Raw genomic sequence first — 72089 nt, 5'->3', positions numbered from 1 at the left:
GTGCCTTAATTATACTTTGTAATTTTACATACCTCGTCCGTTAAAGAATTCAAAAGACGTACATTTGTTCTGCGACGCATGTATGGCAGACTTAGTTATTTCAACAACTGGCTGCAAGTTGTTAATTATTAAACATCATTTACAGAGTGTGCCAGCTGAGAGGATTTAACACCTCTATTGATAAATGTTCATAAACGCTGTAGTCGAGGACCCTCCATGATCTTTATTGAATAAATATTACGGTCTGTGGATTAGTTTATTCATAAATTCAAGGGTCACACGTTATACTACCTGCTTTGCTTTGCAATGGATTGAAAATCTTTTATACTTAACTTTATTAGCCAGACCCAACCTGTACACTCACGTGATGTACCACAGCAAGACACGTGATCACGTAGGGACTAGTATATCAATTTTACCCTTTATTGCGTACTGTAAACAGATCAACTCAGTCAACCCGAAATACTGACCGGCGCAGCAACAAAGATATTTATTGTGGTGAATTCAACACATACCCTACCTTAAGTAGGCAACACCCCCCTACTGTGTTGTAGATAAAAATGGGCAGCAAGGACATGTCATATTTAGGTACATATGCGAAATAATCAACCCTTCTCACTCGCTTCATAAGAAAACCTACGAAATGGGAAAGTCTTACTAAAGAAATGTTGTAGCTAATAACATAAAATAAATAACGAAAGCTATTTCGTAGAATACCATTTTACATTCAACAGAATGTACATGAAAGTAAATCACGAATAAACACAGAACCATAAACCGACTAAGTACGGCTAAGCACTAAAGATAGTTTCCAAAACAACACAAAACAGACATGCATTGAGACACGGGGCATGGGCAGTTCAAGCGTACGGCTGAAAGCTTTATTCAGTTACCTACTTATGTATCAAGAAGCTTAAATAGCTTATGATCTGGCACAATACTGTCTCTGTTAGAATGTCGAGTCCTTTTGTCCAATTGGTGTCGCCGTTACACCTGAAGTAATTATCAGCGCATAAACCTGTCATAAAAATTCTACACGGAGATTGTCAATTACCATGCACTAGTTAAGATGTATGCTACACATATGATCTGGATGCTATCATCGAATAGGGATTTCTTCAATAGAAAAGTTGTAAAATTGTCTCTTGTCATTATCCGCTGCTATCCTCAAGCATAGTGACACACTAGATTGACTTTTCCCAACAAGACCTTCTACTCGACCACATATTAACTGAAAATGCTCACATGTTTCAATATATTTTGCAGTTATGTGTAAATGTGAACCTTTGCCACATGTTTGCAACTTCATTGAAAGTATTATGATCAACATAATGAACAATATTTTCCACAGATTATGTCTAAAAGGTATGTGGTATGCAAATATGTAATTAGCTGAAGTAAAAATATGAAATTTATTTGACTGCTGTCATTGTATCACCACTTTATACAGCAAGTGCGATTACCTTTGGCCAAATCCTTCAAGCCATGATATATGCCAAACTTTGAAAGCTCATTAGATATGCAAATTATAAATAAGCTGACAGGAAAATGTGAAATGACTTTCAATATTGTTTTAACCTGGTATATTAATCATAGCATGTTTTGCCAACTTTGATCAAGTAAATCCCAGCATATATCCCTAATTAGAAATTAAAGATAATTGAAAATGCTTAATGACTTTCAATAAGTTGTATCATAGTATCTTTAATGTATATAGCATGTTGCGTCAACTCAGATATATATCCCTGATTAGCAAAGTTAATTAGATATGCAGATTAGGAATTGGCTGAAGCTAAAATGCTTAATGACTTTCAATAATGTTGTATCATAGTATCTTCAATGTACATAGCATGTTTCATCAACTTTGGTCAAGTTATGTCAGGTATATATCATTAATTAGCAAAGTTCATTAGATATGCAAATTAGGGATTGGCTGAGTAAAAATGCTTAATGACTTTCAAGAATGTTGTATCATAGTAGCTTTAATATATGTAGCAAGTTTCATCAACTTTGGTCCAGTCCATACAGACATATATCCCTAATTAGCAAATTTCATTAAATTTGCAAATTAGGAATTGACTGAAGTTAAAATGCTTATTGACTTTTAATGATGCTTAATCATAGTATCTTCAATATACATACCAAGTTTTGCCAAGTCAGATATATATCTCTAATTAGGAAAGTTCATTAAATATGCAAAATCAGCAATTATCGTTCATGTCACCCCTTAATGCTTACCACTGCTGATATATCCTGGTATGGTCAACATTTGTAGCAAATCTCATCAAATTGTGTGCAGCCGTTCTCAATGTATAGCCGTTTTTTCCTAAAATGATTAATTATGCAAATGAGCAAAAACTAAGCAAGCCACACCCACCAAAACTAATTAGTTCTTGCCGTTTGCAAACTGAATCTATGTACCAGATTTGATTCTGATCTGATGAGCTGTTTTTGAGATATCGGACGCACAGACAGACGGACAGAGAGAGAGACAGACATCGCTGCGACATTAGCCCACGTGTGTGAACAAGTGAGCAAACAACTAATGCAGAGAAATCATTTCACAAAAAACTTTCAAGAAATTATACTATACCCCGACTTATATAACCTCCGGTATCAATCTGTCATTGATAGCGAATGCAATGAATTTGCCGAATTATTTGCATGACAAATTCTTCTGACGTGTCACAGGAGATAAGGATTGTGGTAGTAACACTCCCCTCTAAAAATGCCCTTGCACGGAGTTCCGTACTCCGATACTTTTACCCCTTCGGAGAGCCAAAGTTAAAATGGGATTACCTGGCAGATTTTCAGTCAACAAATGCTAAGCTGCAAATGATTATGTACTTCTCCTGCAATGAACACATTTAGGTTTCCGAAGGCCAAGTCGTCAGGGGAGACTTATTCCTTCCTGCCAAAAACTGCTTCTATGAAGGAACACGCGTGTCAGATCCATGTCTAGGGGCGCCCTCTAGCTTACCCAGGTAAAGGTTATCCGACGCTGAACACTGATCAACTGTATAATACATCTTCCAGTTTGGAATGCCAAACTGGGCAAAGAGCCCTTGTAAAATCTACTGAGGGCACCCCAGACAGGATCCTGCAACTGGCAGGCAGCCGTAAGGCCAGGGCTTTTGGTATTCGCCCCCCTGTCTAAGGGAACCACTACTGAGAAACGACAACCTATTTTGCATTTACACTTTAATGATCTTCTGCAAACTTAAACCACAACACAATTCCCTCAGGAATTGACACAACAGATAAAGCACTTCAACTCTGTCGCTGAGATGTACTAGCAGACTTCTCCAACTCGTCAAACTTTTTTTCTGTAACTCCGACAGTTGCAGCCGCATCTATAAGCACATACACAGAAAGGCAGTCTCAAAATAGCACACCTCAAATGTCTACAAGTTTCCTCTCCGAAAACTGCAACGGTGGGCATCACATGCATCACCTTACTACACATTCAATCCCTCGCAGGGAGAAATTCGTCCCCATTTAGCCGTGGCCGTGACCACAGTCACTACATCTTCCATTCTCTCGCAGGGAAGACAGGGTGGGCATCGCATGCAGCCACCTTACTATACATTCCGTCCCTCACAGGGACTACATCATTCCCTCGCAGGGAAGACGGGGTGGGCATCGCATGCAGCCACCTTACTATACATTCCGTCCCTCACAGGAACTACATCATTCCCTCGCAGGGAAGACAGGGTGGGCATCGCATGCATCCACCTTAATATACATTCCATCCCTCACGAGGAAAAAATTGTGGACGGTGTAAGAAACGGTGTAAGAAACTCTTAGACTGCATTTATTAACTCGTAATTATATGCATTTTCAATTCTCTCACAGGAAAATAATGGGACAACTGTGCCCTTCATGGGCTAAACTTGTAATAGTATAGTTTGCTGTACAGCTAAAATAAGTAGCCCACTGCCACACACAAATTGTAATGATGAAGAGCTATGTCACTGTCATCATGGATGTACATCCATGCTGTCATGGTCTCTGTAATATCTGACACAAAATCCATCCACAATACGCGGCTCAGTCTAAAAATACACGTACCTGAACGCTTTCTTTACCCGGGGGTTGGACATCCCCACTAATGTTGGTGGACGCCATACCGGCAAACGCACGTGGCATAGTAAGGGGAGGGCCCGGTATGTGCGGCCATGAACGTAGCGACTGCTGGAGCTGGTTTTGGAGTCTGGATTTCTCAATGTGCTGAAATGCCTGAGCAGTCGCCGAGGTTGCACTGCTGGTATGAAGGGAAGAAGATGAAACCATCCTGAGCTCATTGTCGTCGGCGCCCTGGCTGTGTGAGGAATGACACCTTGTGTTCCCTTGGGACTACTTTATACTTTGTTGTATTCATGAATATTTATGAGTTCACACCTGATGGAATATTTTCGCTATTTAAGCTTTGAATAATGTTACGTGCAGAGAAAACGAACAAAAGGGTGAACTCAGCAGTTTCCGTTTAAACAAGATTTATTACGAAAATAAAACTAATTGCTAAGTCAGGGATAGAATTCAAGCTTTAAAAGTGTTCAGATTACTTATCTCAGCTGGAACGGCAAAGCTCCAGTCTCAGAGTTGTAACAGTCAGTCAGATGAATGAACAGTCCTTTGGCTTGCAGGCTAGAAGTTGCACAATGCAGGAATTGGCTGTAAAGGGGCCTTTGGAATGGTCTGATTCGGCTTTCCTACCATTTGACATGTATGACAAGTTTTACAGAAATGTGCTACATCCTGCCTGAGATTAGGCCAATAAAAGTGACTGAGAATTTTATGATAAGTTTTCCTGACACCTAAATGACCAGCCCAGGGGGTTTCATGGGCCAGGCGCAATATTTCAGCATGATAGGGCTTTGGAACCACAATTTGATGTTTTATAGCCCAATCGTCATCAACCAAGACATCTGGAGGTCTCCATTTACGCATGAGAATACCAGATTTTGTATAATAGGAAACAGAGCTATCTGAAGTTTTACCTTCATCATCTACCCTGTCAAACAAACACAAAATATCTGGGTCTTTGTGTTGTTTTGCAATGAGATTTGATCTAGAAAATGTCTGACATTGGTCAGCAGAAGTTTTACTGGAAGTTTCAAATCCACGAGGGATAACGGAATGACCGTGTCAAACACCTGACTGAGAAAGGTGTCATGTAAGTCAACATCTGTGACATCATTTTGAGAATATTTTGATTCTCAGAAGTTTTCTTTGACATGGCTCGAGTAATAGCACACGAAGGAAATAAGTCTGGGATCTCTTGTTCAATTGGCTCTGGATCCTGATCTAAACTAGGATTATCAATCACAAGTGGATTAGTAATGACCTTGTCCCCAGCAAGGTCGTTTCCAAGGAGAAGGTGGATCCCTTCAAAAGGCAAAAAAGGCCTAATACCTAAAGTCACAGGTCCAGAAACAAAGTCCGAAGACAAATAGACATTATGGAGAGGAACAGGAATGTAGTCATTACAATCTACCCCTTAATAAGAACTTTTGAACCTGAAAATGACTTTTCAGAAAACGGCAGGGTATCTGCCAACAAAAGAGACTGGGACGCCCCGGTATCTCTTAAAATTTTGACAGGGGTAGCGGAAGAAAAATCACTAGAAAGTGATATAAAACCATCATGAATAAATGGTTCGAAAATACCCATAATGCTATCTTGAGAAGAATTGACCTTGACCTCATTAATTGGGGATAAGAGAGGGTTGCACACATTATTAGACTCTAATTGAGTTGATGAAGAAACAAAGCCGGTATAGTCTGGTGCCGAAACCCTGATTTTCGATCGAACCCAAAAATTTGGCCCCACAATGGTTCTCGGTGGTTTCTGTATCTTCAAAGCCTACTGAATCAGGATCTGCATGATGCCACCCTGGCACCCTTGGGCATTTTAATATATTCAAGATGGCCGCCAAGATGGCCGCCAAATATGTAAATGGTGATATCTCAGCTCTGTGAAATGTTATCAAAATGATTTTAGTGTCGTATGCCAGGTAAACAGGGCCAAGGAATTCATTTCTTTCATTGCCGAACATGTGCAACCCTTAATTTGCATAAAAATCCAAGATGGCTGCCAAAATGACCTCAAAAACAGGTAAAATACCATATCTCAGCTCCATGAGAAGCTGTTGGAGTCATTGTGGTCTCCTTTGCCAGGCAAATGGGGCTAAGGAACTCATATCTTTCATTGCCTGATATGTACAACCCTTAATTTGCATAAAAATAATCCAAGATGGCTGCCAAGACGACCTCAAAAACAGTTAAAATGTCATATCTGAGCTCAATGACTAGCTGTTGAAGTCATTTTGCTCTCCTTTGCAAGGTATATTGGGTCAAGCAATTCATATCGTTCATTAGCTGACATGTGCAACCTTAATTTGCATAAAAATCCAAGATGTCAGTATGTAACAAGTCATATCTCAATACACTATGCCACTGATTTTGGTGTCTTTCGGCATGTTTAACGGGTCAAAGAATTGGTATCTTTTGTTATATTTGCTGTAAAATCAAACATGAAAATCTGAAATTGATACGGCTGCAAAGCTGGTTTCCACAACAAATATCAAGGTATATCTTAGCTGAAATTGCATCCTAGAGACTAATACATTAAGGGTTCAAGGCAGAAGAATAAGTTTCTTTCGTTATATAAAATGTAAAATATTTCATTGAAAGCCAAAATGACCACCCAATATCAACTATGGCCACAAAAATGGATGCCACAAAAACATTGAGTCGCATCTTAACCAACCAAGCATTCTTGAGACCTATTTTGTTTTGTTCCACAACAAATATCAAGGTATATCTAAGTTGAAACTGCATCCTAGAGACTAATACATTTCAATATTGGTCGCAGAGTTTTCATTTCTTGTTTTCTTGTTTTCATGTTATCCCTCTAAAGTTGTACCCTTAGCTTTGCAATCATCATGCTGCAAACAATTTTTTAGTTTCTGCCTTGGGGGCATCAAGAATATGAATGTTTTGCGCTTGACACCCATCCAAAGCACTTTTAACAGTTTAATTGCAGTCCAATTGTTGTTGTTTTTATAATTAAACATATAGACACCTTGCTCCTCCGAAAGCAATCTTCATCACTAGTTCAAATCCACTACCTGACATAAAAAGGTCTATACTGATAAGCATGTGCAATTTTCCTTGTGTCTCGGAATGAAAGTGAAAGTACATAAAAGTGCTGACGTGTTTCTTACCACATCACTTCTCCAATAGATGGATTGCAGACTAACCTGTACTGTTTTGATGGCTTGTGCCAGCTTTATTGGACTATGATAAGAAACATACCAACAACCAAAATGTATGCATACAAAGAGCCACAACTGCTAGGTGCCCATGCTGTGTCTTGTTATGGTGCAGTGGCCTACTTGTTAGCCATGGGAGCCGCAACATAATAAAACTGCAAAAATAACGGGCATAACAACTGGCACACACATACATATAAACGTAGACAAGAAAAAATGAAAAAAGTAAAATATTGATGAACATGTAATATCCGCATATATAGATATTCATATTTATCTCTGATCTAATACTCTTTTGTTGTTGATTTTGCAAAATCTTTATTCTACTTTATGATCAAGATCCAAATTGGTATACGACTTCAATAAAGGCTTATTTTACTTCACTGAACTTTATATATATATATATATATATATATATATATATATATATATATATATATATTATATATATATATATATATATATATATATATATATATATATATATATATATATAATATTTATATATAATGTATATATAATATATATATATATATATATATATATATATATATATATATATATATATATATATATATATATATATATATATATATATAAGGAACGGTATTGTGAACAAAGATGGAAGGTCTCAAACGGATTTCTGTGAGTTCGGTTGGCTGAAAGATGAATCAGTCAAATCACTTTGTATTTAACTTTTAGTCAAGGCTAACCAGCTCCCTAGAAGTGCATACATTCATTGCTAATGGATATGCAGGTGACCCTTCATATTCCACAGGAAGTTACATATGCTCTTTAACTCAACTGGCTGTGAAATCTGTATTTTCTGCGAGTATAGTATACAAGCAACTGTCAATATTAATGGCCCTGCTAATAACAAAAGCGATGAAGGATGATTTTGTGCAAGAATCTTACCGAATTTTACAGTTCTGGTCGAAAAATTGTAAATTAGTATTTTGGTAAATTGTTACAGATAAGTATTATAAACGTGCCACCAAATGCCACCAAAATCAATTTCATTAAATACTCAGTAAGCGGAAGTATTATATATTATATGATATGGCAGCTATTCCGGAGATCATATTTTCATTTAATTGATAAATGGTAGGTAAACAGTTCATGTAATGGGAAAAGTGAGTTCCTCGATACCTAGAATGCCACCAAATATTAAGAATCAATCTCAAAGATGAGCAATGATAATATAAGTTAAGGCTACATGCCTGTTTTGCAACTCTTTTTAGGGCATCGATGATGTTTTGACTTCACTTTTGATATATAAGTTGCATTGAACAGTATTGTATACAATTGACCCTTAAAATGTATCCAAAGACGCAAAACTTGGTCTCGCAAGCTACTTAGTAAATAGAGACATGATGTAATATTTTTGACACCATTATAAGCATTAAAAGATAAACTCCCTGTTTGCAATGTTCTTGAAAGTTTTTTTCAGGTCAGATAACAAGAGATTCAAATTCTGCGACTAATAAAACATGACCATACTCATCAAAATAGGTCTTAAAGAATGCTTGATTGACAAAGATGAAACTCACACCTCATTAAATCTAACATTGGTGTTTGTAATGCAATTAAACCGCTCAAAGTGCTCTGAATTGGTGCCAAATGCAAGAGGTTGGTATTCCTGCTGCCTATGAATGACACTTTAGCAGAAACTAGACACTTGTTTGCAGCATGACGGTTGCAAAGCTTAGGGTACAACGTCTGACGGATGACATGAAACCTGGTCATCATTGTCAAATCAGAAAACCATACCCGCAATGATAAAGGTATTCATAGAATGACTCTGCCACACCCTCTTGCGGTCATATATTTAAAGGGCAGCAATATTAAAGATCCTGCTGAAATTGACCTGAGTGACTAAATTGGTGCAAAGATAAACAAGACAGATGACTCAGGATGGCTCAAAGATGACTAAACAAGTCACTTTTCTGCAAGTGCAAATGCATGCTCAGCAAATTGCCTCGAATAACTGAAGCTCATTTATTGTGGTTGATTGACAAATGATAAAATGACCCTTCACGTTGTATTGAAAGGTACAGTTCATTATAATTTAATTTAAATGGATGGTTTGACAATTTATATGAATGACAATGTGAATTCAATGACCTCTCAAACGGATCCAAACACATACAACCTTGTGTCGAAGATGCTAGATAAATCTTGTTGTAAGTTTTATGAAACCATTATAGCGGCAATGTGAGATAAAATCCTTCCATTAGAAGTAAGATTTTTCCAGCTCAGAAAACAAGTAATGGAAAACCTGCGACCAATAAAACCCGACCAAACACAACAAAATAGGTCTCAAGATTGCTTGGTTGGTTAAAATACGACTCACTGTTTTTGTGGCATCCATTTGTGTGGCCATGATTGATACTGGATGGTCATTTTTGCTTTTCATTTTTGCGTTTTGCTGAAATATTTTACATTTTATATAACGAAAGGAACATCCTTCTGCCTTAAACCCTAATGTATTAGTCTGTAAGATGCAATTTCAGCTCAGATATAAATTGATATTTGTTGTGGAAACCAGCTTAGCAGCCATCTTGGATTGTAAATATCAATTTTAGATTATCATGGTTGATTTTACAGCAAATATAACAAAATATACCAATTCTTTGTCCCCTGAGGCCGTAAAACATGCCGAAAGACACCAAAATCAATGGCATAGTGTATTGAGATATGACTTGTTACACACTTACACAGATATTTGGATTTTTATGCAAATTTATGGAAATTAAGTGTTGCACATGTCAGCTAATGAAAGATATGAATTGCTTGACCCAATATACCTTGCAAAGGAGAGCAAATGACTTCAACAGCTAATCATTGAGCTCAGATATGACATTTTAACTGTTTTTGAGGTCGTCTTGGCAGCCATCTTGGATTATTTTTATGCAAATTAAGGGTTGTACATATCAGGCAATGAAAGATATGAGTTCCTTAGCCCCATTTGCCTGGCAAAGGAGACCACAATGACTCCAACAGCTTCTAATGGAGCTGAGATATGGCATTTTACCTGTTTTTGAGGTCATTTTGGCAGCCATCTTGGATTTTTATGCAAATTAAGGGTTGCACATGTTCGGCAATGTAAGAAATGAATTCCTTGGCCCTGTTTACCTGGCATACGACACTAAAATCATTTTGATAACATTTCACAGAGCTGAGATATCACCATTTACATATTTGGCGGCCATCTTGGCGGCCATCTTGAATATATTAAAATGCCCAAGGGTGCCAGGGTGGCATCATGCAGATCCTGATTCAGTAGGCTTTGAAGATACAGAAACCACCGAGAACCATTGTGGGGCCAAAATTTTTGGGTTTTGTGCTTCGGCACCAGACTATTAGGCTTAGATCCACTTTGACCACTTTGACCTTCACGTTTTCTTTTCAATTTGAAACAATCTGACACTAAATGGCCATCTTTCTTACAATAATTACAAGAAAGTGTACCGAACTGTTTGTCAGAAGAAGATTGAGACTTGGGATCTGATGATGTGGGAGTGTTACTTGAATTTTGTGAACTGTTGTCATTTGATTTTCTACTCTCCTTTGAAAAATTCCTGGATGAAAAGGAGGAGTTAAATTTCCCTGCATTGTTTCTGTATGAAAAGGACTGGGATGGTTTGCTGAGAAAGGAAGATTTGTGGGTCAATGAATAATCATCGGCCAAACGTGCAGCAACCTCCAATGTATCTGCCTTTTGTTCATTGATAAATGTCTTGATGTCACTCCGAATGCACCTTTTAAATTCCTCAATCAAAACAAGTTGTCGTAATTTTTCAAAATTCTGACTGACCTTTTCCGAAGAACACCAACGATCAAACAGTTGTTCCTTTGTTCGAGCAAATTCAACATAAGTTTGATCCTTCGCCTTCTCACAATCCCTAAATTTCTGACGGTAAGCTTCAGGCACCAACTCATAGCCCTTGAGAATTAATTCCTTCACAGAATCATAATTTGAAGCCTGCTCTACTGACAACTGAATTGAATTTATCTGGCTTTACCCATCGAAGCACTCTGCAAAGCATAGACCAGGACTCCTTAGGCCAATTCAGACTCTGAGCAATAAAAAATGAAGGAAGTATTTATCAACATCCTTTTCTTGGAAAGGGGAACTAGCCTGAAATGCTTAGTGATGTCAAATTGTCTGAAGGGAAAAATTTTTCCTGACTGTCCAGCTCTAAACCTTTCATTTCTAATCTTTCTTTCATTTGTAATTCTCTCTCTCTCTCTCTGTCTTTCTTCCATTTGTAATTCTAGTTTCTAATCTCCAAATTTGCCTGCATTTTAATTCTAATTTTCTGAGTTCAGAGGTAGACTCGGGCTCATAATCTTTCAGTGTGGATTCCTCAAATTGGCCTAAATCAACTAGATGTTTGGCAATATGTTACTGTAGTCCCCTCTTGCGCATAGATCGTTTGACTTCTACTTTAAGGAAATTGCCCAGTGTTATGAGGTGTCTTTTCTGAGGGAATCAAATGTGTCCTGATCAAGGTCATTCCATTTCTTCTGGTTTAAATTCCGCCATGATTAAATTTCGCTGAGTTCACAGTATACAGTAGTTTTGAAAAGGCTGGCAAAATGTTGTCAAACGGCTCAAAATGTTCGTATCCCGGACGAGCCCCCAATTTTGTTACATGCAGAGAAAACGAACAAAAGGGTGAACTCAGCAGTTTCCGTATAAAACAAAATTTATTACGAAAATAAAAGTAATTGCTAAGTCAGGGATAGAATACAAACTTTAAAAGTGTACAGACTACTTATCTCAGCTGGGACGGCAAAGCTCCAGTCTCAGAGTTGTAACAGTCAGTCGGATGAATGAACAGTCCTTTGGCTTGCAGGCTTGAAGTTGCACAAAGTCCACAGTATAAATCCAGCGTTGGCAGTGAAGGTCTTGAAAAGTCTTGAAAATTACTACTGCTGGAGTTTCCAAAGACTTGAAGTAACACACAAGAGACACAATCCCAAATGTCTGACTGCAAGCCTGCTGTCCCAGTATTTATACTCATGTGCTTACATAAGCATATAAGAACAATCTAGAACTTTTATTGACATGCTAATTACTGTTCTAAAATTATCTCTCTTGCACAACTAACTAAATTTCCAGAACATTCCAAACATGACTAATTGAATTCAAGGTTGTGAGGTCATTAAGGGCAGTGACCTTGAGAATGTTCTAGACTAATTGAACTCAGGTCATGATGAGTGTTGGGGAAAATGACCTACATAACAATAAGCTTATAATTTTGTGTGTCTCTTTGTCTTTATTTATGCGGGTTTTTTGTATCATCCTCCCTTACGATGATCTCTTGTGAAATATATTTTTCGGCACTTGTTCTTTTGTGTGTTCATTTCGTCTGTTATTGATTTTCAAATCCCAGTCTACAAAAAAGTCTACATAAATCATGTAAGCAATAACCCCGCCGCAGGAGGGTATACACGAGATTTTGGTACAATGCGCGACATATAGCACGAGCCGATAGGCGAGTGCTATATGGAGCGAATTGTACCAAAATCGAGTGTATACCCGACTGCAAAGGGGGTTATTGCTATTATATTATATCAACTTGCGTGTCTTTGTTGTCTTACTTGGGTATTTTCATCACTCTAAGCCCAAAATGCAGAAAACGGACGTCTGAGAGATCGAACGTCGGAAATTCTGCGCCCGAGCATTTTTTAAGTTGGGATTACGTACAGGCACACAGTATCCTACGAAAAATACGCATTACGTTCTTATCTACATTCATTATTCGCATGCAACACGAACAATATGCTTGTCAAAAAATACCTGCTGCAGTCACACAGAAAATGGGTCAAGAGTTCAAATCAAAAGAAAAAAGTAACAATTTTTTCGTAAATTTACATAAGAACAATAGTCCTGGCTTTTTTGGCATACTAAAAATAGATTTGTCTCATTCTGTACCGCATACGCGTATATATACGGTATACGTCGACCGTCGCGACATTCAGAGGTGGCACAGTGAAGTTACAGGATCTATTTTTGATGGATAATTTGGACGTTAATTGTACCAGAAAACAAGCAGTTTTGAAATAATCCAGACTTGCGATGACTGCAACTGTGATGAACAGTTGTGCAGAGTGTGTTGCCCGATGCAGGGAGAGCTGGACGCTGACACTGCTCGTTGCATTTGATGTCGCAGTCGCCAGGAGTCATCCCATTGTTATTTTGAACTTCTTGGTCTACATCGATAGGACACCCCGGTCTGTTACAGCCAAAACTTTGGTAAAGAATATCTGACATACCGTTACTGTGAGGAAGTGTCAATTTATTTGTGTATGAACGAATACTATCTTCATTTTAAAGAGCGGTAGGATATATCGCGTCTCGACTCCCACAATATCAAGCAAAGTTCACGGTGGGCTATGTCGCCCTAATATTTGTGTGCAACACACCCCGAATGGACTGCTTCAGAGATGTCTTTCATCATGTATCCCAACTTATTTACACCAAGAGGTGAGTTACAGACCCACACATTATCTGTGTATCAAAATTCGGTCTTCGGTCTTTGAAACAAAGTGGACTGTTTCGGTTTTTCTCGAGGGTCTATGGTTTAGATAGGTACGTTCAAATGCACCGACCGGGCAATTTTCAAAAATGCTGGTTTAGGGGCCCGTTTTACCACCGCTATCAGTGCTAAAACAGTATTTTGGCATCGGTGGAATGAGCTCTCGTCCAATCAGAATGGCGCATGGTAGCATGATATAATATAATGAGATATTTTAACTTTGCAGCAATGCTCGGAACTTTGATACGTCAGTCTCGTATCCGTGTCACGGTTGAATATAATGTGCAGCCCTGAGTTGAAGACCAGATTCGCTATGGCTATAGAGAGACGGCTCAGCCTGGCAAAGTGTTCCGGTCTGCATAGGCCCCACGATCTATGGCGTAATATAGTAAAGCGTAAAATAGTAAAGCCTCAAATTTAAGGTTTTTTATACTATTAGTAAAATTCTGGGCACTGTTCCTTACATCGCATCGTATCAGCATGTGTCATTTCTGCTGAGTCAGACACTCGACTTTGTCTAGCGTCTGACGCAGCACAAATGACACTCATGCTGATACGACACAGAAACAAGTGGTATTGCACGTTAGTTGAGAGCTCCTTTTCATTGTTTATCTTCATTGGAGTGTTGTACCGGGCAATAACCTCTACAAACAGGTCGCATTTTATGACAGGGTGATCAAACTGTGGATCTATAGGTTAAGCAAAGATTTATCGCGGCAGCCTGTCAATAACAGGATGGTTGCTGTCAGTCAATTTTATAATTTAGTATGTTTACTCCTTTAACACAATACTAATAAGTAATCTATCAATAGACTCTGTCGTTGAAGTTATTTGTATATCATTTCATTTTGATGACGTTGATTTTGTTCTTTATAGGCAGACACACGTGATCCTTGAACTTAATTCGGCATAATCTTCTGGCAGAGTCAGACAATCTCGTTTTCACCTTCTTTTTTCTTTTGTTTGTCAGGAAGGTCTCATATTATTATTCGGGGTATTTTCTTGTAGCAGATACGTCATTATCAGTTCATTCATGCTATACTGACAATTGCCCATTGTGCAAAAGTTGTCGTCTGCACGCAAGTGAGGGCGATTTCAGTGGAGTAGAATCAAATATTTAGCATTTGGGCAAGGTTTGCGACATTGTTTGGCAATGGAAATTATTTGACATTCACAACAAACAAAAAAATTTATAAAATTCATAATTTTGCCACGTCCAAGTTCACTTTTGATTCTTCTCAAAGTTTCCGGTCAAGAATATATATGTACATGAACTTTCGTTCTCTGAATGTTAAACTTAAGTTCATTTTTTATTTTCTTTTTCCCTTATTTTGTGAGATGAAAAAGTTTTCGAGTAATCTTGAGCAAATAAAGGTGCACAAAGACTGGGACCTAAGCACCAGCACCGCCTTCTTGGCGCTAGTGTCACCTTTTATCTTTGCCAACTAAGTGACCCCTACACAACACTGGCCAACATAACAAATAGCGGGTTTCATGGAGATAGTGAGGGGATACATTAGTAAACATCGCGATAAGAAAACCTTTTGGTCATATCTCGCTCAGTTTTTTGGTGTGTGAGTTGAGTTTGGCAGCTGGTCAAATCAGTCGGCGCCAATGAATTGAAGCAAGATTGTCTTTAATTCACACACTCATCAAAGCACGAGACATGCAAGCCTACCTTGCTGATGAAAAGTAGGTCGGTTGACCTCATAAGGGGGCCATGTCTTCAAACGTGCCGAGGCCTCTGGCCTTCACTCATTATCGTTGAACAGTTGTAAATACTTGCATTGCAAACCGATTAGGAAGACGTTATCCGTCTCTACATCATTTCACATTCACAGAAAACAAAATCGACATTTAATAGTCAAAATGTTAACATAGTGACGGTAGTCAAACACGTTTTTGGAAAAACTGGATGGTGTATTAGTGTTGGTTTAGTCAGCAAATTTAAGCCTATCCACTTTCTTTTTGTAATGCACTTGTTTTCATGAGTAAATAATTTATAAAGTTGCAACTTTCAGCTACATTGCACCTAACACTTTTGATAAATTTGATCAATTGAACGATCCAATTGTCCAAAACGATTTCCAGTTGTGTTCCTGAGAAGTGAAGAAAAATATAAACTCCCCCATAAGTCGGGGGTCAACATAGAATTTCGTCAAAAATGCAATACTCAAAATTTCTCTCTAGTTAATCGCCTTGTCCTTCGATGGTTAATCATATTGCTTCTTTCATTATTCTCAATAAAGTAGCTACTGATTTAGAAAACCTCGGATGTTGGAGAGACACCGCAAATAGAGCAATATCGTCATTGGAGGGACATGATTATAGACTTGATGGGTTCTACAAATCAAGAAACGATGCCATCAGGAAGTGCAAAGAAGCTGCACTGTCACGTGGATTCTCCATATTTGCGGTGCAGGACGGCGGATGGTGTGCATCCAGTGTTATTGCTGAAGACACCTATAAGAAATACGGACAAGCTGACAACTGCGCAGGAGATGGCAAAGGCGGCCCATGGGCAAATCAAGTTTATAGAATAAAAGATGCCCCTCGTGAGTATTGTGGATTTTACCCATACTATGTGATTGTGAAAATGTTATAAAACCTGCATTTTAACCGGCTGCTTTTACCTGCCTTTTCATAATTTTACATTCTCTGAAAACAAAGTTTCCTGACGTTTCATAATGTAACCAAAAATGTTATACTATTACCGGTTATCAAACACATTTAACGTGAAAAATACTACAAGAGGAAACCTCTCTCTACGGTCAACGAAGAGTTCCACTAACAAATACACTCTCACATTTAATACATCTCTTGTTGTTAAGCTTGTCCTTCGATGGTTAAAGACTCGATAGCTGCAAATTTTATGCATTATTATCATGGTTTTATTTTTAAACCAAAGTTGGTTCGTGCAAATATGTACAATGAATGACGTGTATAGATTTATCACTGCTCGCTGATTTGGACAATGCCTACGCGTTTTAAAAGGTTAAATAATAAGCAGGGTGCCGCATTCGTAAAATGGAGCCCCACGGAGACGTACACAACAGTATTCCTGCACATACACATCGTGATCATATCAGAACAAGCATGATGAAATTTACTTGAATGCACAACTCATGGTGGCCAACATTTTAGAGGTTTGCTCTTTATTTTGTCTGTCACATGATTAGTTTTGAAAATGGTGGGAAATCTGAAATAATGTTAAAATGTTTGAATTTACTGGCCACTTTCAACATACACTTTTTCAGTCTTTATGGGTTTTATTCAAAGAAAAGTCTTGATAAACTGAGGATATATTTAGATTGGTTTATTTCATATTCGCAGCTATTGGGGCTTTAATAATATTGCTTCTTTCATTATTCTCATTAAATTAGCTTCGGATTTACAAAATCTCGGATGTTGGAGAGACACCGCAAATAGAGCAATATCGTCATTGGAGGGACATGATTATAGACTAGATGGGTTATACAAATCACGAAACAATGCCATCATGAAATGCAAACGAGCTGCACTGACACGTGGCTTCAGCACATTTGCGGTGCAGGATGGTGGGTGGTGTGCATCCAGTGTTATTGCTCAAGACACCTACAAGAAATACGGACAAGCTGACAACTGCGCAGGAGATGGCAAAGGCGGCCCATGGGCAAATCAAGTTTATAGAATAAAAAATGCCCCTCGTGAGTATTGTGGCCTTTACCCATTATTGTTAAAAGGTTGAAAAACCTGCATTTATCCGACTTGGCTGCTACTTTCCGTCTTTTCATCGATGAACATTCTCAGAAAACAAAACTGCCCGACGTTTAATAACATAGCCAAAATTGTTAACACAGCACTGGATTGTCAAACACATTTAACGTGAGAAATGCTACAAGAAGTAACCTCCATCAAGGTTTTACGACGAGTTTCCCCAACAATCACACTCTCACATTTAATGTATCTCTTGTCGATCGGCTTGTCATTCGATGGTTAACAGTATTCTTTCGTTCATTATTCTCTATAAATTAGCATCAGGCTTAGAAAATCTCGGATGTTGGAGAGATACCGTAAATAGAGCAATATCGTCATTGGAGGGACGGGATTACAGACTTGATGGGTTCTACCAATCAAGAAGCGACGCCATCAGAAAGTGCAAAGAAGCTGCACTGTCACGTGGGTTCAAAACATTAGCAATGCAGGACGGCGGGTGGTGTGCATCCAGTGTTATTGCGCAAGACACCTACAAGAAATACGGACCAACTGACAACTGCGCAGTAGATGGCGAAGGTGGCGCATGGGCAAATCAAGTTTATGAATAATAAATGCCCCTCGTGAGTATTGTGGCTTTCTACTTATTGCTAAAAGGTTGTAAAACGTGCATTTGAACCGACTGGGGTGCTTTTATTCGTCTTTCCATCAATTAACATTCTCAGAAAACAAAGTTGCTAGACGTTTAATAATATTACCAAAAATGTTATCACATTACTGGTTATCAAACACATTTAACGTGAAAAATACTACATAAGGTAACCATCCTCTGGGTTAAACGAAGGGTTTCACTAACAAATACACTCTCGATGGTTAATAATATTGCTTCTTTCATTATTCTCATTAAATTAGCTTCGGACTTGTTCAATCTCGGATGTTGGAGAGACACCGCAAATAGAGCAATATCGTCATTGGAGGGACGGGATTACAGACTAGATGGGTTCTACAAATCAAGAAACGATGCCATCAGGAAATGCAAAGAAGCTGCACTGTCACGTGGATTCACCACATTTGCGGTGCAGGACGGCGGGTGGTGCGCATCTAGTGCGGATGCTGAGAGCACCAGTCATAAGTATGGACGGTCTACTAACTGTGCAGGTGATGGTAAAGGTGGAGTATGGGCCAATCAGGTTTACAGAATCAGACCTACCCTTGGTGAGTTTTTCACGTATTTGTATTGCCATATTTTATGTTCAGTTTTTTCTGTCTTGTTGTTAATAATACTGCATTAATTATTCTCGTCAAATTAGCTTTGGACTTAGAAAATTTTTTTTGTTGAATAGACACTATGAATAGAGGGATACCTTCATGTGCTTTCTATGAAATATATATATATATATATATATATATATATATTATATATATATATATATATTATATATACACAAAATGTATACAATGTGCCCTCCCGGTTATCACCATAATGGCTTTATGGCAACCTCTGAACTTGGGCACAGAGAGTACGGTTACACATTGTTGTTGAGGATTGAAAATATGGACTCACCAGAGTTCTCTAACAGCAATACATACCATGAGCGAAGCACAGTGCCAACAGTGAACGCCCCTTATATTACGCAAGAGGCTGCCCAACAATCTCAGAGTGCTTTAACTGCTATTAAAGCAGTGAGCGAAATACACAAAATGTATACAATGTGCCCTCCCGGTTATCACCAGAATGGCTTTATGGCAACCTCTGAACTTGGGCACAGAGAGTACAGTTCATGGTTCATATATATATATATTATATATATATATATATATATATATATATATATGTCACGATCTTAAGTTTGGAAAAGGTTTATACCGAATCCTACACTTTACTCTTATACAATTTACGTTCTGCTGGTGGACAGATTGTCCCCGAAACTACTCGTTCGTCCAGTTATAGCGTTGTATTCATTGCTTCGCTTCCAAACTTTATCTGTGCCCAAGTTCAGAGATTGCCATAAAGCCATTATGGTGATAACCGGGAGGGCAGATAGTATACGTTTTGTGTATTTCGCTCACTGCTTTAATAGTAGTTAGAGCACTCTGAGATTGTTTGGCAGCCTCTTGCGTAATATAAGGGGCGTTCACTGTTGGCACTATGCTTCGCTCATGGTACGTGTTGCCCTTAGAGCACTCTGGTGAGTCCATATTTCAATCCTCAACAATGTGTAACCTACTCTCTGTGCCCAAGTTCAGAGGTTGCCATAAAGCCATTATGGTGATAACCGGGAGGGCACATTGTATAGTGAGTGTACGTGTGTGAGTGCTTCACGAACTCTACAGCGTGTGGAGCGGTCGCAGTCAGAAAATGTAACAACTTAGCCGGCTATTGAACCACTCTTTTTTGGGAGTGGAGATTTAGCCGAGCGGTTCTGTCTGCTGCCTTTCCGCTAGGCGACTGATACCGTACGTGGTGGGTTCGAACCCTATTGAAAACTAGTCGTATTTAACGTATCTTCGTTCTTGAATATAAAGGTGTGATCCTAAGGCAACGTGGATAGTAAGTGTTGACCCCAAGGCACACTGTTTTCATTTCTTGTGATCTTGATATTGCAAATTAGGCGTTAGAAATTCAGAAGATGTGTCCTTCTCCCCTTAATTTTTGACGTAAGTGTGTCAGTATGATTAACCTTGAAGAAAATCTGATGCTTGGTCAATATTTACTTAACATGTTTTGTAATGAACATTATGTTTCAGGTATATGGCAAAGGATAAGTGACAATTTTTACCCATGTCGTTCATTTCGTAGTATTTATTGCGGCATGTCTGTGATATTACAGCAAAGCTTGTACTTATGCATTCATTCTTCAACGGCATTTCGGGTAGTGGTTGTGGAAAAGGTGGTGAAACAATTTATTGCAAATATTTGAAGCAGTCATCTACGTGTTGATCATTCCGCCTTCCGAAATTTATCTTTATAGTCCGTGGGCTAGAGGGGGTCTACGTGCACCCCCCCCCCCCCACAGGATAACAAACCTGTATTTTTCAGAACCCTTGGATCCCTAGAATACGAAATGGAATTTTAACAGAAAAAATATAGGGACGCAATAGCTGTTATGGTCATGTTTTGAAGGGTACCGCAAAATCACGATTTTCCAAGCCAAATGCATTTTCGTCAAATCTGTCTTATTGTAAGTCATGTTCAGAGCTCATTTTTTAACATAACCTCACTTGTTTGGTATCATTAGAAAGGGAATTTATTCGTCTTTAAGATGACATATTGCATTATGCAATATCTTCTACAGTTTTTGTCAAATATAACCAAAACTTACCCTTACCCCAAAATTTAACATTGCAAATTACAGTAAAACTCAAATTCTACCAATTTTTTAGCTAGGCATAATAAAAAATGCAATGCTTTGTCTGAAATCTGTTTTATTTGATACAGGGACATGTCAGAAATATCAAATAGACTTTTAACAGAAAAAATATTGGGAATCTACAGCTGTAACAGTCATATTTTGAAGGGTACCGCAAAATAACAGTGTTGCAGATTTGCATGCATTTTTGTTAAAACTATCTTCCTATAAGTTATCTGCTGAGCTTGTTTTTGAATATAACCTGGCTTGTTAGGTATCATTAGAAAGATAATTTACTAATCTTTAGATGACATATTGTAACATGCAATATCTTGTGTAGTTTTCATGATATATAACCAAAACTTACCCCATACCCTAAAGTTTACATTGAAAATTTCAGTCAAAGCTAAAACCAAATTCTACAATTTTTTTAGCTTGACACAAAAAATCTGGCCGTTTTTGCTATTAAATCTATTTTATTTGGTACAGGGACATGTCAGAAATATTAAATAGACCTTTAACAGAAAAAATATTGGGAATCTACAGCTGTAACAGTCATATTTTGAAGGGTACCGCAAAATCACAGTGTAGCAGATTTGCATGCATTTTTGTTAAAACTGTCTTCCTATAAGTTATCTGCTGAGCTTGTTTTTGAATATAACCTGGCTTGTTAGGTATCATTAGAAAGATAATTCACTAATCTTTAGGATGACATATTGTAACATGCAATATCTTGTGTAGTTTTTATGATATATAACCAAAACTTACCCCATACCCCAAAGTTTACATTGAAAATTTCAGTCATAGCTAAAACCAAATTCTACCATTTTTTTAGCTTGACACAAAAAATCTGGCCGTTTTTGCTATTAAATCTATTTTATTTGGTACAGGGACATGTCAGAAATATGAAATAGACTTTTAACAGAAAAAATATTGGGAATCTACAGCTGTAACAGTCATATTTTGAAGGGTACCGCAAAATCACAGTGTAGCAGATTTGCATGCATTTTTGTTAAATTTGTCTTCTTATAAGTTATCTGCTGAGCTTGTTTTTGAATATAACCTGGCTTGTTAGGTATCATTAGAAAGATAATTTACTAATCTTTAGAATGACATATTGTAACATGCAATATCTTGTATAGTTTTCATGAAATATGACCAAAACTTACCCCATACCCCAAAATTTACATTGAAAATTTCAGTCATAGCTGAAATCAAATTCTACCATTTTCTTTACCTAGACATATAAATTCCGGCATTTATTTGTATGAAATCTATTTCATTCGGTAATGGGTCATGTCAAAAATATAAAATAGACTTTTAACAGAAAAAAGATTGGAATTATGTAGTTGTAACAGTCAGATTTTGAAGGGTACAGCAAAATCTCAGTATTCCTGACTTGCGTGCATTTTTGTTGAATCTATCGTCTTTTAAGTCATCTGCTGAGCTTCTTATGGAATATAATGTAAGTTGTTAGGTATCATTAGTAAGATCATTTACTAGTCTGAGCTTGTTATTGATTATAACCGGGTTTGTTTAGTATCATTGAAAAGGTAATTAAATAGTCTTTACAATGACATATTGTAACAGGCAATATCTTGTATAGTTTTCATGGAATATGACCAAAACGTACCCCATACCCCAAGGTTTATATTGAAAGTACTGTCATAGATAACGTGATCAAATTCCGTAAATTTTTAGCTAGACATGATAAAAATAGCTCTGTTTCGGTATTAAATCTGTTGTATATGGTACTGGGTCATGTCAGAAATGTGAAATAGACTTTTAACAGAAAAAATATTTGGACTGTATAGTTGTAACAGCCATATTTTGAAGGGAAATGCAAAATCGCAGTACCGCAAACTGGCACCTTTTTTGTTAAATTCTTCTTCTTATAAGTCATCTGCTGAACTTATTTTGTGACAAAACCGGGCTTGTGAGGTATCATTAGTAGGGCAATTTATTCTTCTTTAAGATGACATATTGTAATATACAATGTCATTCATAGTTTTCCTGGAATATGGTCAAACTTTACCCCATACCCAATAATACTAAAGGCAATTCTTGTTTAAAATCTGATTTATTTGTTGCAAAAGTATGTCACAAGTATAAAATTAACTTTTAACGGGAAGTTGATACAATTTAGTAGCCATTTGGATCATTTTTGGAGGGGGAACCCATATATTGCAAATGTATGTGTTTCGGCAAATTTGCCCTGATACCTGGGTACCCTTCCAAATATGATCCAAAAGGCTACAAAATCATATTATGTTCCTGTTAAAAGTTAATTTCATATTTGTAACATACTTTTTTAACAAAAACACAGATTTCATAGATTGCATACAAGCATTGCCTTTGGTATATGAAGTTAATAAATTGTAAAAAATGGTAGAGTTTCAGATTTGCAGTAATTTGCTGTGTAAACCTTGGGGTATGGGGTAAGCTTTGGTCCTATTTCATGAAACCTAAACAAGACATTGCATGTTACAATATGTCATGTTAAAAACTAGTAAATTATCTTTCTATTGATACCTAACAAGCCAGGTTATATCAAAAATCAAGCTCAGCAGATGACTTATAAGAAGACAGATTTAACAAAAAAGCAAGCGAGTTGGCAATACTGTGATTTTGCGAGACCCTTCAAAATATGACTGTTACAGCTGTAGAGTCCCAATATATTTTCTGTTAAAAGTCTATTTCTTATTTCTGACATTCCCCAGTACCAAATAAAAAGATTTCATATAAAGCATTGCCTTATTTGTAATGTCTAGCTAGAAAATTGGTAGAATTTGACAATAGTTACGAAAGTAATTTTCGATATAAACTTTGTGGTATGGGGTAAGTTTTCGTCATATTCCATGAAAACTATATAAGATATGGCATATAACAATATGTCATTTTAAATAGTAGTAAATTAGCTTTTCAATGGTACCAAATAAACATGGTTATGTAATAAAATAAGCGCAGCAGATGACCTACAATGGGACAAAGTTAACAAAAACACATATGAGTCTGCACTGCTGTGATTTTGCAGTACTCCACAGAATATGCCTGTTACAGCCATATAATCCCAATATTCTTTCTGTTAAAAGTCTATTTCATATTTCTGACATGTTCCTGTACCAAATAAAATAGATTTAATAGCAAAAACGGCCAGACTTTTTGTGTCAAGCTAAAAAAAATGTAGAATTTGGTTTTAGCTATGACTGAAATTTTCAATGTAAACTTTGGGGTATGGGGTAAGTTTTGGTTATATATCATGAAAACTATAGAAGATATTGCATGTAACAATATGTCATTCTAAAGATTAGTAAATTATCTTTCTAATGATACCTAACAAGCCAGGTTATATTCAAAAACAAGCTCAGCAGATAACTTATAAGAAGACAAATTTAACAAAAATGCATGCAAATCTGACACACTATGATTTGCTGTACCCTTCAAAATATGACTGTTACAGCTGTAGATTCCTAATATTTTTTCTGTTAAAAGTCTATTTCATATTTCTGACATGTCTCTGTACCAAATAAAATAGATTTAATAGCAAAACGGCCAGATTTTTTGTGTCAAGCTAAACATAATTGCAGAATTTGTTTTAGCTATGACTGAAATTTCAATGTAAACTTTGGGGTATGGGGTAAGTTTTGGTTATATATCATGAAAACTACACAAGATATTGCATGTTACAATATGTCATCCTGAAGATTAGTGAATTATCTTTCTAATGATACCTAACAAGCCAGGTTATATTCAAAAACAAGCTCAGCAGATAACTTATAGGAAGATAGTTTTAACAAAAATGCATGCAAATCTGCTACACTGTGATTTTGCGGTACCCTTCAAAATATGACTGTTACAGCTGTAGATTCCCAATATTTTTTCTGTTAAAGGTCTATTTAATATTTCTGACATGTCTCTGTACCAAATAAAATAGATTTAATAGCAAAAACGGCCAGATTTTTTGTGTCAAGCTAAAAAATTATAGAATTTGGTTTAGCTTTGACTGAAATTTTCAATGTAAACTTTGGGGTATGGGTAGTTAGTTTTGGTTATATATCATGAAAACTACACAAGATATTGCATGTTACAATATGTCATCCTGAAGATTAGTAAATTATCTTTCTAATGATACCTAACAAGCCAGGTTATATTCAAAAACAAGCTCAGCAGATAACTTATAGGAAGATAGTTTTAACAAAAATGCATGCAAATCTGCTACACTGTGATTTTGCGGTACCCTTCAAAATATGACTGTTACAGCTGTAGATTCCCAATATTTTTTCTGTTAAAAGTCTATTTTATATTCTGACATGTCCCTGTATCAAATAAAACAGATTTCAGACAAAGCATTGCATTTTTTATTATGCCTAGCTAAAGAATTGGTAGAATTTGAGTTTACTGTAATTTGCAATGTTAAATTTGGGGTAAGGGGTAAGTTTTGGTTATATTTGACAAAAACTGTAGAAGATATTGCATAATGCAATATGTCATCTTAAAGACGAATAAATTCCCTTTCTAATGATACCAAACAAGTGAGGTTATGTTAAAAATGAGCTCTGAACATGACTTACAATAAGACAGATTTGACGAAAATGCATTTGGCTTGGAAAATCGCGATTTTGCGGTACCCTTCAAACATGACCATAACAGCTATTGCGTCCCTATATTTTTCTGTTAAAATTCCATTTCGTATTCTAGGGATCCCAAGGGTTCTGAAAAATACAGGTTTGTCATCCTGTGGGGGGGGGCACGTAGACCCCTCTAGCCCACGGACTATTACAAACTGTGTGACATAGTGCGATGTCATTTATTCACGATCTGTCATTACTATTCATGAGGCCACGTATATACTCGTCAATCTCCAACTCAGCCCAGTTAGTCATTAGCCTATATATGTTCTGTAGCATAGTGTATAATGGAATAAAATAGCATTTTAGATTTATATTACTCGCTGCCTCCAGTCTACCTTGCACGTATTCAACATCAAAATACCAGCATTGCTGGCCCTAACACGCCACCCAGTGATCGGCAATACCATTGTAACTCCGGACATATCACAAACCTTTGTACTATAATAGACAACACCAACTGAAACAGTTTTCAAACAAGATAGCACTTCGTTAAAGCAAAAACTGAGAGATGTCGATGATTAACGATGAAACGTTGTACATATGCCATAGTATATATCTTTATTTTAACATAAAAGGTGAAAATACAAAAAATAGATCGCGGTGCTGTCCATAACAATTATACCTCTAGATATTTGCACTACCTGTTTTTGGCTAGTCTTTGCTGGTTACTGATATTGCTGTTTACATTCTCTTCATTCTATTAGTTTCCAAGTAAAAGAATATCGGAGATACCAGCAACTGAGCGACACCATATCCTGCAAGGGAAATACATTTTGCTGATATGCATCGATGAAAGAGGGCACTCACAAAACCTGTTGTCGAATTTTATATTACTTCCTTGTAGCAAAATACTATAATTGTCGATGATAAACGATTACTTATTAGGTAACTATTCTTTCTTTGGTCACTTTCCTTGCATCGAGAGGCTGTGTAGGTTCTGGGTTGCCCACTGCCAGGGTGATGGTAAAGGTGGCGCATTGGCCAATCAGCGCCACAGAAATCTACATGTATCGTAAAGTCTTTGCCAATTTAACGCGATGAATGCTCCAATGTCGTATTTAGTTATAATGTGTCAATTTTCAAGTAAGTTTTCCCGAGAATGTAAAATCGTATGTAACTATGTTTTGTTGCAACAGTAACAAAAATCATGTGATTGGGAGCAGAGAGTTCAGAGACAAAAGCAAGATTCGGAAAGATCTTTAAAATCCAATTACTAGTAGCTTTAGTTCACTTATCTGTTGTTGTGGGTACTATTTGACAAATTTTCATCAGTAACGTTGGTTTTGCAACCATTGACATATACCCCTGTTTTCAAATCTCCTGAAATGCAAATTAGCAATTGCCTGACATTTAAACAGCTGTCTGTAACCACTGTCCAATATCTTAGTTTAGGATTTCTCGATATGTATATCTAACTAAACAAAATGTGATATAAAATAAACAACATCAATGAAATAAAACTGCCAAGTTTGTTGCTATGATCTCTGTTGAAATAACCATTGATCAGACCTTACACAGTCAGTTTGTTTATACCTCACATCTAGTCAATGTAATTAATCATGCATATAAACATTGATTTAACTAAACATATACAAAAATGGCCTTCTTATTGTTGCTACACAAAATTCACGTGCAGAATTTTATTCAGATCCTATGAGCTGTAAATAAGACATTGCACCAACAGACAGACAGACAGACAGACAGACAGACAGACAGACAGACAGACAGACAGACAGCCTTTTCAGAGCACATGTAAACAGGTAGGCTACAATAGTTGAATCAATGAAAGATCGTTTTGTCCAATTCGGCTTAATTGTCTTTGAACCAGCAGGTCAGAAACAAAGAAGTTTCGCTTACACATTTCTGTCAACTAATATCTGAGCCCGGTTATCAAATAAACATTTTAAAGTCGCGGAAACGCGCCGAGTAATTTCTGATGCCGACTTATTCAGTAAGTAAGCCTAAGTTATTGGCTATTTGAATGGAAGGGGGAAGGTGTTCATCGAATGACGCAGTCATGGGAACTCCATAGCTTTCTAAACGGTAGTGAGTGCAGTCTATTCTCCTTGACAAATAGACTGAAAGATCCGTCCCTCGAGGGCTCTCTCTGCGCTCCCTCTCTAGGGCTGTTCGATTCCGACCCGAGTAACGACCTGGGTAGCTTATGTTGACGTCATAGGACACTATTTAGCATGCGCAGAACTGTGACCCGGAGATGCGAAACGACCGACATACCCGATCGACCTTTGTAAACAAACATGGCAACAGTATGGAAGACCGGTCACGACATGCGACATGCGAGTTTTTTTTAACTGCGACCTGGGAGTTCTTAAACTGCGACATGCGAGTTCTTAAACTGCGACATGCGAGTTGCAAAACTAATATGGCGTTTGCATACATGTCATTTCGTTCCCCTCCTAACGATGGATTACAGAGGTAGAGACGAGCTTATTTCTGCATACTTCTACAACGAATACACCGTGGGAGAAATAGCGGCCATGTTAGGACTTAGACATGTATGGAAGACCGGTCACGACCTACGACATACGACCTGCGTCCATGTCATCTGCGACCTAACCCTAACCCTAACCCTAACCCCTAACGCTAACTAACCCGTTACAATTTTTCCCTCCCTTGGCCTAACCTCCAGGGTTGAGAGCGAAGTAAGGCGTTTTACCAGAGAAAACCTAACCTCTAACCCTCACCCTAACCCCTACCCTAACCCTAACCCCTAACCCTAACCCTAACCGCAGATCGGAGTTTTAAAAACTTGCATGTCGCATGTCGTGACCGGTCTTCCATACATGGCAACAGAGTTGAAAAAAAAAATTGCCTAATTATTTTGAAGATTTTAACGAAGATTTGGACCCTTGTATATTTTTTGATATGGATAAAAACTGTCATGTTTTAATCGATTATTTTATAGCAAGTCAGGTCTGCATATTATTTTCTATTCATCAGAGCAACATTTTGAAAACTCCGATGTGATGTACATGATGTGAGGACCGTGTTGTACTAACGTTTTGCATATTTCTTATATCGCCAGCTACACACGTAAACGGTGTGCAATTTAAGGGCATAGAAAGGTACCTTTCACTAAAAAATTACGGGAAAATGGCAACCTCTTAATGCAATAACTACCGGTAATAATATTATTACTTTTATTTGCTGAAACTGACGTAAACGCGTAAAATATATTTATTTACTTCATCTGTTTGGCGGCCATTTTGCCGAGTTGCTACTTGCAACTCTACCAACAACCCAGCTTCCGACGAGAGAGAAACCCCGAGTAGGGTTGAAAGGTCAAATGACGTTATTTGCGTCATCAGAGTAGCTACGCTGATTCGTTCGACTGCAACTCGGGTAACTCGGGGCGCTACTCGGGTTGCAATCGAACTCGGGCCCAGGGAGCGCAGAGAGCGCCATCAAGCGACGGATCTTTCAGTCTACTGGCAAACTGTCAAATACGGACGTCGATACAAGAAAAAGCGACGACAATTCCTGGCATGATCAGGAGCAATGAAGTATTTGCACGCAATTCAACAACAGATGTCCCGAGAGACTTTCACCTCGTTATCAAGGAACATTGCAACAGAGCCTCTGGAAAATTGAAGTCAATTTCAATCAATGATTTTTCCAAACTCATATTGACAGCGCAAAGTCCTGGCAGGTTGAGAAATAGAACTGACTCGAAATCTATCTATATAGATCTCTTTTCCTCAATTTAATCAAATACACTTTCTTGTTCTACACTACGTTTAACATCAACAAATGCATTGTATTTACAATATCACAAAATGGTATTAGCTGTATTGTTTACATCTTTTAGTTCATTGCTTTCTAAACATAAAAAATTGGTAATGTAGTCACAAAAGGCTCAGTGAAAATTATAGTATTTATGAACTCATCCCTAAGAATTGAAAAATCTGAAAAGCGACCGAATAATTAAAGCGGGTAATTCTTCCAATATGCATTACGACCATCTGTCAAGCGTACAATCAACGTAAGTGCAATCCACATAAACTTCAGTGCAATCACCATACCATTAGTTTTTAAATATTTGTGTTTGTTGTGATTCGATTGAAATTGATCTAAATAATTCAACAATTTATACGATATTAAAAAAAATATCTGTGAAAAAACGTTATTATTTACCCTAGCAAGAGCACTCGAAATAGCATCTGCGGTTTCCAAATAGGCTAAATATTCTTACTGAAGATGCAATCAAAACGAATAACCCCCTGACCAAAACTTTTCACAAAAGTCGTAACATGTTGCTCCACTATAATTTTTCAATAGAACTTTGCTCTGAAATTCGATGACTCATGAAAAAATATGGTTTGTCATCTATTTTGGTGATTTTTTCAATTTCTTTTCAAAAGATTTGCATACAGGCATGTTTCGATCACAGTATGCAGCAGTATGAACCTGATGCTGACTGCAGTGCCTCGTGGACTTCTTTGGCCGAGGGTCTGGATTTGTAGGAAGCTCTGATCATTGAGTTGATCAGATTCCTACTTTCCTCGGGAATGTTGACCTTCGGATCAAGTGTTCTGGTCGCACCTGGATTAGTGTGAAGGAATATTCCTACAGGTTCTTGACATTGGCCGCTGAAATAGATAACGAGCCGTATACCCATTATTGTGCGCTCCAGTATGGCACAGAACATGATTCCAAGAGAAAAGACATCGGCTTTCTCGGTGTAGTTACCGTTGTACACTTCAGGAGCCAAGTACAAATATGTTCCTGCCTGTGTGTGCATGTAAGATGCCAGAGGCAGCCCACGGCTTGGTAACGAAACGGTGCCGGATAGCTTAATCTTTGCAAGTCCAAAATCAGCAATTTTGGCAATTAACTGACCATTATTCATCGTGATCAAGACATTTTCTGGCTTGAGATCGCGATGAACGATTCTCCTACTGTGAGAATACTGGATAGCGTCCGCCATTTGCTTTATGAAAGAGAGGAGAACTTGATCGGAAAGCTTCGCTTCGATGACGTAATTCTCTAGGTTACCCCTGTTGCAGAACTCCATCACGATACACATGTTTCTCTTTTCCTTAAAATATTCGACATACTGGACAATGTTGGGGTGGTCTTTTAATGCATGCAACGCTGCAAGTTCCTGGATTTGAGACGCATTAGTACTACCTTTGATTTCTTTCATGGCATAAATGGCGCCATCTTTGTGACGGACCTGATAAACAACGCCAAACGCTCCGCGACCAAGCTCTTTTACCCTCTGGTAATCTCCAGCTGGCATTTTGTCTGCGAACGAAAGAAACGAAGTATAGTCAGAGCAGAAAAACCATTTCGTGAACAATATTTTTTCGATGAAATTATCAAATTATATCAAATTTAAGGCCGTTATGATTACGTCCGAGGACTCGCGCTGTGTGATCAATACTTTATACCATTTAACGTAGAGTGCGCCTCGGATTCTCAAACGTTTACAATGCTTTTCTGATCAATCCATTGTTGGGGAGGGAGGTCATTTGAAAGATCTTAGAGTAAGAATAATTTTCATCGTCTTAGTTTTTTCGAAAAATGAAAGTTTCATTTTTCTGTACAGTGTTGACATAGAAATGGTCGCCATTTTGAATTTCAAATACCGGTAAATCTTGGGTAATTAGTTTCTCCAATACTAATATTTTCACGGTGACCCTGATTTTTATAATTTTGAAAAAAAACGGTATGGTTGAAAGATACCTTGAGGAAATTTTTAGTAAATGTTTAAGTGTTTGTCTTTCGAGGCGCATGTTACCTTAATGTGTATTTCCTGTGATAAAAATAGGATACGTATGCAAACATAATACTGCCATAAAATAATCTCATGATAATTATTAAGCTTGGTTCAATAATTAATTAAGTCGACGAGGCTTGCACACATATTTAACCCTTGTTCACAATAATTTTTCAAGGATAAGTCTCTTTCCAGAGTTAAAATGCATGTATGTTTTGAAATTCGGCGGTTGGAATAGAGTCGATGCGTGTTTTCGCTTTTGTTTCAATAGTTTCGGGGAAATGGGTGGGGTGATGGCTAACAATTGTTGCACGTTGAACTGTTGAGTAAATTTCTGCCCTGATAGACAACCAAAGCGGTACGGCTGTTTCATTTCATCCGTAAATGTGCAGGCCTGTACTATTCGATAAAAACAGTGACATGACGTTAGCTAGTACGTGCGACATCTTGTTGGATGATATTTTCGAGACGTCGACAGGATGAATTTTCGGGTCGATATAAGTACTCTCTATGACGGTTACCTACCTGCAGAGTATTTTTCATTTACCGTGTTTTCATGTTGGAGAAAACGGACAAGTTTCTCTTGTGCGTTTCAAATCATGAGGTACTCCTGAAGTTTACTATTTCCGCGTTAGAATAGCTGTATGTTTTGGTTTTTTCCCCAAATATATCTTACTTAGGGACCCTTCTATAGAAGCCTAGAAGGGCATTGTCGTATGACCAACGTCATTTTTTCCTTATCAAAATTATTTTTCGAGTAAAATCAACCATATTTATGTCAAATGAGCGGTGCAACTTTGTAAAATGATAGAAATACATCTTAAGAGGGTTAAATATAATAGTTGGCCAAAATATTTTCAATACATACGCATTCATTTTGCATATGTTGGAATTCAATTCAAAGCGCAGTTGCGCCGCTGACATGGATACACAGCATAGCGTCGGAGAGGTATCATGAGAGAAGACATATAGGTCATATTTCTGTTCCAACGTCAACGTCGGTACGTTCTCCGTTGGGAGATCATTCTTAGCAAAAATACCGCTTTCATAATCCAGAAAGATGACGGCAAATAAAGTTCACATACATGGAGCAACAGCCAGTGTGTTTGGGCAAGGAGCTAAAATGAGACAACACCCATGGTTCGAGCTACCGCGTTCAAAGTCCAGTGTCTGTCTTTCGTTATAGCCCACAGGCAGCCATTGCGTAGACTCGATGATTCGATCGAAACTCGCAAATAAACTAACAACCAATTGTCAACACACAGAAATGCTATACTCACCAATATATATATATATATATATCACACCGGTTTATAGAACGTTTTTTCACTCTGTACTGACTAGTGTAACCTATGTGAGTGTCTGTATAGCTGCTGCTACACCACTCAACAATATGGCGTGTTCCAATAGAGTCCTATGTGTGCAACGTGAACAGGGAATATTGATAAAGAATATTTTCTCTTTCATTGCACATGCGTATTGGCATATAAAAATCAGTGGAGCGAAACGAGTCCGGCTGGAATGTTTCGGCTTTGTTAGATGCATGGTAAAAAAGCAAGCTCAGGTCATAGGTAATAGTAGTAAAAATAAACATGGGAGTAAGCTCCGCCGATCACAAATTATTTACAAAAATAGTTTAGACGACTCCTGGTTGCTAACTGAAGAAGTGAGTGTAATCACTACGATAGTATGTTACAGAACAAATCAGAGAAGTCATATCTCCTTTTTGTTTAGGATTTTTCGATAAAAATAATGATCATGCGCATAAATACAATGGAGGGGGTCACTCATTGATGAAGTGGAGGCTAAGCTAGCATTTCAGTAACGTTCGTGGCATAGCCTACACTCACAGCCCCGCTTTTAAGTGTCCCTCAGCATGTAATGCTCTCTCTGTTTGATATATGTTAAATAAAGTAAAATGGGCCTCGCGGACGGCTATTTGGACACTCAATATTTTCTCATAATTTTCTTGTCTATACAGCTCTTAGAGCGTCTGAGATTTTTCGAAAATCGAAAATTAATGTTTTTCCCATTTGAGTGAACACAAGGATAGCGGCCATTTTGAATTTCAATTGTCGGTAGATATCAGGTAATGTGTTTCTCTAGTACTAAACTTTGCACGGTGACCCCCGGGTTTTTATTCTTGATTTGGGTAAAAGTATGGCTGAAAGTGACATCGAGGATATTTTGAGCAAAATGTTAAGTCTTTCACTTTCGAGGGGCGTACTACCTTAGGATAAATCTTTTCTTAAAAGGACTTACACAATACAAGCATGCACTTAAGGTTTGACCTCAGTGACTAACACAGTAGATGGGGAAGTCCCAAGCTTGCTTGACGACGCTGTATTGAAGTAGCGTCATCGTTTGAGATCGCGCAGTCCTTTTTGATCGGCGTCATAATCTTTGACTATAGACTATTCATTGTAGCGATAAAGCTTTGCGTACGAGTCATCGAGGAAAGCGTCAAGGGGCGCTGGTGCATGATTTTAACGGTCTTTCGAAAATAAAGCTTATTCAAATCAAAAGATTGTGCACAGTAAATTCATAGGAAGCTCAAATTAACAAATATTAAAAATACCCATTCATTCATTTACAAGCCATGTTGCATCAATGTAACATAGTGAATAGGATAGTCGAGGTCAAATTAGGTCAAACAAAACCATTCTGTGTTCATTTACAAGCCCTGTTCCGTCACTTAAAAGTACAGACTATTTATTAAGATAGTTGCATTTGAAACACCATCGATGTGTGTTCCACGTATAATCACACAATATTTGGGTGTCACGGCAGATGTTGTGACCGAGAAAAACGGAAGTGAACACATTCCACAAACATGGGACAACTTTTAGTCTGAGGTGAAGCACTACCTATGTTCATGGTTTAGTCTCTGTATCAAGTTATAGCTCATGAGCTGTGAGTGTGTGTACGTTCGGATTTCGAATGAAAAGCGTAAATCATGTGATAAAAATTTGGTAAGTCAACTCACCGATTTATTTCTGGATGGTTTAAGGTCGACAGTTTTCCTGTACCAACCTATGTAGCACGTATGAATGCTTCAGCTACCTAGTTGAGCATATGACAGCCGAAAGCATGTAGATGACCCGTTTCGCTTTCATTGCGCATGCGTGTTAGCACCTATGATTAAGTCAATGTTCAAGGATTCAAGGATTTTTAATTCCCAATAATGAACAGAACAGAAAAATAGAAAAATTCAGACACATTTAAGGATAAGTAAATTGGGTCGGGACTAGAAAATAGCATAATGCAAATAGAGTCCAGCCCCGTACCATTCACAATCTCTGAATTAATCATTTTACCATAGAGCGCTATGCTGAACATTTAGCCTGGCTATTTGAAATAAATTCTATATCAATGTAAGTACATAAATTATAAAACTTTGTGGCAGAACAAAATATATATGACAGAAAAGAGACACGAGATGACGTTTCAAGCCTTTTTAATGTTTGAATTGGATTTCACAGATCTTATACTTTCTGGGATTTGGTTTCAGAGTAACACAAGACTATTTCATTGAACATTGTCATATACTAGTGGTATGTTTAGGATGAGAAGATTTCCCTTATCTTTTGCCTTATCGCTTATCGGATACGATACAAAAGTTGAATATTTGACAAGTTACCAGGAATTTCTGGAGGAAAATTTCCACGTAAGTCATCATAAACAAAAAGTACAGTTTGATAAGTACAATGATTACTTAAAAACATCAAGAATTGCCAACTCATGAAACAATGGTGGTGTGTGCTCGAATCTGTTGGAGTTTTTAAGAGTACGTACTATTCGTTTTTGGGGTGCATAACTTTAATCTTTAATACAATCAGTTCTCTGATAGTATAAGTCAAAGGTTGTCTTGCACTTAACCAGCACTTTTTCAAAGCAATATTTCTGATATGTCTTGTCAAAGATGACATGAAATCTCCTCATACTTAATATATTCATATTGATGAGAATCTAAAGTTCAGTATGGTAGCAACAGTTTACTCGAAGAATGAAGGGATACATATTTAGAATAAAAAACCTAAAATTACGACCTCAGATTATTGATGTCCAGCGATTTAAATGTACTTTAAACTTTTTGATAAAAATCCACCTAACATGATTTCGTCCTGACGCCAGTATTTAATATGTCAAAATACTCGATCGGAACTATTTCCGTTCGCTGATATTACAATTGTTTTCAAAGAATTATCGTACTACATTTCAAAAGAAAACAATCAGTCTAACTGTGATTGCGTAGGTAATTTCAGATCTCGTAAAATTTTGTTTATCTGTCGAATGAATTCCGATCACAGTATGGCGCAGTACGAAAACCACGTCTTCTCAGCGCTTTGTACGTCATTTCTTTTCTCCGGTCGTGCAATTATCGGCATGGGTGAATTGAGCACATCGTAAACTTCTCTAGCCGACGGTCTTGCTTTGTATTCACATCTGATCATTGAATTGATTAGCTTTCGAATTGCCTCTTGGATGATGACACTCTTGCCAACTTCTCTGACTGCTTTTGGATGATGAAATAGATACTCCCCTACACAGACTTCTCCAATGTTATTATAATAGATCATCAGGCGCGAACGGCCTCTAATTATATCTATTCTGCGCTCCAATATCGCACAAAACATCAAACCTAAGGAGAAAATGTCGGCTTTCTCTTTGTAGTGAGACTTATATACTTCAGGTGCCACGTAAAGACGAGTTCCAGCCGGCGTATGCATATAGGATACACCACTAGCTGGTAAGGGATCACCGTCGCTAAGCTTGATCTTTGCAATGCCAAAATCAGCGATTTTAGCATTTGGTTTACCATTCTCAATCGAAATCAGGACGTTTTCTGGTTTCAGATCACGATGAACTATGCCCTTTTTATGAGAATACTGCATTGCGTCAGCCATGTGTTTCATCAACACAAGGATGACTTAATTTTTTGGCTTTTCTTTGATGACGTAATCTTCGAGGTTACCACCACTACAGAATTCCATAACGATATAAAACTTATCTTGATTCGGATTCAAAAAGTGTTCGATATATTCTACTATGTGAGATGATCTTTCAGCTCTTTCAATGCCACCAGCTCTTCGATCGATGATATTAGCTTTTTAGGTCTACCACACTCCTTCATCGCGTAGATTGTCCCATCTCGGTGCTGGACTTTATGAACGGTGCCATAGGAGCCTTTGCCAAGGGGTTTTAACTCCGTGTAGTCTTCGAAGGGAAGGGACACGACATTTCGGTAGACGGTTCCTGTTCAAGAAACTAACGATCAACAAACAAGACATCTTAATTGGAACTCTATGGATATGCATCTATGTTTCAGAAAGTGTATCTGTGCTGTTCGACGCATGGCACCTGATAACTTGCTTTTGACTGGCTAATATTAGGATATCGATTTTGCTTTTTCCTTCGAAAAGTCTTTTTGGAATACAAAATACGCTCGATCTTTTTGAAAACAATACGTTATGATTCTATGATATGTCTACATTCACAAGCCCACCAAATTGACGGAATATTGATATCAAATAGCTGAACTTCTTAGAGATGCACGCCATTTGATTTCATGAAACTGTTTTCGGACGATTTAGTTTACACAAGGCATGTATGGATGTTAAATGCATTTTGAAGACAAGCATTGTATATTTCCATTGATCGATTTAAAAAGGAATTTCTCCGCCTATAGGCAACTCAAAACGACTTTTGACTGCAGAAAAAAATCTTTAGACCTGCCTGCCTGCATAATATATTTGAAAATGCTTTTCGTTCAAAGAGTCCAAAACCTACTTTGACCAGGGTAAATTTACAAATATGTACATCTCAACATGGTAAAGAAGATGTGTCAGCCATGTTTACTCTACGGTAAATGCCCTTGTACTATATTTGCACGACTGCGTAGTGAAAATCAATGATTAGCTAATATCGGTACGGGTAATCACATTGTTGTCTAGGCAGGTTTCTTTTACCGTGGAGTATATATTTTGCTGGCGGTGATACCATGACAGCTGGAGACAAGCATCATATTTGTGTGTGATAGGGTGCGGCTTAATCTTTGAAGTCAAGAACCGTTAATTTACCTATGTAATATCAACAATGCGTAGCTCAACAAATTAATTAAAAAATTGGTACCGATCGCGAGAAACTTGTCTAACTATGTAATGGGGGTCCCAAGCTATGTTGACAATACTATACATTGTCTTTTTACAATTGGTGCAGCGCCACCAAGTGTTGTTACCAGAAAATAAGCAAATTGGCAAATATATGAAATATCTCGATATATGGTATTCAATAAACCGATGGCCCCACGTAAAATGCAAAGAGAACATTATATTTTCAGTTTTACAAATCGGTGAAAACTACTTTTTGTTCCACAGGTCGAGGGGAAATGGTCACAAATGGTAACTAAAGAAAGATTAAATGCATGTTGTGTTTTTTGAGGAGCAGTAGCATGACTGTTGGTGTACGACCAGTCACTATTCTGTTCAAAATCGATTTTGAAGATAAGTACTATGCTCGCTAAGACAGATGGAAAAACTATTTAAAAAAATATAATGTAATCGTCGGCCTCAATATTATCGACAAATAAGCATTAGGTAAAGTGAATTCCAATTCCAGGTGCGCTAGAGTCCGGAAAGCAGAGTCGTATTTGTTTCAACATTATCGGTGTGACTACTCCCATTTTGAAATCACAACCAAACTTATAATTCGGAGAGACAGCAACAGCAAACAAAGTTGACATACATGGAGAAACAGCCAGTCTGTACGTGAAGATAAATGAGACTACCTCCATCGGTCAAGCTACTGCGTTCAAAGTGCATGTCAAACATGTTATCGTTTAAGGTAAATGCTTTTAGGGTATATTTGCACGGCTACAAAGTAAAAATAAATGATGAGTTACTGACGGTTTAAGGGCAGTCTCGGTAGTTATTTGCTACCATTCAGTATACCGGTACATTTTGCTATGTCACTATACAGTCCTCAGTGATACAGTGACAATTACAGACAGGCATCCTGTGTACAACATTCAGGCCACGGTATGAATAATACTATGTTTCTTGAAACCAACTTCATAATAATTGTTAAAACCTGACTTGGTAAAGTGCTTTGTTCAGTATTTTCCAACTTATTTAGGTGCAACAAATTCAGCCATCTTCATTCGCTCGCGAAGACTGTCTGCCAAAATGTAAACAAATATCTCAAGCATACCATGCATATTTGCGTGTGATAGGGTTGAACTCATTGTTTGATGTAAAGAACCCAGAAATAATTTACCGAATTGGGACAAAGTGTAGCTTAACAACATGGGTAGCGCGTTTAATTTCATATATTTGATTCTTTGAAGGTTATTTGTGCAATGGCAATGGCAAAATCTATTTATGATGGCATCACTATTTGTCTTTGTGATTTCTCTTCAAATTAAAGTTGTCCTAACTGCTCCCGATAGATATGAAAAGACAATGGGAAATCCCAATACTACTTGCAAAATGAAACAATTAACTATTATTATTATTAACTTTCCGTTTTCAAACTCTGCTCTCATAATGACGTCGACATATCTATAAATAGAGCAATTGCCATGTAACCTAAAATATAATTTGACGAGCGAGACACAAAAGCATAATAACGATATAGAGAAACCAGCAAATGCGTGAGTACCAGTACCCGCCGATGTGCCGATAATAGTCCAATAGTTGTTGCAAAGTTGACTAACGCGGAGTATTAAGGCAAACAAACGACTGGTCAAATCTGTGACTTTTTCAAATTTAACAGTTAACCACCTATGAAAAAAATGTTTTCATTTTCATTACATATGCGCGATAGCGTAGCATGTTTTTGAAACGTCACCAACTGCCAGACACTTCCTGGAACCTTACTGACGGGGTTGGCGGTATCAGAGTAAATAGTGCAAAAGATTTTCGTAGTCAAAGACATATAGATACTACCTCAGTTGAATATGTACAGAGAAATCTCAATTTTCGTAGCGGAACTCACACAAACTCATTAAATTTAACTTTGACCAGTATTTCAGGATCTGATCGCGAGAAACTTGACTAACTATGTAATTGGGAAGTCCCAAACTTGCTTGACAATAATGCACATTGTCTTTTTACAATTGGTGCAGCGCCACCCAGTGTTATTACCGCCAGGGAAATCAGCAACTTGAAATGTATTGATACTTGGTGTTCAATATAGCCGCTGCACTTACATAAACTTCATGGGGGAAATTGTATTTTCAGTTGTAACAAAGACAAGAAAAGTGAAAACTTTATTTTTCCCACAGCCTCAGGAAAACTGGTCACAAAATAATTAGGAAAGATTACGCCCATCTTGCGTTTTCTGAGGCGCAGTTGCATGACTTTTTGTCATATGACCACTGTCATTTTTCCTGATTATTTATTTAATGATTTCGAAAATTAGCATTATGGCATAATTGTGTCAATTAAAGGGAAATATATATTTGGAAAAATGTACGTCGGCCTCAGTATTTTAAACAATTAATCATTCAGTAAGCATTGATTGAAGTGAATTTAAATCCAAGTCGTGCTACAGACATGAATGTATGAATTGGGAAAACAGTGTAGCAGGTATTTCTGTTGCAACGTCATCGCTGAGTTTTATTCAACATTTGGCATCACAAACGATTTCATAATTCAGAGAGACAGAAGTAGCAAACGTAGTTAACATACATGGAGCAACAACCAGTCTGTACGTAGAGTTAAATGACAGTACCTTCATCGGTCAGATTCTCTCAATAGTTACAGCGCGTAGGCAGTCATTGTATGGACTCTCGGTGCGTAACGCAAACTAACATACTAACAAACAGTTGTCACACAGAGAAATGCTCTACTCACAGGTGTATGTTTTGCCGGTTTACAGAGTGTTTGATACTATTTGCTGGAAGTGTAGTCTATGTCAGTGTCTAGCTTCAGCTTCTCAACAAATTGTCGTGTTTAAGGAAGTATGGGCCTCGAAAGTGAAAGATTTAAACTTTTGCTCAAACTTTCCTAAATGAAACTTTCAACCATTCTTTTACCAAATCAACGATAATAATCGGGGGTCACCGTGCAAAGTTTGGAGCTAGCGAAATAAATTACTCAACATTTTGCGATATTTGAAATTGAAAATGGCCGCCATTCCTGTGTTAGTTCTATGAGGTAAAAATAACATTTTGAATTTTCGAAATGCTTAGACGGTGAATTTTTTCATCTTTCTTCAAGAGGTTTAAAATACCCCCACAAGTGATAGATCAGAAAAAAATTGTAAAAATATCCGTCCGAATATCTGTCCCGGAGGCACATTCTGCCTTAAGTACTCGAAATGTACAAAGGTAGCAACCAAAAAGTAGGGATATTGAATATTCTTTCTTTCATTGCACCTGCGCATTTTGCACCTCATGCCATAGATGACAGAAATCAATAACAGTATGTCTGAAAATTATTCACAGACATATTGTGGTCTGGTTTCTGGTTGCTACTTGAACAAAAGTGGATTTTTTAGGCATGGGGAACGTCATATACAGTGTGTTTGTATTACAGAACAAGTCATATGCACTTTCTGTTCTGGATTTTAACCAAAGTTGTATACGTAAAAATCATGGAGAAGTCACAGTAGCACTTCAGTTACGTTCATGGCACATCCTACACTCACTGCCCCTCTTTTAAGTGTTCCATGGCATGGTGATACTCCCTCTGATGAATATATTTTTAAAACATGTGCACCAGGGACAGATATCGACTCTCAAAATTTTTCAATTTTTTCTTTTCAGGTCTACCACTTGTGGGGGCTTTAGACAAAATTTATAGTCTTATTCTTTCAAAAAAATCATTTTTCTTCATTGAGTTCATTTAGAGATGGTGGCTATTTTGAATTCCAGATACCGGCAAATGTTAGGTATTCCCTCAATTCCAAATTTCCCTCGAAAGAGCAATTCCTTCATCCAAACCTCGGTATAAAGAATCCTTCACTGTTTTCTGTGAAATCGCGTGTTTCCCGCCTAGCGCAGTATTTGTTCGAATTTTAGTGTGAAGAAACATTGCACAAACATTTTAACCCTTAAGTGTTATTGAACTATTGAGCATACAGTGCTGAATGCATAGTATGGTTTATTCTTGATATAGCAGAATGAATAACAATTGAAACGCTACTTTGAAAAAAAAACCTTTTTTTTCTTATATGGGGTACTTTTTAATGTAAATGTCAAAATTAATTTGAAAAATACAACGTAAGTTCGGGCATCATGTAATCATCAAAATTAGCATATTTACAACATCATGTGATGATTGTTTGATTCAAACGTTATATATGGTAGATATTTCCCATTGACTAGAAGTTTAGCTCATTCCTGTTACAGCACAGAGCAGTTTGGACACCGCGTTGTTGACTTGAGCTTGAGCGATTTGTAGACTTCTTCGGCCGACGGTCTCGATATGTTGTCCGCGTACAACATCGCTTCGACCAGACTCGTAGTTTCCCCTGGAACGGTGATCATCGGCAGGACTAGTCTGACGGCGTGCGGGTTTTGTTGAAGAACGAGGCCTATCGGGAACTGAATATCGTTGTCGTAAATGATTACAAGCTCCAGGCCACGTCCCGGTATATTCAACACCAGGCGCTCCAGTATGGCACAGAATATCACCCCTAATGAAAACACATCGACTTTCTCAGTGTGGCATCCCTCGAAGACTTCAGGCGCCATATACATGTATTTCCTCCCACTTTCTGTCATGTAAGATTCCAGAGGAAACTCAGGCGGCGGTGGTGAAACGGTGCCAGTAATTTTCCCCAAACCAAAGTCAGCAATTTTGGCGCAGTAATCTTCCCCAAACCAAAGTCAGCAATTTTGGCAATTGGCTCATTATTTTCCACCTTAATCAGGACATTTCCAGGTTTGATATCACCATGAACGATTCCATTTTTATGGGCGAATCTGATAGCGTCTGCCATTTGTCTCATCAATGCAAGGGTAACTTGATCTGAAGGGTCTGTGTCTATGATGTAATTCTCCAGGTTGCCGCCATCACAGAAATCTGTCACGATACACATTTTCTTTATATTCGAATCGTAAAAGTGCTCGATACACTTGAGAATGTTTGGGTGACCACTCCCAGTGTGCACTGCAAGAGCTTCGCTGATTGGCGACACTAGATGAGCGTCTACTTTGCCTTCTTTCATCGCAAAGACGGCGTCACTGTAATTGTGACGGATCTTGTAAACCACGCCGAAGGCTCCTTTGGCGATGGCCGTGTCTTCGGTGTAATCTTCAGCTGGTATGCTTGTCTGCGAGCAAAAAGGAAAAAAATGTATGAGAAAGAAGTTGAGGGGAATGTGCAGCGTCTCGGAAGATTGTCGATCATCGGTCGGCTGAATATTATTGTTATTTTATATCATAATGAAAGTTTGCAAATAAAATGTGATCTTCCGAGCTCTCCTAACGATTTTGATATTACGATACTTGTATTGTTCATATTTACTTTTATTATTTTAATTTTTTAATTTAAATTGTATTGAGAGATTTTATGTCATGTGCTATATAAGAAATGGGGATTAAGATTAATGTTAATAATATTCACATTTAAATAATCTCAACCTTAGTTTTAAGCAAATTTTCTTTTTTGCGAAAGCAAAATCAGTGTCCACACTTGAACAACATCTCGAGGGGCAAAATCCAAACAATGAACACGATGGCTCGAAATTGATGTTGTTCTCGTGTATGTAGGGAGAAGGACAGATATTATTTAAATGCAAATGGGTCTCTGTACCTTTATACACCTAATTAATCTTCGCTGGGCCAAGTATCTGTGGCATGTCATGTGCGAGAGAAATTCGTCTGTGTGTTTTCTCGGACACCCCTACCCCACCCCCACCACCAACTTGTTCAGAAATGAACGTTTTAATTGTCGACAAAAAAAATTAACACGATGGTACCTAATTTTTGATAATTTGATCTTAATTTGTTTTCCAATTTTTGAACAGTGTTAGGTGCCCTATAGCTGAATGTTGAATATTACAAATTACTCATAAAAAAAATATTGTGAAACTTCAAAAGAAAAGCAGATGAGCTTACATTTGCAGATAAACTGGCATTACTTCACTATCCAATTACCCACATTAGATATGCATTCTTCAGCATATGTCATCACGTTTGCTTTAAGTCAAACACACAACAATAAATAATAATAAATAATAATATTTATTTCTTTAAAGCGCACTACACATACGTCTCAGTGCGCTTTACACATTTAAAATTGATAAAACACCAGCAAAGCATGACAAACTAAAATGTTAAAACAATCAAAATAGGCTAAAAACATAAATGGTTAAAAATGATGAAAATTTCTGCAGAGTAAAACAGTCAAAATACAAAAAACATTATTAAAATATACAGAGTAAGTAGCAAAAACGTAAAATAAATCAAGCATCAGCGGTTCCGGTAAAATTGTGACCTTCCAAAACATTAGTAATAGTGCTTTGCAAAAAGGTGAGTCTTTAAAACTCGCCCCCCTCTTGAGGGCCACAAAGTTATGTAAAGAGAACAACCGAGGGAACCAAAAAATGTAGAATGAACGAAACTCACACAAGTGATTTTTTTTTTTTTTTTTTTTCATTCTTCAAGAACACTGAAAAATGGCGCAGGGCGCTTGCCTGAATATTATCTCGATTTGCAATATCGGCGAAAGTTAGTTAACGTGGTGGATGCTTGCCCCAGCATGGATACTTATTAAGCCTGCGGCAGACGAGGGTAAACGGACTGGGAGTAGAACAACAAACTGTATTGTAAACTGAACAAAACAGTTTAAAAAAGACATCTTATGTAACTGTAAGACATTCTTGATCTTAATTGTACGGTATGCTAATTTACTCAAAAGTGCAAATGTTTTGTCTGAATTAAAAATACTGCTAAGCTAATTTCCTTCTATCCACCCAAAATATGTAATTATCATCATAAGAGGAGATCGTTAAAGAAATTTTGTGTCAAATATGGTCGCATAGGGATGGTTTGAGTCAGTCTCCGCAAGGTGCATTCAAAATCTCATTGTAACACACCTCATCCGCAGTCTGTGTTCTAATTCGCCAATTGATAGTCACGTGGGATGCGTTCTTTTTGTGCTGATCAACGTAAACGACGTCATCAGGCATCATTTGTCGGAACTGGCATCAGTTCCGAAAAATGATGCCCGCTGACGTCAAAATAAACACTTGCGCATGCGCGAACTGGAATGTAAACAAAGATGTCGTCTGCGGCCGAGCGAAACGATAGTCGAGAAATTTCTCGGTTTATCCTACTTTCTGAAGAAGAACTGAATGCTCTGGTTTCAAACAAGGACTCGAAACGAACGAAGACGATAATCAAAGGTGCATTGAACGTTTTGCAGAAGTATTGCGACCCTGTCGGGAAAAACTTTTTCTGCTGAACCACTCCAACATATTACATCATAAGCTTACATGCCACAACTTTTGTGTATGGTACGTTCTTATGTATGACTACGGATGAGGTGTGTTACAAAACACATATTGACTGGCCATTAGGGCAACAGCATACGTCTTCAACCCCTCGGGCCTGTGAGTCACCCCCAAAAACAGACTGTTTCCCTCGGCCTACGGCCTCGGGAAACAGTCTGTTTTTGGGGGTGACTCACAGTCCCTCGGGGTACAGACGTATACTGTTGCCCTCATGGCCAGTCAATATGTGTATACTGATCAGTTCGCGACAAAAACTGCTTGTTTTGATGAGAAGCTAGGGAGCGTGGCTTGCGTATGAAACGAAGTCCCTATGATAAAGATTAACAGACGTGATATTTCAAGGAAAATTGTCCTGACCAGTGAGAAAATTTTGAGTTGTGAATATGTTTAAACAACACTCTATGGTCTGGTTTAAAGGCTATGGGACGGGTACTTCCATAATTTCGAAAACGTTCACGTGCCGCCCTTATTTGGGGATTTGTTTTTCAGTGAATTAGTCTATAAAGGTTTAATACTTGTATTTCAGTGTAACTAGGGTCAAAATTGTGAATCGTGTCATCGACCAACGTATGAGCCCAAGCAGATTATATGTTCTGTCCGCGAATTTCAGCAAGTCAAGCAGATTAGCTACAAGCTTTGCTGGTACCCGGCCCCGCAAATTCTTAGTTCCTGCCCCATAATGCTTTGCAAATTCCCACGCCATGACATTGGACCAACGTCAAAGGCCGTAGAGATCTAAAAGGAGTCGTAAAATTACGATATTTTCGTTCAAGATGGGATATGGGTTCTTTACGTGAGACCTCACACTCCTGCTATTTATCCACAGAGGTACACTGCAAATTCTTCTGGCTTGAAATATAACCACTTGGTTTGTAGGTGGCTTGCGGTGAACCAGTGTGTATATGTTTGAAATATTTCGGTTTGCCCGAAATCCACTAAGGTTTTTATGGTTTGAAGTCACGCCACCACACAGAGTATGGATGGCGTGTATTCATACCAATGCATTGGTGGCTTATTATCAAGCCCGTCATGGTATAAATTTAAGCCGAATGGCTTCTTTTTAAGCCAGTGACAATATAATTCATCGGTTTAAATTTGAGCCACTGGCATCGTTGGTTTGTTTATATACCGACAAATTCATTGGCTCATCTTTAAACCAACCACAAGTGGCAACTTTGTGGGCATGGTTTGAGTTTAAACCATTCAACTTTAAGAAATTAATCGGTCTGTTTTCAAGCCATTGTCATCATCAGTCACTGGTTAATTTCTAAACCAGAATGTTTGACATCACGTAACGATTTGCGCATTCAGTGCAACAGATTGATTAGCTTTAATTTTGGGCGATACAATTTTGTGAAGTTTTCAATTGAACAAAAGACATGGACTTGCTTGAAGTCTGTGGGCACATAAATATCAAAACAAATTGAAGGAATTAATTGACAATAAAAAACGTTGATCTCAAATGACGTCATTTTTCTTTCATTAGGCCTAACATGCAAAAATAAATGTAGGGCCTATACGTCGGATTGTCAACATTTCCCAAGACAACGACGAAAGTAAAAACCACAATAATTAATGGCTCAGACTTAAGCTACCACAACCGTGAGTCACGCATCCAACAACAAACTTTGGCCGAATGCGCGCGTGCTGTAGTAACAAAATTGAAATCGCGATCAATGCTATTCTCTGTAGGCTCGGATTGTAGGCATATCCTTAATTTTTGCCAGGCCACAGCCTTGATCCTGGGATAAGTCCGACGCATTTTATTAATAAGGACATGTTTGAAATGGATGTTCTATGCCCCTGAATGCGCCAAAAATATACACAAGCCATAGCAAACGCAACTGATATTGAGACGGTCGTTCAAATTACAGCGTACAAGGAGGAAGTCCTTAACCTTTGACCGTCGTTTCACCCTTTGTAACATTACACTTTAAAATAGTTCAATTTTACACAATGATTCACCAAGCCAATGTTTAAACTTCGGTATAGATATTATATCTCCGTGACACATGTAAGAATTATAGTACTTGTTGGTTAATCGTAATCTTAAAGGGACCGCTGGCTACTGGAATCCCCATCCCTTCACTTTAGTCAGTTGCGTATTAATACTGCTGTGCTGGGCGCGAAAATTCTGAATTCCACTGGCCTTCGCACCGTAGCCGAGCATGCCGAGGCGTTATTGACGATCGTATCAGCGCTTACGATTCCGTACTCCGGCACAAGTCGACAGTAATGGCTTCCGTCAGCGATGAAGAATTACTTCGCAAGCAAGAACTGGTTATGTACCTCAACGACAGCTATTCGCCACCACATATACACGGGTCATGATGCAAGTTGCAACAGACGTCTTGGAATGCATGCCACAAATCAACGTAAGCTTGTTTTTGCATATTCCGTAGAAGATTGCAAAGTCATTGATTTAAACCGGGCTTGTTTTTTCCTCAAAGCATATCGGTTAGCTTGAACCATTTTAAGTAACATACATGCGTTAGAGTATTGTTGGAAAAACTGAAAATTTCTTTGACATACCACTACACCATCATGACCATGGACGGGTGCACCAGCGAAAATTGATAGCACTGCTCATTAATGATCATTGCCAAGGATGTAACAAATTAGCCTTCAATTTCATTTCATCTGGCTGAACTGATGTGTGTTTTGTCCATTTTGTATGTTATCGTGTTTGTATGGCTTTTCACCACGGCGAATGAATGTGTTTCCCCGAAATCGTCCGTGCACGGTGAATAATCAAATGCGTTTCCACTGTGTCAGCTGGTCAGCGACGAGGAGCTTTTCTAAGAGTAGCCCTGAGTACAGGTCTGTGTGTTCCCGGCGTTATACGGCCTCCACCACTAGCTAGCCGTGCAACGGTCTATGGAGATAACTGGGTAGTGTTGTTGCGGCGAGATTCAAAATGGCGATCCCCGTGGGTAAACAACTTGTCGAGTACGTTATGGTTCAGAAAACGAGCGGTTTTGGATGTTAGAAGTTAATCGCATCTTTCCTTGGGTCGGTAAGGAGGTAAAGGTAGGCTGGGAAGGATTTTGCCCCGATAGAGCTGAATTTTGCCAAGCAGACCGCGTTTTCGTTGCGGTCCTCATCCGGACCGCAGAGACCCCAGTTATCTCCATAGACCGTTGCAGGGCTGTGGCGGAGGCCGTGTAACTGTAAGTTATAACGCCGGGAACACACTGTACGCAGGGTATTCTGAGAGGTGGATCATGGTGTGCGTTAGCTGTGGGTCCATAGCTGTGGTGTTTTCAGACGGGATTCATGCCTTTTACGGGCTGGTTTTGACTTTTACGATTTTAACCCCGCCACCACAGCTATGGGATATTCCATAGACTAGCGTCCAAATCCGCCGCAAGCACCCTTTGCGCAAGTTTGCTCGACGATATTTCGAAAAATTTTCCATCCAAATTACAAATTGCCAACACTCATCGACAGCTTGGTTATTAGGGACTCACCAGACCAGAAATCCGCTCAAAATTCACTGAAATATCGCCTTTTTTCTAAGTTTGCGCGACATGACTACACGTAGACCGCCATTTTGCTAGCGTAAAACTGTTGGTCGAGGATCCCTGCAGTACGTCACTACAGTGACGTAGGGCCGTGACCTCTCAACTTCTAAACACAAACTGAGAGATTCATCGTGTGATATCGATGACCATCGTTCGTCTTATGGACATTCCCAGTCTCACAAAACTGAAACCAAACTTTTACTTGGGGAAAAAAGTTCAGTCCTAGGATCTATAATTATTCGTGGCGCGCCGCGCGGATGCTGGCCGTAAGTTAGTTTGTGTTCAGAAGTTGAGAGGTCACGGCCTACGTCACTGTAGTGACGTACTGCAGGGATCCTCGACCAACAGTTTTACGCTAGCAAAATGGCGGTCTACGTGTAGTCATGTCGCGCAAACTTAGAAAAAAGGCGATATTTCAGTGAATTTTGAGTGGATTTCTGGTCTGGTGAGTCTCTAATAACCAAGCTGTCGATGAGTGTTGGCAATTTGTAATTTGGATGGAAAATTTTCGAAATATCGTCGAGAACAAACTTGCGCAAAGGGTGCTTGCGGCGGATTTGGACGCTAGTCTATGGAATATCCCATAGCTGTGGTGGCGGGGTTAAAAATCGGAAAAGTCAAAACCTGCCCGTAAAAGGTAGGAATCCCGTCTGAAAACACCACAGCTATGGACCCACAGCTAGGTGTACGTCGTCCGTAGTCCGCTGTACATTTAATAACCCCTTGCCATTGTCCATCCTGAACGGAAAGATGGCAATCATTTAAAATTTGTCATCCATCAGTTCACAGGAAAATTGCATTTAATAACCCTTTGTCATTATTGTGTATAGGACGGAGACACCAACAAATAGCTGCAACAAGAGCTATCGCCACAGTAAAGAGATGCCCATTTTACCAGAAAATGTGAGTAAAACTGCACATTTGTTTCACGCTACCTTTCTGTGTGATTTTCAGGCAAACTGACTTGCCACAGCTTATTTGCAGATATCCTCATGTCATTCTTTCAATAACAAACATAGACTGTTTCATGGATGATATTTCTTGTTTATGTTGATAATAACCTCAAACTGGCAACTTAGATGATTTAATACAGACACATACCTCACAAATCCTTTGGCCAAAAAGATGTAATGGTTGAGTCTGTTATTCAAGGCAAATTTATATTTCCACAGCATGATTGAACTTAGGTCCTTCAACATTGCTTACACAAATTTTGTGAGCCATCTTGTCACTCACGACAAGTAAATATTAAAGTGATTCATTTTCAGCAAATAACTTCCTGTACAAATGTGACTTTTGACTTCCACTTACCAGTAATAGATAATTATTTGTTTCTTTTTCAACAGATTGTCCAGGACATAATATACTAGATACAGAAAATGCCTTCAGCTCCACAAATTAACAATGGATTCTCTGAGTACAATGTGTAAGCAGAATGAAGACTGCCCTCAGATATGGAATTCAAAGAACAGATATAAAAGGTGATCAAGTATCGTTATGTGCAGTGATAATAATTAAATCAGGCATGAATGTTCCTCATATTTCCGCATATTACACTAACACTTTGGGTTTTGTTTAAATTTCAGCTGTTATTACAATGTACACATCTGTGACATATTATCTTTGTCGTGGTCACACAACAGACAGACATGTTTAAACTTTTTATTGTTATAATCAATCATAAGAGGGGAGCCACTTGCTTGCACCTAGTTTATGATATTGAATCTTAGTCTGTTGTATCAAAACATATTTGCCATTTCCCTTATTTTTAAACAGGCATCAAACATTTTTGGTTCCCAAGAGTGTCTTTGGTGGAAAAACTGCAGTTGGAAAAATGGTAACAATTGTGATGTAAGTATTGCTTGTTGAAAAAATTTGTTACTGTGATTCAGTACAAACTAGTCAAGGCACATAATGTGCCTTGACTAGTTTGCTCTGACATTAGCTGTAAGTTTTAGCAATTTTCAATCTTCATTGTTGTGTGTACAAACTGCAGTTTTGATAGCTATATAACAGTCTCTTGAATACCAGTGTTCTGCTTGACAATGTACTGTGTACATGCTTAACAACCATTGTTATTGTTGACAAATGAATTCTATTCCAGACTGAAATTAGATTTTTAACAATAACCATGCTATACACATATGAACTGGATTGATAATGTATGTTAGACATTCATCATGCCTTAAGAAGTAGAACAAGAAACTACAGTATATACACACAACAAAACTACTTGGAAATTGCAATGGCTACAGCTGATGGAGTTTTCATCATGCTGGATTTATAATTTCTGTCTGATTCAGTACAACAAAATCCGTGTAACCCTACACTGGAAATCTCTCACAGCCCTGTTACATTCTGAGGGCTGGTTCAGGGATGTGCACATACCTGTACCAGCTCTGAGAAGCTACAGAGACTACCAGCTATTAAAATAATATCCTCAGTATAGTATAGTCAGAAAAATAAGTAGCACAGCTGTATTTCACATCCATGTACCTAGTGTGTCCTGTACAATAGTTTTGCAAATAGTACATGTAACATGGGTTTGAAAAAATGAGCTTGAAAATTTGCTTCGAAATCAACCTTGTAGAAGCAATACAGTTCTGTAATAGGCAAATTCAACATAACTGGTACATGAATGTCTGCATAGGCACAATTGCATTGTGTGTTAACAATAAGGCTGGTACAGGGAGGTAAGCTTTTATATGACCAGGGTAAAAAGGGGCTGAAAATTTCAACAGGGCAAGCTGGTATGTGGATGTGTTCATCACTGTGCCTCAAATGCTGAACACAGGTCCTAGTACAGGGAGGTGAACAACTCTTCTGGTACATGCATATAGTGCTAGGCACGTCACATACCTACAGCACACATTCCCATATCAGGATGTGTATAAAATTACCCCTGCTAGTGTTGTCAGGTACATGGGTGGTACACAGAGTGCTCGTCAAAGCTGTGCTAGGATGTTGTGCAAGGACATGGCCATGTCAAATCTGCATTAGTCAATTTGTTTCAAGATAATTAGATATTATTCCCTAATATTTTTCTTCGTTCAGCAAAGGAAAATACAAGTGACGTAATGACCGTGTCACCACGAGTCGAAGACAAGTGGTGACACGGTCATTACGTCATGAGTATTTTCACTATGATGGCTGTTGCATAGCCAGAGTGATAAAATGCCTTCTCAAAGTCTTTCCAACTTCTTTGCAAGTCTCAAAAGCACATTGCACAGTGACTCTAATATATCTTGCCTTGTAATATATTCATTTTGATATTCTGGATTTGAAATTCATTATCATGACAGTCAAACCATAGTTTTACACATTTTTGCCAGTGCAGTGATTCAGCAAGGCCTATGACAATGACAATAACTTGTAAGAGCTATCTTTTTCATGCTAAGAGACTTTACCCTGAGTAGTCATATCAGATTATTGGTGCAACAAGAAAGACTTGATAATAGTGTACCTGCAGTCAAATATGTGTTCAAGAACATGACTGTAATTTAGAATGCTACCAATGAACATTCCAATATTGTACAAATTCCCTAAATATACCAGTAGATAGGCCTTGCCCTCATTGTACTAGTAGCTTGGCACTGAGTGTTTTACCATGATCTAATCTTGTGCCTCAAATTTAAATGTTTACATCTTTATATTCCAGGATACTGGAAAACTCTGAGGAAGAGATGCAAAGCAGCAGCCCTGTCTAGGTATGCTCGTCTATGAAGGAGCAAGCAGTTTGTGTTGTTTCTTGAAGGTGTACTATTCTGCAGCATGGAAAGAGACAATAATCGCAATCATACCAATCCATAATCCAATAACACTAGGCCAAAATTTGTAAGACAATAGTTGTAAACATAGACACAAAACAGACAGTAAATAGACGGTACACAAACAAAGTCAAATTCATGAAAGAAAGATATATAGACCTCTGGCCAAATGTTATGTTACAATGTTATGCTAGGTTTGTTCAGTTATCTAGGGTTTCAAAGTTTAATTACATCAGATGTCTGAAAGGAACTTGTCAATTTGAAGAGTACTTCTGGCTTGACAAAGCTGGGATGTGAACTAAATGTGCTGACAATTATGAGTGGTCTGTAATGCACAGGGGATTTCCTGGTGAAACAGCTAGCAATTTTGCATCAGATGCATGAGGTAAACTTTATAACATCAAGGCGTTCATAAGAATATCATTTTCAGTGAGTATACCCTTGTAAGTATTAGATTTAATTATGTTGCAACAATTGCTGTTTCATTTCTTGTAAATTGCAATAAATGTTAATGTGAAATTAATTTTGATGATTGTTTTTTTAATGTAGCTTGCAAGCAGGATTTCTAACTATTTCAGCTGTTGTTTGTGTTTCAGATATTTTACAGTCCTGCTTTGTGTAGCTCCATCACATAGAGGACCCAATAGGCCATTCCATGGGATGATAATCCTCCTCTGTGTCTACAAAATTTGAAGACATCCAATTTGAATTTGAAGGATGGTCAGAAATAATTATCCCTCCCCTCCCCACCCCCCCCCACCCCCGGCAATATGGCTAATATTGAACTGGTTTGTCAGCAAGCCATACAAAAGCCCTAGAGTGGCATGTCTGCAAGCCAGCTTGTAATGGCTTGTTGGTAAACCAGAGGAATCCGTATAGTGGCTTGCTTGTAAACCAGAATTAGTCAGAAATTGGTTTGTTGGTAAGCCACATTGCAGTAATATTGGCTTATCTTCAACCAGATGGAACCAGAATTGGCTTACTGTTGAGCCAGAGATTGTGGTATTGGTTTACAAATAAGCCGCTGTTCAGCATTATCTGGTATATGGGCAAGCCACAGTATCTTAAACATGGCTTGCTAGCAAGCCTAGTTCATATAAGAGTGGATTGCCTGTAAACCATTGTTCAGTACTAACTGGCTTACTGGCAAGCTGAAGTGATCTTTGCTTGGTATGTATATATGCCATATCAAAAATCAAACTGGCTTGCACAGAAACCAGACTTGGCATGCCAAAAAGCCAAAAATAAGCCAACATTCACAACTCGAAACAATCCGTTTACTGACAAACAAGCCGGTTATTTTTGGCTTGATTTAGCTGGCCGGCAAACCAGAAAAATTTGCAGTGTAACCCCTCAGTTTTAAGGTTCAGGAAGACAAAATAACACCTATGTAACGACCGAAAAAGCAGAGTCATATACCGCGTCCAAAGTCCAGCTTATTGTTTAGCAAACTAATGGCCTCTGGGTGGATTACTCACAAACGTTTAGCAAATAAAATGCAATAAGTTTACTTACAACGAATTGGCGATCCACAAAAATGCTCCGCTCACCAATGTACAGTATATGTGGCAGCTCTATACGACAACTAGTCACTGTATGTCGATCAATGTAGCGTACATCGCTGTCAAGCTTTTATACCAGTCAACCATAAACGTGTTTGAATACTCAGAATTTACGTGTGCGACAGCCAGAAAACAGAGATAATGATATTGATAATGATAATGATCATTGCACATGCGCAATTGAGAGTTACCCATATGACACGATTCTAATAAGGTGAGATGTCAGGTTACACACGCAACTTATCATGACAACAGTTATAATACAACGTGTAGTCTGAAAACTATTTACAGACCAATATCTGCATAATTCTTGAAATAATGTTGACATATATGGGAAGCATAATTACTGCGAAAATATATGTTAGTTTCACCGAAAAAGCCGAGGGTTATATTTACTACTTCTGTTTGAAATTGCTCGGTATACTGTTTAAGACTTTACGTGTACATTTGAAAATAGTCTAAGAGTGGATCAACTCAACGGTCAACTATAGCAACCGTAATATTTCGCTTTTAATTATTTTACGGCCCACAATATAACTTCTTACATACCTGCTTTTAAACGTTCCTTTGAATAGAAGATACCTCGTTGTTGAATTTGTTAACATGTTGCTTTTCCTCACAAAGCAAAAAAATGACAGTGTTCAGTTAAGATTTGACCTCGATCAATGATCATGCTACGCTTGGGGAAGTCCCGAGCTGGCTTGACATAATCCTGTGTGCGCTGTCCCAATTATGGTGCGCCTTCTAGTGGTTGTCAGTAGAGATGCCAAATTTACACGTACCCTGATAGGTTGGATTGTGTATGAATCGAGGGAATGAACGTAAGCAAAATATGTTTCATTTCATGATCGCAACGATAGCTCAGTGAACATGTACCAGCCATCCAATCACTCAAGGGAATGCTCGGATATACAAAAAGTAGGAGTGCGCAAGAGAAATGTGGTTTTCTCACATCCGAGAGCGGTCCGATTAATCAGCAAATTGGATAGCAAATCAATACCTGCTGCCATCGAACAGCTATCTTTTTAAATGTTATTTTGAAGATATGCACTCAACCAGGTACCCTTTTCCTGTTTGTTTCATCGTCATGAGCGTTTAGGGACGGACCATTACATTTTCGGAGGGGGCTGGTCGAAAACAGAAAAAAATTCAATGCAAAAAGTTCAGTTCAATGCAAAAATCTTCTGACTAGTTTGCAAAATAAAAAATAAAATCAGAACGCAAAAAATATAAATGTGACAGTTTACTTAGAAAAAACATTATCATATCATGACTCACTTGGAAAAAACGTAAAAATTTGCAATTGAAAAAACAAAATTATTCATAATCTCATTATGACCACCCGCCTCCTAAGATCTAATGGTCCGCCCCTTACTATTTATGTACAACATATATGTAAGACCTGCTAGAAGACAGTTTTTATGAGGAAAATCGATATCAGTCTCGGACAAATTCGAAGTCACTGTAATTTCAAGTAAAATTTCAGCAACTTTAGATAACAGTTCTGCATCAGTTTAGGTAAGAGGTACGGTGGTTTCAATCGGGTTCGGACTCACAGCGTATAGTAGAGAAGCCACAGACGAAACCGCTCGGCCAAATACCCAACCTCAAAAAGAAGGTTCAATAACCCAGCTAAGTTGTTACAATTTTTTTTCTGAATGCGACCTCTCCACACGCTGTAGCGTTCGTGACTCATTCACGCTCACACGCTCACTATCATACATCACACACAAGTTTACGCTTTAAATATCCTTTTAATATATGAAATACGTTCGAAAATAACCACGAAATTATTAAATTTGAAAACGTACATGGGTTGGTAAGTTACACTATGGCTTTCAGTTCAATCTGAGGTCCTGTAAGTCGTATGGTATGGTATGGTATCTTTTTATCAAACTTATTCCTAAATCAGAAATAAACTAGAGGGGAAATAAAAATTCCTTTGTTTTTATGGAAAGCATAAATGAAACTTGTGAGACTTACTTTTAGATTAGGGAATCTTTAATTTTATGACCGAAGTTTGGAATTTGTATGATGTTTTGTTATACATAAACGAAGGATGCAAAAAAAAGATCAGTTTTCCAAACTTATCACCATCATTGACAAGGACATTGTGATGAACAGTTTCTTTATGATTGTATTTATATACTGCGACCGATGTCAAGACTCGGCGCCATTTTGAAAAGGGCAAATTGACATTTAAATTGAACCATATACTCTGAGACTACTGTTTGGCAGTGTTCAATCGTATTATTATAGGCCACGATAAGGTGAAGAGCGGCTGTAAGCAGAATGCCATCGATAGATTTCATAGCATTTGTTTCACAGTACCAATGTTCCTATATATATTATGTTGCACCTGACGATACTAGATCATCTTTCTTGTACCTGCCCTCTATTTAGACGGTTATATCCATTCAAAATTAACGAGGATATCCGACAGAGTAAAGACCATTAGGAAGCACAACACGAAAATTCTGACTAGGGGAGCGTGTGTTCGTGACCAGAATCTGTTGGAAATGAACAATTTTAATGCACCACGCTCACACAATAAAGGTCTAAATTACACGGCACTGAAAATCACTTTTATTCGAAAAAGACTTAATGAGACCTATATGTGTAATATATCATCTCTTCGTTTCCTCACTTATGTGACGTCATCTATGACTCGTATTATCCCAAACATAGCTGTATCAATCCACGACAACAAGCTCGGCGGGATACTGCCGCTATTTTGGAACCCTCGTCTTCGATGACGTCACAGTCGTTCAATATATATTTATTACACCTCACTCATTCAGCGTGCACTGCCATTGGTTAAACACGACTCACTTGGCATGTAAAATAACGTGATGATGCCCTCTGCGAACGTGATGATGCCATCTGCGAACTTGATGATGCCCTCTGCATTTGATATTACATGGATGACGTCATTTTACTTACTGCGCTTCCTTTCTGCGCCTTACAAATTGTCGTTCGCTTGTACTTGCTACTATCGCTGCGAAACGTCATGCAGAGAGCCTGTCACCGGCACAGTTAGACGACATTTTGATGAAAGTAAACAGCAAACGAACGAAAATGGCAACAAGGAGTGCAATTTCTATGTTCAGCGACTTTGCAAGCAACAAATTTGGATACGCCACTGAGGAGATCGGCAAACTTTCAGCGGCAAGTTACCCTGGACTCGGCACTGAAACATTTTACGCTGAGGTCCGGACTCAGAAAGGCGAACTGTACTCGGAGACGTCTTTGTGTTTTTTGTTTCTTTGCATGTTTGCTTGTCATGATCGAAATACTGATGATGCCCTCGCCTACGGCTCGGACATCATCAATATTTCGATCATGACCACCATCTCTTTGGCAGGCAATAAATCGTGATATTGCCCTCGCTCTCATGTGTTATTATTTAAATATATTATATATATATATATATATATATATATATATATATATATATAATATATATATATATTATATATATATATATATATATATATATATATATATATATATATATATATATATATATATATATATATATATATGTGTGTGTGTGTGTGTGTGGGGGGGGGGGGTGTTTGTATAGCCAAACAAAAAAATACTTCCAGTTGAAAGTAATAATAACTGTTAGTATGTGCTATTACTGCTCGCCGTCTCCCTTCGGGGAATAGCTTGCGATCGATGGGAACAGAAACACTTAGAGGCTCATGTCTTCATTGATAACACTGTTATTTCTTATACAAAGATGTTACATCCTGGCAGATGTTGTCCCTTCTCTTGATGCTTGTGTTCGTAAAGACACCTACTATCTACAATCAATCTATGCAGTGGTTATTTACATAGAATTACCATCTCAGCATTTGTGTCACTTCCCTTGTCATGAAGTATTCATTGCCAATATTCATATCAGTAGCTAACACAATAAACACGGAACAATTATTTACTTGTTTTATTTCTCATAGTCCGTATTGCCATCGCACATCGTTCACAATTCTGGTGAACCCGATGATTGACCTTTATGTAGAATTGATTTCAAGTGAATAACCTCATGTAACATTCCCTTCTTCTCTATAAATACGTCCCGCATTAAAATTCGTTTCTAAATAAACCGTGAAAATAAAAGCATATATACAACCAATAATAAAATCTAGAATATTAGGAAAATTACATTAATCAAGACAACATCACAACAGTTCTACACGACACAATTGAAATACACTTTGACATAAAGCGATACATAGTGAGTAATATTCCTCATTTTCTGAGTAAATATAAAACGTAGATGTAACTAATCCAAGCAATCGTTGCCGCACTGCTAATCAGTCACCCTTACAAACCTATAGGGAAGGGTTATATTATTCATTATTGAATATACTTCTCTCTTTTGCTTGGGATTATCTCTTTTTGTTTCTTCACCACTTCATCTCAAATATTACAGAACAATCCTCAATACTTATTTTCGAAACTTGACTTTCTAATTAAACACTACAATATCACGTTACAACTTCAGTAACACAAATTTCGCCAACTCACTCAATCCTTTCAGAAAATGACGGCTCAAAGTATTCCCGTTGATGCTTCAACAACAGCATCTTCAAAGGAAAATTATACATATAAAATCTTCTAAGACATCAGACATGAATTTCTGGTATAACTTCGTGAAATCTCTTAAAACTCTCCAAACTTAACTTCTAAATAAACAAAAAGTACCGAGACTTTGACTTAGTTTCCGTTTTTTTTGTTAAGGTGATTTACAATTTCTTGTTTACGAGGACTACCGCACAAGAAAGGCTAGTGGAGACAAAACTTTTTATAGTTAGCCCTTCAAGCCGAATGCCGTACTCAAAACTTTAATAGCAACTCCTCTCTTGAATAAATAGTAACTATAGTGATTTTTCCTGACATAATGAAAAGCATTGTGTCTTTTCTACTACCGACTCTACATCTGCTAAACGACTAGACATTGTATTATGTCATGTCGTGGTTATATTTTCTTGTTTTTCTTTGTCATTTCTTTTTTCTTTATGACATGACCCTGTAATTTGGGCAACCTGTTGGTTCATGAATTAATCAATTATTTAATTGATTAATTATAATTGAACTGTTGTTAATTGAACAGTTGTAAAAAAGTTAACTTTTGCCAAAGTACACGATGGATTTCTGCAACTGTAGGTCGTGATTCGAAATCTACCGCCGTCATTTGGTTGATTAGATCATTTACTATATAGCGGTAGGGTTTTGTGATCTCCCGATTTAACATGAAGTGATACATCATCCCCAAGGAATAGGTATCGGCTTTGTGTGTGTATCCATTGCCATTATTGTGTTGTACCTCCGGCGCTATATAGGGAGGTGTTCCAACTACTGAGTGCATGTACTCTGCCGGTGACTGACCAGAAACTATTGCGTAATTGGTCTTCGAAAGTCCAAAGTCTGCGACTTTGACACTTGCCTGGCCATTATTATCCATTACAATCAGTATGTTCGCAAGCTTCAGATCCCGGTGAACTGTGTTATTATTGTGTAAAAACGCGACTGCGTCTGCCATCTGAGCCATTAGGACAAAGGTCTCATAAGCCTTTGGTTGTTTACCGAAGATGTACTGCTGAAGATTACCGCCGTTGCAAAATTCCATCACAATGAAAAGATGGGTTTGAAATAGGTCAAAAAAGTAGCCGATAACCCGATAATGTTAGGGTGTCTTGGCAATGAGCATAGATTTTTGACTTCTCTCTGTGCGTCACGGTTTGCTATAACTGCTTTAATAGCGTACATATTCCCCTGCCAATCACGGACTTGATACACAACACCAAACCCGCCGTTGCCCAGGAATCCAATGATTTCGTAGTTTCTTGCCCGTATTTCAGCTGTAAGTAAATACCAAAATTGTGATCAACGACCAGAGGTGAAAAATGTAGTAAGACGTCGAAGAACTCAGTGACATCTTGATTTAAAGGTATACTGTCGCCTGTTCCATTTTGCCACAGTTACCGTGGAAAGAGAAAATCTAACCAATCACAGATTTTAAGCGGAAGGCCGCTTTTTAAATACAGCGTCCTCACATGGGCATTTTGAATACCAAGGAACGCAATTTGACCATATATTGGTGTTTTTAGATTACACGTGACTGTATACCTTTAACGAGATTAAGGTTTTTTCACAAATGACAACTTGTAATCGCGCCTATTTTTCCTGTAGACATAATATGAGGGTTTACCGTACAATATAACACTCAATGCATGCCAAAGTTGTTTTTACGAATAAACAATAAGCGTAAAAAAAAACTTGTTTTCTTATACTAGTAACGTACATTTCTTTCTTACTAATTCAACATTCTTTTGATGAGTGGATAAATAGATGGATTCAGAGTATTATTAGGTGTATATTGTGCATGTCACACACACACAGGCACACGGACACAGACAAATGTGTGATACTCTGAGTTAGGACAAATTCTGTGAAATCTTGTTTGACGCAGCTCTGCTATTGACTCCTTTCACATGAATCACTGGTACTATCATGCTAAGATGTCGTGCAAGAATGTTTCCCTGTGTCAGATTGACTTGTATCTGTGTCCCAATTCCCAAATGCAAGAACAAGAGGTTTCCCGTAAATCACCATGGCCATGACCGGCACGAAGGAGTCAGTACAAATCGCAATCGAATGTCCTGGACATTTCGACTCTGTTACTTGAAATTTTTCGGGAGAATATTCAATTTTATGACTCAAGATATGTACGAAGTTACATCCGGTCGATTACAACTGTCTGATGTATCAACTTTGCTTACTGAATGCAAGTTGAACGAAGAGTTATTGAATGTAAGTTGAGTTTAATGGATTAAAAGAAGACGTAAACAAAGAGTTTGACCTTTATTTGCGAAGTGCTAATGATATAATATTCGGCAAATAAAAATTTAGTCAGCATAACTTTATTCATCACGTTGTTACAGGGAAAGCATCGAACGATAAGTCCACTTCAAAGAAAGATAATTTGCATAGGAGTAGTCCCAGAGAAAAAACGCCCTGGTGGCGACACCGAAATTTTTATGCCCCTGATGATCCAATGCCAAGTTGCAATCGGGGATGGAAGGCTATGATAAAGACGCCACGGGTGTCAATGAGAACGACGACGAGATTCCAATATTTCTTTAAATGGGTTAACAGAGCTCAGGTGCTCTCACCATTTTCTATTAATTTGAAACTGTAACAGGGATGAATATTTATGCTTCCAGACATTCAGAGGTGAATCATCAACTGGGGCAAATTTTTAACTTTTTCTTAGGTAAGCGTATTACCAATTTTCAATTTTTTCTGTCATTTTCCACTTCTTGAAACAAATTAAGCATAATTCTTTCGTTGAGCGCAAATCGTTCAATCAATATATGAAAATATATTCAAATAGAAAACTCATCGAGAAAATCATAGCTTTTGACGATACCAGTTGACCACTTCAAAAGCGAAATACATAAAAAAAATGATACAAATATAATGACAACGAACAATAAAATTTTCTACCTTCGATGTTGGCTTGTATCGAATGTGCAGACTGTACTGCTGCTTGCATTCCATATTGTGTCAGGACCATTTGAGGATGATACGTACTTTGATGAACAACTACACAAGACATCATAGAGACGGATCTGTGAAAACAGTGCATGAATGGTTAATCCGACTTGTCACGTATCAAATAAAGGATTCGCATTGCAATTATTCATAACAGAATACCACATGAGCAGAGCATTGTGATCAATTTAAGATAACCCGCCTCAAAAATGAAAGACTTAAACTTTTGCTCAAATTTTCCGCAAGCAGATTTTCAGCAATTTTCTTTCAAAATCAAGAATAAAAATTAGGGGTCACCGTGAAAGTTTTAGTACTAGAGAAAAAATTACCCAAGACTTACCTACATTTGAAATTCAAAATGGCTACCACCCCTATGTTATATCTATGGAGGAAAACATAATTCCCGATTTTCACAAAACTAAGTTGCTTAAAACTTTATCAAATAAGCCATTTTTCACGGAAGGCCAAAATATTGTAAAAGTTTGAGAGTCCAAATGCTTGACACCAAGGCACATTCTACCTTAAGACCAGAGCAATAATTCTGATAAAGTTTGACTGCCATTATTAAGAGTGGTAGTCCCACGCTCGTAGTTAGGGGAATTACGAGTTGAAGTACGAGTCTAGATCGTAAGGCTTTCAATAACTTATGCTAACACGCCAAGAAGTAGATTGTAGCACAACATTAGACCTTTTATTTAAGATGGCAACCGTAACACGCCATGGCTAAAGTTCTGATTATCTTGTACATTCACTACAAAAGTTATATATCTTTAGTAAACTTACATAACTACAAAATTATCATCATTATGAAATGGTCTTCACGTGGAATTTTTTCGCCAGTCTTTGATTGTTTCTTAAGATTAAGCAAGATCACACCATGGAATATCCCGTACTCTATTGTTCTCATTGAACGTATACAAATAATTAATTAAAAGTATGACGCTATCTCCTATCCCCTTCTCGTACGATCTTGAATCAACCTTCAGACGACCTTGGACACGTAAGGGGCACTTCGAGATGATATCTCTACAAGGGAGGGTGTTACAATAGCACTCAATAGTATTGTAAATCTTCTAATGTGATCATATTTTAATAATGCACGGAGTGTAAAATATCCGTCATTTTCATAAATTAAGACCTTTCATTGTTCCCGATGTGCCATCACTTTAGTATGGTGCTGGAACTGATGAAACACCGCTATCAGCCACAGCAACAATTTATGTAAATGTTTATTTGGCCGACCAAGTACAACCTTCAGCTACTGCTTAAAATAGCATTGTAACAATAAATGCGCACTGTATCTTAAGAGCAAAACGTTCTGGAACACGGGCTTGCATTTTTGGCCGACATCCTTAAAGTTATCAGACATAGGGAGTAGCACCTACAAGCATGAGTATTTGTCCGTAGAAAAGTGGGTTTTACGACTCCAAGGTCTTCGATAGAATGTTGAAAGTCGGGTTCTTGAGGTCAACAACATACAGTACAAAATGATAACTTTCGACTGTTTTTGTACAGGTGTACGTACCAATGACTCTTTATACTATGAAAATGGAGAACAATTGCTGAAAATATCAAGATTAATTTCTTTATTATCAAACAGTGTTACGATTGTAATTTACCTCTCAGCGAGTTAATTTCCCAGCTGAAGTCTTCAACCGTTAAAATAGCCGGCAACAACAGTCAATAAACATTGCACATAAATACATCTGAGTTAATCAGTACGGAAATCGTAAACCTTCTCACGCCCTAGTGGGTGTGAGATTATTTTCCTCATGTCCCAGCATTGTTATCAATAACGTTCTTTGATTTATATTATCAGACTCCGAAGAACATAGTCCGTATCCACTCACATACAATGCTATACAAAACATGTTTAACTGATGAAACTTTTCTTAGAACTGCTCTAACAGCATTTAGCAGTATGTACCCAGTCATAATAAAAACATGGCATTGTGCTTTGATCAATCTTCATATCTATGTCACTAACCGGGAGGGTACAAACCCATTCACTTCGACGTGTATCGTCTGCCCGCGATACTATAGTGCGCGACCGCCCTTTCGTCAAATGGTAGGCATTGCCTTGGTGGGGGACCGCAGAGGACCAATGAGAATTCTTCAAAGAAAATATATTTCGCTCGAACGAGAATACAGAGCGTGAGAACAAATCGATCCCACACTCGTGTTCTTACACTTTTAGTGTACTGGGGACGTGAGAAAAGATAAAATAGTGCTAATCACACCTTAATTCAAATTGACATGTCACTCTTTATTGATAGCCAGATATGCACTGAAAATGCTCGTGTGTTTCAGTATATATTGCAGTTTTCTGTGAATATAAACTTTTGTCACATGTTTACAACTTCATTCAAAGTGTTATGATCAACATCATCAACACGATACATGAAACCATCGCGAAAATGAATTAACGGTCATGACCATTTATCATTTTCGCAATGGTTTCATTTAATGTGTCGAAATTGGGGTCGAATATATGCATGGTCACCCAGTTCAGATCTTTCAACATGTCAAACACTATAAATAGTATCTCGTATCAAACAAAATTCATGAAAAATGGTCGAGTTTGTCCCTATAAATATGCAATTAGTAAGTAGCTGAAGTAAAAATGCGTATTATATAACCTTCAATATTGTTTTAACCTTGTATCATCATTGTACATAGCTAGTTTCGCCAACTTTTATCAAGTTGATGCGGGGACATATCCCTAATTAGAAAAGTTCATTAAATATGCAAATTAGGAATTTGCTGAGGTAAAAATGTGTCATGACGTTCATGATGTTGTATCATAGTATGTTCAATGTACATACCAAGTCAATCAAGATATATATCCCTAGTTAATAAAATTTATCAAATATGTAAATTAGCAATTAACTTTCATGATACACCTTTATGTCTTCAACGGCGGATAAATCCTTGTGTGATCAACCTTTGTAGCAAATCTAATCCAATTCTGTGCTGCCGTTCTCATTGTATGTCTGTTTTTTAATCATTCATTATGCAAATGAGAATGAAATATGCAAGCCACACCCACCAAAAATTAATTCGTTCTTGCCATTCTCAATCAAAATTTATGTAGAAGATCTAATTCTAACCTGATTAGCCATTTTTGAGATATCGGGCCAACGGACAGAACACACATACACATTATGCAAAGATAGCTACTTCTTAATTCCTTGCAATGAAGACAGATTGTCATCTCTTCAATTCCTTCCAATATCCTGTGTTTACACATAGTTTTAATTCTTTCTGACGTGGCTCATCTCTAACCAATCAAAGTCAAAGACACTTCTTGCTTTCCCACCAAAACCGGCTATATCACAGCCTGAATTAACCACTTTACTTTAGTATATGTTTATGTAGTATGGTGTTATTGTATGCGTATACTCAGAGCGCATCGCTCACGGTGACCACTGGAACTGGTCGTCAATCATCCACCTACTGATACATTATGTTATTGTAGCAGTAGTTCAACGTAGCTGTTATAATAAAATTTGAAGAAATAGAGCCACCGTCTCTGTCTCCTTTACTTCAACTCAATAGATCCTGCTTCCACACATAACAGACAGACAGACATCGCTGCGAAAATGTTTGTGAGGCATGATGGTACGACGTTTTGGTTGACCTCGCCATTACCGGCATAGGGAGACAGTGTTAATTTTGAACATTTGAATAGAAATTCACTGTTTAAGAAATAAAGTTTAACCCTACCACCTGCCTTGTTCTCTCAAGAAACGGTTAAATTTACATCACGTTGCAGTGTGGAAATCTGTCAGTTTTCAAATATACCTTCGAAAGTAAAAATGTTGGGGTTCAAAATCACCCTTTGTTTCTCTGATAACACTGCACGGAAACCGCAGGAATAGGTGCCACGTGGCACAGAAGTTAAACTTATTCGAGACAAACGATTAGATGGTGAAGTTCAGTCAAGTTAGTTTGATCTCCTGATAATTAAAGGTATCAACCATTTTAACAAACGGATGTTCAGAGAGCGCAAGCCAAAATTTAAATTCTTTCATGGCCTTTGTTACGAAAGTCACTCATCATACAACACATTTACAATATCTCGCACATCTTCCTCCGAGAATATTGCTCTCTCAGGCTCGCGGTTGGGGCAGCTGTTCCCCTGAAATTTTCCACATTGTGAGTATGTTAATTTATGTAAATGAACCATATCCTAGGTAAGCTTGGTTCTTTCTACCCCTTGGCAATTTTGTCAGGCTTCTACTCTGCAGAATCTTGAATCATAGCTAAGTTTATTCTACAATGTATTACAACAAACTATGACTTGCGTAAGTCAAATGAAGACAAAACCTTGTAATCCTACAAGTATTCCTTTGACTTACTGGTATCCACTTCAGACACAAACATGTCAACCTATCAGACTTGTGACAAGTCTCGCCTTTCTGTGTTGACACATGGTGGCGCTTTACCAAAAGGACATTGCTCATCCATGTCATACCAGCGCGGGACTTCCCCATTTATATTTAGTGATGACACCTAACCGAACTACACGACTCTATTGTGAAAGTTCCTTCAGGAAGTTAAGGCTTATCTCTACGTCTTCAACGAAGGGAATATATGTTATTGTAAAGAATACCTCCACTGGGTAAGATACCCGATATATCAACACAAATCCCTGATCATACGAGACGAAACATGATGAGAAACGAAAGTGACATCTTATCTGATAACAGACCATTTCAAATCGAAGTAACCCACCTACAGCACTTATTTCGCAATTGTGTTTAATACGGCGATAATATTTCATAATTTCAAAGCTATATTTATCCTATACTGCCTGGTAACTCAATCGAGATGTACCATTTAAAAATGAGGACAGTAAAAGGCCGAGAAGGAAAAATAATTGAAATATCGTCTGGTTTATGTATGTGAATACAGCACCTTAATAGAGACTTCCTCCATTCAAAGATTTTGACACTCGAATTGATAACACACATGAATGGTTTGCTTATACTCACCAATATATTGATTTTATCTAGCGGGTCTGTAGAACGTCAATTGAGTGCCACACCTTAACTTGTATCACTCTCTAACTGTTACAATATGGGCGGAACATTTGCACGTACTAAACATGCGTACCAGCATATTGAAAGCTTTTAAGATATCACGTGGAAGAACGTTTGCCAATCACAAAGACTTCTGAACTTGAAATTTAAATATTTAATAAGGTAGGTAATGCTTCCAAATTTTGAGAAACACGTCAAAAGACGGCCGCCTGAATTATCTACATTTATAAATCTTGTTACAGCTATAGGGAAAGGCGATTGTCTGCGAAAGACAGGGTTTACTTTTAAATGTCCCTCTAAATAAAACATACCCCGTCTTTTGAATATGTAAAGAATGGCCTTATTTTGCTAATGGAGTTTAGACATGTACCAGAAGCGTGATATTGGTTTTTAATCATAGCTAAGAATAGACGGGGAAGTCCCAAGATGTCTCGACAATGGAACGCATCCTCTTAGTATGGCATCAACACGTTTTGTATCAGCAGAAAGAAAAGCTTTGTCCGAGGTCTGTTTGCATAAGTTGTTTTTACCTTAAAAGGTAGTCACAATTGAACAGACTGCCCCATACCTTGTCGCACCTGGATTCGTGCTAGTCACGGCTTGTTTAGGACAACAAGCTGAGTCCAGTTTCTCTGAAGCATATAATGACAATGGGAAAGCGTTTTGTGGCTGTTTTTTAAATACGAAATTTCTAAAACGGCAACAGTAGACTATGGCATGGAACAACTTATTCAACCTATCATTACCACCTCTCTCACGACGCTATCGCCTCGTCAAACCTATCTATAGTGTATCTGGCCTAATAAACCAAAAACCTCTCATTTGTCGGGCTTTTCCAAGATTTTGTAATCTTATTACCACCTTATGTTCAAGCAATTTACATGGCAAGTACGAAAAACACTACAAGTTATCTTTACTGTAGCTGTAAAAGAAATTTTCCGGTGAATAATCAAGATGATATCATCGTTCAAAATAATGGGGTGTTAAGTTTTAATACTAGTGTACAGAATTGCCCTGGTTGTTCTCATAGTGCAGAGAACTGGAGCTTTAAGTCTGACGCACCACTCGACAGTTATACGAGACGAAAGATTATATATTGAGCTGGCAATTAAAAATGTAGACATCGTATGGCTAACATCAGAAAACACATCTATTCACGCCATAAAACAATATCTATTCAACGTTGACCATCAGTGGCTGGATATAGAAATAATTTAAAAACCCATCATAGATATGGCTATTTTTAACAGTTTATTTTTAATTTTGAGAAAGTCCCTATTACAAAATCATGCGACACAAACAGTTGGCATAAAGGTATAGAACTTATGAAATGGCGGCAGCACAAAATATCGAGAATGAACAATTTTGACACGCCTGCTACAACTTCTGGGCTACCGTCTTCAATGCTGCACGGATGCGTTACGTAGAAAAAAAAAACTTTGTGAAAACGTATAAGTCTGACAATTATATTGCACAAATTGATGCACAGTTGATGAGAAAATAAAATGTTTTACTCACCGTTCGTTATGTGAATAAAACTTTAGCCCCTGGACAAGATTTTCTTATGTAGCAGATTTCGTCACGACAAAACCGGCCTTGACTGTTCTGAGATATTCGATATTCGATAGAACAAATGATGCCTGTATTACCTACTGGCAGCTAAACAGTCAAAAACCAAATGTGTGCACTGCTTGAAATCGCAGCTATGACTCTCCTTCAAAGAGACCAAACAAGACCACTTCAGGACTTAAAATAGAACTAAAAACAATGACGAGTTCGACAAATGGCTCTATTGGCTACAGCAAAATTTCCATACGCAAATGAAAACGTGCGCAAAATAAAGAAATGTGTGCACTGCATGAAATCACCACTTTAAATTCACATGACCCTCTTTCGAAGAGACCAAACAAGACCATATAAGGACTTAAAATAGAACTAACAACAGTGATGAGTTCAACAAATGGCTCTGTTGGCTACAGCAACCTTTTCATACGCAAATGAAAACGTGCGCAAAATAAGCAACGCCCCTGTCTTACGAAAGACGTTGAAACTTCTAGAGGTCAGACTGTAAGATGGAAAAGTGAATTCTCGTAACTTTAAGTACAGATTTCGAGGGCAAAATCTGAAACTAGTAAATTTTAAAAATCTATGAAATGGCGGAAAAGACATCAATCTAGACACCTTTAAGCAGAGATCATTTTTCGCCTTACAGTGCATTTACAATTCTTCAATGCTAGATCTGTGGATGGCATGACGCAACACGGGTGCGTTTTGATGGTTGACACATTCCAGCACGTTCAATTATCGAAGGCATCAGGCTGTGTACACTATCGCTATACGCAATCGCGTGGTTTAGAAATGCAATTATCATAACTCTTGAGAGAGACCACCTAATTGCAATGCCCATTTATATCACGAATAATAGAAAATTTGAAAATAAAGTCCCCCAGTTGACTGTTTTATTTCAATCATATACACCTACATTCATTAGACATTAGAATTCTGATACATTAGGCGTAACAAAAATGCTGTTTCGGTGATAAAGCCGGAAAAATGGGGCAGAATCCGTGACAGTATTCGGCCAACCATATCCTATCCTGAACTCAAAGAGTGACAGTCGAAATATGGGTATATTCCATGATTTAATTGGTTAACATGACCATTTACATTAACATTGGACCTAATTTCGATCTTTAATGTGCTTTCTTTGTGCTATCAGCGCAATCCGTGACGTGATACGGCCACGCTGGAAATAAACAATGACTGTCGAAATATGGGCAAATTTCATGGTTAATCGGTTCGCATGGCCATTTTCATCACAATTGGACCAAAATTACTGTGCTTTCTTTTCACTGTATTTTTGAATTATGAATAACACTTTCTGGCCGGTATCCTTATCGGTCACCCTATTTCTAATCAATTAATGAAAATATATGAATTTGGTAAATTGCCACACACAAATACGCTGTTAGTATTCCTGAGTACGATAAACAACATTCATGACGTCATGTCAACTCCCATCGTGAAATGTTAACACAAAATAAATTGGACATTAGAAATTAGCTCCACCTGACTTCAATTTCGGGAGACTTAATTTTTACCTGATGGAAATATGGTAAGGAGTTGAGTTTTACTACGTGGTTCTAAGGGGGTCAAAGTTTGAACTAGGCGGTTTGAGGGGCTTACTCTCATTAGCTGTAGGTCCATAGCTGAGTTGCTCTCAGACAACTCCTAGCAAAACACCAAAGCTATGGGCCCTGAGCTAATTTTACATAAATTTTGTGTGTAACAATTGACATAATATGATATTGAACGAAACATATATGACGCTATAGAAATATACTATCTAGTGATGACAGTTTTGCGTAAAATTAATCATTCGATTTTGAATACAGAGATTAATGAAATGGGTCACCTTAGAATATCACCAGTCACAATAATTGTGTTTGAAAACAATTTTTTTTTTGCAAAATCAGTCATTTTCAGTGGTCAGTCATGCTTATCCAACAACAGTTTTGGAAAGAATACTTTGCAAAATCAGCCATTTTTAGTGGTCAGGCTTATAGAACAACATTTTTGGAAAAAAATATTTTGCAAAATCAGCCATTTTGAGTGGTCATTCAGGTTGATCAAGAATAAATTTAAACAATTCTTTGTAAAATCAGCCATTTTTCATGGTCAGTCGGGCTTAAACAACAACAGTTTTGAAAAAACTACTTCCCAAAATCGGCAATTTTTTACTGGTCAGTCAGGCTTATCCAACAGCTCACAGCATCAAAGATGAATGAACTAAATTTTCCTGCATCAGGTTATCAACAAATGAGTAAAAATGGTTTATCAAAGAATTGTTGTTTTGCAGTGGACCTTAAAAGAGCTTTTTACCTAGCTATGTATATTGATGAGAGCCAATAATGTTGTCTAATACATGCATTTTCATGTTAGCTTATTTATACTTCTGTATCTAATGACCTTTCAAATGATGGCATATATAACTTGAAGGACTTGAATATAAGCAATTACACTTGCTATATGAAGGTGTAATACAATGACAGCGGTCAAAGAAATTTAATATTTTTATTTCAGCTAATTACATAATATGACCTTGTTATTAATCTGTGGAGAATATTGTTCGTGATTTTGATCATAACACTTTCAATGAAGTTACAAACATGTTGGAAAAGTTTTAATTCACAGACAACTGCAATCGTTGTGGTGGGTGTGGAGCAGGCAGGTCAATGATACTGGAGGGCAGTAGGCATCAAAATTCAGTAGGAAGGCACATTTTCCGTATATGCCAGTGGGAGGGCAATAAGGAACAGCTCAACTTTCCCTCCAAATTTTAAGTCAACGTCAAAACTAAGTAAAATTGGTATATCAGCATTTAAATATGTTTTGTGATGATTTTGCGAAATTGATGAAATTTACCAGATGGCAGCACCTGAAATAAACAAAAATTGTTCACGAAAAACAACCGTTTTCATGTGGGTTTTATGAATTTCGTGTTACTTTCAGTTTGATGTCAACAGCACAAGTAATCTAGAGCACATGGAGCTGTGTTGAGAACATGCTGTGAATGTAGACTTAATAGACATTGAAATTACCTCTGTAGTCGAGAACAAATTAATTTTTAGTAGTTCAAATAGCTTTTGTCCTGTGCTAGGGGTCAAACTACATATTGAATTGGACTGTGGGTATAAAGTCAACTTCTCCTTTGAGTCGTCATGTTTTTGAAATGCTCAATAGGGGTGTCATTGTGTTATGAACTAAAACACTGGGCCATGCTTGCCAAAAATACATCGTAATAGCCACGATTTTTTTCATCCAGTTGCTGAACAAATAATCTTTCACTTCTGCTTTGGAAGTCCTTTTCATAATCAAAATGTGACTCAGACGTTTTAAAACCAAGTATTCACATGAATTCTTTCACTTTCAGGAGACGATGACAAAAACAACAAGTAATTTTGGCAAGGTGATGAATGATGGGCCACCTTAGAATACCATCAGTCACAACAAATGTGTTTTGGAAACAAAATCAGCAATTTTTGAGTGGTCAGTCAAGCTAATCCACCTGCATAGCATCAAAGATGAATGAACTAAACTTTTGTTTATCAGTTAACAAACATGAAAAAGTCTCATCAAATGTTGATCTGTTAATATTCAGTGTTGTCTCAAAATGATCAGTGGGAAAAGTTCCCGTAAACACAGCGTTTCACTGAACTTGATGTCACATGAGTGATACAGTTTTCACCATTGACAGGTAGGTACTTGGTTTAGAAATTATTTTCACTTAGGTGCATGTAAATTTCGCCAGAATTCATCCTGTGCCACAGTTGATATATACAAACCAAAATAAAATCTGCACAACAGACAGCAGACTATCATATCAAAACAAATATTTCTATTATTATCTCAAATTTATCTCCCTGCAGGAGTCATCCAAATTTTGAATAAATGTCATTAAAAAAATGCTAAACGTCTTCAATAATCTTGGAAAAATGAAATATCAGCAAGAAACAAAACTTAGTCACAGAAAACAGCTGTTTTACTTTTTATGTCGAAAGCACAAGTAAGCTGGAGCACATGCAGCTGTGTTGAGAAACATGCTGTGATTGTAGACTAGATAGACAACGAATGACCTCTCAAGTCGAGAACAAATTAATTTTCAGTAGTTTAAGTAGCTTTTGTCTTGTACTCGGGGGTCAAAAAACATGATTGATAGTGATATTTTGCTGGTTAGTTTACCTTTGACCCCTTGATGTCATCCAAGGCAAACAGGATATAGTTGCGGGACAAGATGACTGATTGTGTTCTTTTTTGCCGTTTTATTATACCATGTCATGGAGCATATAGTAGTTCAGCTCTGTTTGTTGCCTGTAATTTTGGACCAGACATTAGTTCAGCTCTGTTTGTTGTCTGTAATTTT

At 37.7% G+C, this 72089-nt stretch overlaps 4 protein-coding genes and 3 long non-coding RNA genes across 7 annotated transcripts; 2 read left to right on the top strand and 5 right to left on the bottom strand.

Annotated features, from left to right (window-relative positions):
* Positions 1–17838: 17838 nt before the first annotated feature.
* Positions 17839–26958, top strand: LOC139123616 (uncharacterized). Its single transcript, XR_011549729.1, has 3 exons — positions 17839–18140; positions 18430–18732; positions 26203–26958. It is a non-coding gene; the product is annotated as an uncharacterized lncRNA (long non-coding RNA).
* A 1748-nt stretch (positions 26959–28706) lies between these two features.
* On the bottom strand, positions 28707–34314 carry LOC139123609 (serine/threonine-protein kinase PDIK1L-like). The gene is made up of 2 exons (XM_070689777.1): positions 34228–34314; positions 28707–30766 (listed from the first exon to the last, which is right to left on the bottom strand). Exon 2 carries the CDS (start codon positions 30759–30761, stop codon positions 29904–29906), a length of 858 nt encoding a protein of 285 aa, XP_070545878.1. The 5' UTR covers positions 30762–30766; positions 34228–34314; the 3' UTR covers positions 28707–29903.
* Positions 34315–35545: 1231 nt separating this feature from the next.
* On the bottom strand, positions 35546–36148 carry LOC139123848 (serine/threonine-protein kinase pdik1l-A-like). Its single transcript, XM_070689999.1, has one exon. It carries the CDS (start codon positions 36146–36148, stop codon positions 35546–35548), a length of 603 nt encoding a protein of 200 aa, XP_070546100.1.
* Positions 36149–41589: 5441 nt separating this feature from the next.
* On the bottom strand, positions 41590–41940 carry LOC139123847 (serine/threonine-protein kinase PDIK1L-like). The gene has a single exon (XM_070689998.1). The coding sequence runs from the start codon at positions 41938–41940 to the stop codon at positions 41590–41592; it is 351 nt and encodes a 116-aa protein (XP_070546099.1).
* Positions 41941–41966: 26 nt separating this feature from the next.
* LOC139123846 (uncharacterized) lies at positions 41967–43054 on the bottom strand. Its single transcript, XM_070689997.1, has 2 exons — positions 43004–43054; positions 41967–42521 (listed from the first exon to the last, which is right to left on the bottom strand). The coding sequence occupies exons 1-2, from the start codon at positions 43052–43054 to the stop codon at positions 41967–41969; spliced, it is 606 nt and encodes a 201-aa protein (XP_070546098.1).
* A 3538-nt stretch (positions 43055–46592) lies between these two features.
* LOC139123608 (uncharacterized) lies at positions 46593–52519 on the top strand. Its single transcript, XR_011549726.1, has 5 exons — positions 46593–47080; positions 49060–49132; positions 49576–49710; positions 50006–50080; positions 51888–52519. It is a non-coding gene; the product is annotated as an uncharacterized lncRNA (long non-coding RNA).
* A 6778-nt stretch (positions 52520–59297) lies between these two features.
* LOC139123607 (uncharacterized) lies at positions 59298–67916 on the bottom strand. Its single transcript, XR_011549725.1, has 3 exons — positions 67685–67916; positions 61074–61198; positions 59298–59425 (listed from the first exon to the last, which is right to left on the bottom strand). It is a non-coding gene; the product is annotated as an uncharacterized lncRNA (long non-coding RNA).
* Positions 67917–72089: the final 4173 nt, after the last annotated feature.

Source organism: Ptychodera flava (genome assembly GCF_041260155.1).
Source record: "Ptychodera flava strain L36383 chromosome 23 unlocalized genomic scaffold, AS_Pfla_20210202 Scaffold_23__1_contigs__length_28996876_pilon, whole genome shotgun sequence".
Lineage (NCBI taxonomy): Eukaryota > Metazoa > Hemichordata > Enteropneusta > Ptychoderidae > Ptychodera > Ptychodera flava.
The sequence above is the reverse complement of the archived record's forward strand: the minus strand, read 5'-3'. Positions and strand labels throughout refer to the sequence as shown.

Coding starts and splice junctions, on each gene's coding strand:
- LOC139123609 (XM_070689777.1), bottom strand. CDS start 30,761: ATGCCAGCTGGAGATTACCAGAGGGTAAAAGAGCTTGGTCGCGGAGCG.
- LOC139123848 (XM_070689999.1), bottom strand. CDS start 36,148: ATGGCTGACGCAATGCAGTATTCTCATAAAAAGGGCATAGTTCATCGT.
- LOC139123847 (XM_070689998.1), bottom strand. CDS start 41,940: ATGGCGCCTGAAGTCTTCGAGGGATGCCACACTGAGAAAGTCGATGTG.
- LOC139123846 (XM_070689997.1), bottom strand. CDS start 43,054: ATGACATGCCACAGATACTTGGCCCAGCGAAGATTAATTAGGTGTATA. Junction 42,522..43,003: donor GATTAATTAGGTGTATAAAG/GTACAGAGACCC, acceptor TTTTGCTCGCAG/ACAAGCATACCAGCTGAAGA.